General features: G+C 38.9%; 2 protein-coding genes across 2 annotated transcripts; one reads left to right on the top strand and one right to left on the bottom strand.

The window, feature by feature from the left end:
* Nucleotides 1-37,343: 37,343 nt before the first annotated feature.
* LOC134671557 (neuroglobin-like) lies at nucleotides 37,344-61,559 on the bottom strand. The gene is made up of 3 exons (XM_063529417.1): nucleotides 61,381-61,559; nucleotides 40,669-40,900; nucleotides 37,344-37,553 (listed from the first exon to the last, which is right to left on the bottom strand). The coding sequence occupies exons 1-3, from the start codon at nucleotides 61,557-61,559 to the stop codon at nucleotides 37,344-37,346; spliced, it is 621 nt and encodes a 206-aa protein (XP_063385487.1).
* A 7,188-nt stretch (nucleotides 61,560-68,747) lies between these two features.
* LOC134671556 (transcription factor Adf-1-like) lies at nucleotides 68,748-70,917 on the top strand. The gene is made up of 2 exons (XM_063529416.1): nucleotides 68,748-68,893; nucleotides 70,139-70,917. Exons 1-2 carry the CDS (start codon nucleotides 68,752-68,754, stop codon nucleotides 70,915-70,917), a joined length of 921 nt encoding a protein of 306 aa, XP_063385486.1. The 5' UTR covers nucleotides 68,748-68,751.
* Nucleotides 70,918-72,089: the final 1,172 nt, after the last annotated feature.

Here is a 72,089-nt window from a genome sequence, read left to right as displayed (position 1 = left end):
AAACTAAAACCCGACTACTGCAAATCGCGCTCTAAAAAGTATGAAACAAGATATAATTCTTATCTGAAATTATCAAGCAGGAAATATTATAAATGTTACCATTTTTTTTAATAAAAAAATACAACGTAATGTAATTTACTAAATTTTTTATATATTTACAGAGATTCAGAGGATAGCCGTGGTCGTATGCCACATTACTTTTAAGTTTATAATCGTGGCATGCGACCACGGTGATCCTCTGAATCTCTGTAAATATATAAAATATTGAGTAAATTACATTACGTTGTATTTTTTTTATAAAAAAAATGGTAACATTTATAATATTTCCTGCTTGATAATTTCAGATAAGAATTATATCTTGTTTCATACTTTTTAGAGCGCGATTTGCAGTAGTCGGGTTTTAGTTTTTGAACTTATTTTTTATTAGCAGTAGTATCTTTAATTTTTACCGTTTTCAGGATCTCAAACAGACTATTAATTTTGCAATCGACCTTAACAACATAATAGTGTCCTAATAGCCAGCAATCAAAGGGTCGAAGTTTCATACTCTAATAAGCTTCATTGTAAAGTTATATAGATGGACGTGGGTTCTAACGGATATTTTGGCAGAACAATTTTCGATGTTCAAAAGGTTTGCAAGGAAGGTACATGTTTCAGTGTGACAGGTTTAACTTTTGCTTTCCAACTGATGAAAACCGGCTAATGAGGTGCGTGTTGAACCTCGTATAATAGATGATTCCGTAGCTCCATACTATACAGACGTAAAAACCATACAAGCAGAAAATCATATTTTCGTAGAACTTATGTACGTTGATAAGATAAGTTTTTGGAATAAAACCTATTTAAATTCTTAACTGATCATCATGTTCACGGAAAGTAGGTAATTATTAGTAGGTAAATACCGGGCGCCGTCGAGGAGTCGGGCGTAAGTCGTAGCCTGATGTAGGCACGCGGCGCCCTGCGTAGGCTCCAATTCATACTAAAAGAATCGGACGAAGCCCGATGTACGGGGCGGCTGCTTACGGTTCAATGTTGGGCGTCCTCGTCCTCATACTAAGAGAGAGAGGTTAAAGGCGCGCTGCGCGTGCTCCAATACCGTGCGCCTACGGTGCCCTCATAGTAAAAGAGTCGGAAGTTTCTATGCAGTTTCGTCTCAATCCAACACAGAGGGAATGCTTGAAATTCAAGCCGCAATCTTTGAACAGATATATAAATAATAAACCAGCTGAAATCCAATAGGTACCTAATACTCGTTGCTTGGAAAATGGTTTCTGCGTATTCCAACAGGTTTTAATCACAATATGATATTGTACGACGTAACAAAGGCGCCCTCATTTGTCAAACCGTCAGCTATCACCGGTCGTGCCGAAATACACTCTAAAATCATGGAAACGAGTCACGTTGTGGTTAATTTTTCATAGATCGTAACCAGTTTTCATTGCTCTAGAGTTTATATTCGAAACAATACCGTGTATTGTTTGGTTTTTGGGCTCGTCATGCTGTTAGTAACATTTTTTATTACATTTGCGGTTTTCCGCGACGTCACGCGTATGAATAAAACAGGGCTATAACCACGAAAATCGAATTTCGCAAATTGCGGGCATTTTTCTCTGTCACTCTAAGTACGCCTTCATTGGAGTAAAAGAGAAAGATCCCCGCAATTTACGAATTTCGGTTTTCGCGGTAGCCCCTCAGATGTGACGGAACAGGAAAAATACCTCATACTTAATTTACTTTTTTACGTAAAACAAGCACGTTAATTTATTTTATACTGTAGATCAACTAAAGATTAAATAAATTGGGAGGGAAACATACTAAGTACCTACCAAAATACGTAACTACCTAATGTTGAAGGTTGAGGATCTACCTCAAAAAATATCGACATCGCTAGGTTTGCCTAGTTAAACCTTTCCTGACAGGCGATATACCTATATTATTAAAAACCCATATCAACGGCTCATTTTCGCTTTTGGCTAGCAAAAAGTACCTATTGGCTAGGTAGTCAATCCTAGAAGAAACTTATTGCCAAGAAGTCCGTTTAAACTTCAGAGGTTGCCTGTAATATCATAAGTGGGTATACCTACATAACCGCTCACAGTGACAAAAATATTAGTAGATATCATTTAGCTTCCACTTTTTCTGTTCTTACACATATGTGCGGTAATAGTTATTTTTAATACAGTTGCTCAAAAAGTGCTACTTTACGTAGCTGTTTAGCGTGCGGAAAGTTGGTTATCTCGAACTAGTGCTTTTTACTTTTCCAATTTTTTTAAATTTATACTTGTTCCAATTCACGACTACTTATTGATGAGTGTTAATATTAGTTTCCTTTAAACGTCGTAATCAGCATAAAAACCTACCGTTAATGTAAGAATACGAAAAATATTACATATTTCATATTTAATTACTTACCTCTTCATCATTATAACACGTTTATTTTTTAATATTCAATATTGAAAATTCCGTTCTTAATAAGTTGACTGAATGGAACGGAATAGCTGTCAAACGCCCATAGATATAATATACTTAAAGACGACGTCTAACCGAGCTGTCACTGTTACCACTTTTGTTTAGTGTACGATTAACAATGTTTTTCTTATTTTTTCGCAACTGTATTAAAAAACGTCGTTCGATACACGTGCGGAAATGTCATTCTTCACTCGTCCCGAGTCTTGCCACTCGCCTGCGGCTCGTGGCAAGATATCTCGGTACTCGTGAAGTAATGACATACCTTCCGCACTAGCATCGAAATGTACTATTGTTTTACAAGGGGGCAAAGTTGTGGCAACCCTCGTGCTTTAAAACCCTTGCAACGCTCAAGATTCCATTTTTCGATCCACTCGCTACGCTCGTGGTTCAATTTTGGAATCTTTCGCTTGCTCGGGTATCAATATTAGCACGAGCGGTTAAACAAAATTTGCCCCCGAGTGAAACACAAAATTTTTCACCATACCAAACCTAAGCAAATATTAAATGTAAAATATCAAACAAAATCAAACCAAATCAAATCCAAATGAATGTTATTAAATATTTATCATCCAAAGTCATCATTTAAAAGTCAATTCTACCAGCAAACATAAGAAAACAACTCAAAATTTGCATTTGATTACTTTGCCTCACATGTGAATAAAATGCAACTTTGCTATTAGTTTTTGAAGTGCAAAGTTAGCCTTTCCGAGCTGGTGTGGTGAAAAAATGTTTTATTACGTGAGCGCGATGAAGTTAGGTGAGTAGAAAAATATACTTGAAATCTACTTTTTATATTGCCTTTCCTTTTTGTGGTTGAAAAACCATTTTTAAATTAAGACTCGCAGCAGCAGAGGTGCCAGTATTCTCTGTGCTCTCTGAATGAACGTGACAGGTACAAAATGAAACAATTGCTATCTTCCACCATGCATAACAGCCAACGAAAAACCAAGTTTGAATGTGGAATTTATTGCCCGAGGATAAGGTAGAGAATTGAATGAGTTTCTCAATGGCGGTTATGTCTCTATAGAATGTTGAGAGCGCTCTGGGCAGAGGAATGTTTTTCCGACTCACTACTAGTTGTGGATATTTCCATTTAGAAAATGAGTTGTTGGAACAGGGATAATCATCAGCTATTCACTGTTCGCTGCGGGATATAGGCGTCACCTAACGATATATATGTCGGCGGCAGATCATAAAATCGGGCATATCGAGATATTCCTAGGTATATCATGAAACGCCGCCATTTCATGATCTGACTAACGACTACCAGCCATATCGTTCAAACCTCAACGTTTGACGATTTGCCTGGCTACGTTTAGGCATATCAAATAAGTAGGGTGTGATATTCCTAGGCAGATCATGAAATGCCGGCGTTTCATGATCTTCCTAGAGAACAACAGCAATATCGTGCAAAACTCACGAGGTTATTTTACGATGTACCCGGTATGAAGCTAGGAATATCAACGAATGCCAATGCTCTGATCGATCTGCCGCCTCTTTTATAAGGCAGATCGTGATATGCCTGGGAAAATCTTAGTCAGATCATGAAATGGCGGCGTTTCATGATATGCCTAGGAATATCTCGATATGCCTGGTTTTACGATCTGCCGCCGACATATACAACGAATCGTAGTATTCGTAGTGGGTCAATATGAGCAGGGCCGGATTTTGAGACCCAGGTCCCCTAGGCACTTGGTTTGGCACTTAGAATTCCAAGACCCCCTTCTCCATCTCAAAACCATTGCTAGGTTTCTTGGGCCTCTATGCGGCGAAAATTCGGCCTTTAATGTAAGAGGACATTGCTAGTTAGTAGAACCGATGGCCGCTGAGGTAAAAAGGTTCTTGAGTGGCGACTACGAACTTGAAACTTGATTACAAAACGGCCACGTGGACCGAAACCTTGGTCGAATTCGGGAAAATGCAAATAAACTCGCGCTGTGTCCCTTTCCTCGGCTTAATTCAAGACACGTGTAGATTTTACACTATTTACAGTAAAACTTAGTAGTTTACTTCCACTAATGAGCTACGATTCTCTTTGCCTAAGTTGTTGTCAGCCTTCATCTATACGAGTAAGACCAGTTTAAAATGACTCTTGACTTGACTTGTAAAGGCCCCAGTACACAATGGGCCATCGCCGGCCACTCCAAGGGACGCCTTTATGTTATGCGTTAGAGGGAGCAAGTGATATTGCTATCTCATTCTACCGCATGGCTGCGTCCCTTGGAGTGGCCGGCGATAGCCCATTGTGTACTGGGGCCTTTACAACTATATAAAGCCGGAGATAACACTTATACTTTTACAGACGACCGCACCGGACCGCGAACTTAGTGCGGTCCGGCGCACGTTCGATTGTGTGTAAGGTGGTCCGTGTCGTGCGTTCATTTAAGACGCAGCTAAAGTGAGAGCGATAAACAGATATTTTGACCGTACCAAACTCGCGTTCCGGTGCGGCCGTCTGTAACGCCTTTTATAATGGTTTGCTCGCCTACGACTGGTGAGCGTTTGAAACAATTCCAACCTTTGTAAATGTTGCCTTGTCCAATCCGCCTGTCTATTTGTTCGTTCAACTTGAGATTGAGGAGTTCTGACTCGGACAAACTTTGGAAAACAGTTAAGTACTTAAGATTCAGCACAGACTACGTGCCAGCTTCTGCATTATGAAACGTGGAAAGATGAAAATGTCACTGCCACGACACTCACACAAATACAAATAACCTAGTTTTAACTATTAAGTTTTGACTAATTATTGACTAAAGGGGCCCACAGATTAAGTACCAGTTCGCCGGGCCATATCAGTCTGTCACACTGTCACTGTAACCGTGACAAAAACAATGTGTCGCATTCACACCCTTTTAACTACCCCTCTTGAGTGAGCGCAAAGCAAATATGAGTTACATGTCATATAAATAATGATTCCCGATCCGTACGATATTTTCCTTTTCTGAATTTGCATCTGAGCGGCTACCGCAAAAACCGAAATTCGCAAATTGCGGGGATCTTTCTCTTTTACTCCAACGAAGGCGTAATTAGAGTGACAGAGAAAAATCCCCGCAATTTGCGAACTTCGATTTTCGCGGTTATAGCCCTGAGGGCCTACTGCGAACCATGCACGTTCGACGTGATGCCTCCTTGTCAAACTTACGTACGAATTTACTAGTGCGGCAGAGAGGCGACACGTCGAACGTGGTTCGCGGTAGGCCCTCTGGTCGCGAAATTCTCCGAGGAAATTTTGCATTCCATTAATTCCCTTCCTGAGTCCGAATCTCGAATGGAAATCTCGAGAATTCTCGTACATTCACGATTAGGAATAATCTATACGAGACCGGAATTCGGAATTTTATCGGTTTTTATCAATTTACGATATTGGGATGTTCTGGCGCCGAAGTAATCAAATGAATTTGGATTGTATTTATAACGGCGTTCCAGTTGTTTTTTAAGACACTTATTTTCTATAGAAAAACTCTACTTTTTCGCGTTTTCGGGATTATGGATGAGCGCTAGAACAGTCCGGGTTCTCTTCAGTCTAATAGAAAACTGAACTGAACTTCAACAAGTGATCATCGATCACCTATTAGGTACCTATAGAAAACGAAATATCGGAAGCCTTCGGCCCGGGCCCGGACCGTTTTAGCGTGAGTCATCTTTTAGTCCGTAAAAGCGTTTTAATTTACGTAACTCTAATATGCGTGTATTATAGCGACATCCCAGTGTCCAGCTATATATATATATATTATGGCATCTTAATTTCCATTCTGAATATGAACACTTAGGGCCCGATTCGGAATATGAAATAGACAGCTATTAGACATCTTTAAGACATCACCAAGATACGATAACGATATGTAAGATCTAATCTGCGCGATTCTGGAGATACTCTTGAACGATTTCCACAGGATATGACTTAGAGATCCAAGTCACATCTAATAGATATCTTACTCTATCTAACGTAAAAGTGACATTGGTTGCCCGAATTGCGCTGCAAAAGAGAACTAGTTGATATTTTTTTTTTAATTTTTTTTTTATTGATAAAAATGTTTACATGACATTACAGTTAAACCAATGCGTCACGAAACTTAGACTAAAAACAATAACAATAAGTACTTATAAAAGCAACAATTATTTTAACAACAACAATAATAGCACATTACATTTGACAAATTATATTGGAACAGTTGAGCACCTAGCATCCATCGCCTCACAGAATCTCAAGCATTCTCTATACACTGCCGTCCATCGCCAAGCAAATAGGTCGCACTCAGGTGTCGATGCCAGGAGCGCATTGAGTAGTGAGAGGGCGCGGGGCAGCGGCGAGTTCCTGTGCGATACGGTGCGCGCCGGCGGCACGGCCAATAGGTCGCGTTGTCGTGGTCTGAGGGCCATCCTCGGGACGTCCGGAACAAACAGACGCACGAGACCAGAGACAACTTCGGGACAGTCCGACTCACCACGCAAGGCTCGGCATGCAGTGACTAAAAGTTGGTGATTGCGTCTGACCTCCAAGGAGTTGTACCCGAGGGAGCCGAGAAGATACTTTGTCGGGTACAGGTACGGATAGAATCCGAATATTTTTTTATAAAGGAACCTTAGAAACGCTTTCTGAACTTTCTCAAGCAGCAAAGCATACGTCGATTCGTAGGGGTTCCATATGATCGACGAAGTCTCTAGCTTACTCCTTACTAGACCATTGTAAACCATTTTTATGGCCACCGGGTCATGAAAATCACGGAGGTTTCGGATTACGAAACCCAGCCTTTGAAAGAAACTCTTGGCAAGAGAAAAAATATGTTCGTGAAACGTCAGCCGTGCGTCGAACACTACGCCCAGATCCTTGACGGCAAAGACACGATTTATCGGCTCCGAACCTAGTGTATAATGCTCATGTATAGCGGAACGAGATCGGCTAAATGTACACACAGAACATTTGACTGGGTTAAAATGAAGTTTATTCTGCATACTCCACCGAAACACCAAGTCGATGTCCTCTTGTAACGTCTCACAATCAGTTCTTTGCTCTATCCTGTATACTAGCTTTAAATCATCAGCATACAAGAGACATTGAGCCGCCCGAAGAACCGATTTGAGATCGTTAATCATGATACCGAAAAACAAGGGCCCCAAGATGGAGCCTTGACTGACGCCAGACCGGGTATGGTAAGGAGTCGAGACAAAACAACCATGTCGGACGAATTGCTGCCGTCTATACGGACGAATATCTAAACTATAACGTATCTAGAATGGATCTAGTACGTGTCGTCTCTTGTGAATATCTTGAAGTTCGAATACGGCAGTATATCGCTGGCCACATGCCCCCTAGCTCTTCCCTACAGGAGCCCTCCTTACAGGACGCCACTGTCCACGAAAATTCACACTTTAGCCTCGTCAACTTTTAAACAACCCTCATAGATAAGCCTAACACAAACGTAGCCGAGGGCATTATCAGTGCACCGGAAGCACGTTGAGCACCGGAAGTGGTTCTATCGCGGCCGGAAGTGCGTGCACAATCAGCGACGGAGATACGGCAGGACATTAAGAGTGCTTGAAAAATGGGGAAATTCATTAAAGACCGTAGACAGTGTTCTATTTTAGACTTATTTATTTATTTATTTAGAAATTTAATTCAGGCAACAAGGCCCAAATTACAAATACCTTACAGACTAACATACATATGTATTTTATAAACTTAAAACTAAACACTATTTAGACGATAAAACGGCGTGGCTCCGTTGCATCGGCTGCTCTTGTGTCGGATTCGGCAGTTTGCCCCGGAACCTCCGAAACACGACACCTTTCGGCCAGAAGTCGGCGCACTCGATGGTCTCCTGCAGCGGTCGCGGCACGCGCACCACAAAAGAGTTGAAGTGCACGTAGTGGCGCGATCGAAGCTGGAACACCCTCAGCGTGTAGCCGGTCTTCTGGTGTACATATTCCACCACTTCAGCAGCCGTGGCGGTATAATGCAGGCGCGATACGTACAGCGCCTTACTCGGTGTAGCAATCCGCAAGCCAGAATTAGCCGGTTCGGCGGTACCACACTGAGTCTTACGAGGCTTATGAAGGTCTCTGTTGCGTAATCTTATCTTATTATACTCGTACCTTTAATGAGCAATTCTTGTTTGATTATATACATGTATTTGTGTGTGGTTATGTATTTCGGGAATCTCGGAAACGGCTCTAACGATTTCGATGAAATTTGTAATATGGGGGTTTCCGGGGGTGAAAAATCGATCTAGCTAAGTAGCGGTACTGATAATTCCGCTACTCGATGCAAGATGTTGACTGCGAAAATAATAGTCGTTTTGGTATCAAAATCAAAACTGATGTATGGAGTGAGTATATTTCTCTATGACGAAACCTACTCATCTTCCTGAAATGCCAGAACCTTACACAATATTCATATCCTTGTTCCATGACAAGGTGCACTTTATTCAAAATAATTTATGGCACACACGGGACATGAAACACGGCCAAACTGCCGTATTCGAACTTCAAGATATTCACAAGAGACGACACTTACTAGGACCATACTAGATACGTTATAGTTTAGATATCAACTAGTTCTCTTTTGCAGCGCAATTCGGGCAACCAATGTCACTTTTACGTTAGATAGAGTAAGATATCTATTAGATGTGAATTGGATCTCTAAGTTCATATCCTGTGGGAATCGTTCAAGAGTATCTCCAGAATCGCGCAAATGTCTAAATTGACAGGTTAGATCTTAAATTCGTTACCGTATCTTGGTGATGTCTAAAAGATAGATGTCTATTTCAAAATCCGAATCGGGCCGAAAGTCTCTGTTTAAGGAAAACATTTCTTAGGAAATGTCAACATGTAAATTTTAACACAAATATGTTCCCATATAACCATTCCAGTCGCAGAATCATCAAAGTGGTAACTAAATGTCAGATGTGTCGTAACAGAGTCCACACAATGTGTCTAGAATTGTTTCGAAACAAAGTGTCGTCGCCGTGTGTACACTTTTCCGTAACAAGGTGTCGACACATTTGTGTGCACTTTGCGTGCGGTTTGCGACTAAATCTGACAGCAAATTTGTGACAGCAAATGTCAATATAAAATACCTCTTGAAAACCAAGGTTTGTCAAACTACTATTAGTGTCTCGTGTGCTCGTAAGTAATTCTAGTGAGTCATCATGGGCGATGCAAATGATAATAATCGACCAAAACCATATAAACACCCAACACCCGTCAACCTTTTACAGAAAAGTTTTTAAAGAAATGCAATAAGCTAATTAGGTCAGCCAACGAATGCTCCAAAAAGTAGTAGAGGGAAATGCTCGGAACACAATTTTTGACTCTGTAACTTGGTTTGGACAAGTTAGGAGGTGAACATATCAAAAGTCCCCGGCCGTAGCCCTTGAGCGGGGGGAAGAGAGGGGGCTTTGAAGGTCCCATTTTCCGGTTTTTCGATTATATCTCGGAAACTATGCATCTTAGCGACATGGCCACTTATACAAAATGAAAGTTAATTTAATTTGATACAAGTTTATTCAGTCACTTTTTTCGATATGTTGAATAGTTTTTGAGATATCCGCTCTTGAAAGTTTATTTAGGGCTCTCAATTTTATCTTGATATATCTACATCAGTGAAGGTGCTAGGCCGTGTATGGTATCGTTTTCGTATAAATCTGGGTTGCTGAATCCATTTAAGATATCACATTGACACCATTCCACAAAATTAAAAAAAAATCTTTTCAGGGTTCCGTACCTCAAAAGCAAAAAAACGGAATCCTTATAGGATCACTCGTGCGTCTGTATGCCTGTCCGTCTGAATACACAAAATAGTTCTTTACCTATAGATGACAGGAAAACCTATTAGAAATGTGCAGTCAAGCGCGAGTCGGACTTAATGTACGGAACCCTTAATACGCGAGTCCGACTCGCACATGGCCGGTTTTTTTTAAACTCCTCTTGACGCTTAACCGCTGAACCGATTTCGTTGAAATTTGGTATAGAAATAGTTTGCGTCCCGGAACAGGACATAGGATAGATCTTATAACCAAAATCATCTCTTGAAGGTGTGAAAAGTGGCGTGGAAATTTGTACGGGAAATCATTAACCGCTGAACCGATTTATATTAAATTTGGGATGGTCTACATCTTTGATTTAGTTAAAAATGATAAAAAAAAACATGACTTCAAACCTAAACTTAAACAGTATTAACTTCAAGAAGTCAATTCTGAATTCCCCCCTACACCTCATTTCACACCTTTAAAGGATGATTTTTGAGATAACTTATTATGTCCTGTCTCGGGAGTACTCGGGACTCAAAATATATGTGTACTAAATTTAAATTAAAACTGTTCAGCAGTTTAAGCGTGAAGAGGAGTTTAAAAGAAAGTAAGTTTATATGTTTTTACTTTGGAATGGTGTCAATGTGATACCATAACTAAATTTGGTACTGCGAATTTATATGAAAATGATACCAAACATGGCCTCGTAGCTTTAGTGTTGTAGAAGTCAAAATAAAATTGAGAGCCCTAAATTCTTATTACTTGACCAAACTTGTGTAGAAGGAAAAGGAAAAATAAAAGTCTTCGGCAGGAATATAAGACACAAATATTTTTTTTTTTTGCGTTACTATTTCAATCATCAAATATAAACATACCTTGATTATATTATTCTAGTGAGACCCTCATAGATAAACAAAAACATTTACTTAAAAAATTACAAGGTCGAAATGTCACGGAACTTGTGAGAGTATTATGTGAAAAAGAAAAACTTATATGACAAAAAAATCTGGACACAATTTAAGAAGCATCCAATTGCGTCGAGGAATCATCTGTATTTTTGCTTGTTTCATTACCTCCTCGCTTCTTTTTTTGTCCTTTGTATTCTGTAGCAATTTGTTAGATCTGAAAATAAAGATAACTTGCGTCGTCACGGATGTCGATTTATAGGTTTTAGGGAGTGCAGAATTCGAAAACGATGATCATTTTATAATCCAAGAAGGCGGCTACGTATTTTGTCATAAAAGTCGTCATGAATATCGTTTTATAGGTTTTAGGAAGTGCCGATTTAGAAAATGATGACCAGTTTGGAATCCAAGATGTGTGCCGTGCACTTTGTCATAAAAGTCGTCATGGATATCGTTTTATAGGTTTTAGGGAGTGCAGAATTCGAAAATGATGACCATTTTGGATTCCAAGATGTCTGCCGTGCACTTTGTCATATAAGCCGTCATAGATGTTGATTTATAGGTGTTAGGAAGAGCAGATTTCGAAAATGATGACCATGACCAACAAAACGACATCCATATCGACTTTTAACATACTGCATGGCCGCCATCTTGGATTCCAAAATAGTTATTATTTTCGAAATCTGCGCTCCCTAAAACCTATAAAACGACAGCCATGACGACTTTTATGACATAGTGCATGGCCGCCATTCTGGATTCCAAAATGGTCATCATTTTCGAAAGCGGGGCCCCCTAAAACCTATAAAACGACATCCATGACGACTTTTATGACATAGTGCATGGCCGCCATCTATGAATCCAAAATGGTCATCTTTTTCGAAATCTCCGCCCCCTAAAACCTATAAAACGACACCCATGACGACTTTTATGATATAGTGCATGGCCACCATTTTGGAATCCAAAATGGTCATCATTTTCTAAATCTGCGCCCCCCAAAACCTATAAAACGACATCCATGACGACTTTTATGACATAGTGCATGGCCGCCATTTTGGAATCGAAAATGGTTATCATTTTCGAAATCTGCGCCCCCCAAAACCTATAAAACGACACCCATGACGACTTTTATGACATAGTGCATGGCCGCCATTCTGGATTACAAAATGGTCATCATTTTCGAAAGCGGGCCCCCTAAGACCTATAAAACGACATCCATGACGACTTTTATGACATAGTGCATGGCCGCCATCTTGGAATCCAAAATAGTCATCATTTTTGAAATCTGCGCCTCCTAAAACCTATAAAACGACACCCATGACGACTTTTATGGCATAGTGCATGGCCGCCATTATAGATTCCAAAATGGTCATCATTTTCAAAATTGGGGCCCCCCAAAACCTATAAAACGACATCCATGACGACTTTTATGACATAGTGCATGGCCGCCATTTTGGATTCCAAAATGGTCATCATTTTCGAAATCTGCGCCCCCCAAAACCTATAAAACGACACCCATGACGACTTTTATGACATAGTGCACGGCCGCCATTCGGGATTACAAAATGGTCATCATTTTCGAAAGCGGGCCCCCTAAAACCTATAAAACGACATCCATGACGACTTTTATGACATAGTGCATGGCCGCCATCTTGGAATCCAAAATGGTCATCGTTTTCGAAATCTGCGCCCCCTAAAACCTATAAAACGACACCCATGACGACTTTTATGACATAGTGCATGGCCACCATTTTGAAATCCAAAATGGTCATCATTTTCTAAATCTGCGCCCCCTAAAACCTATAAAACGACATCCATGACGACTTTTATGACATAGTGCATGGCCGCCATTTTGGATTTCAAAATGGTCATCATTTTCTAAATCGGGGCCCCCTAAAACCTATAAAACGACACCCATGACGACTTTTATGACATAGTGCATGGCCACCATTTTGAAATCCAAAATGGTCATCATTTTCTAAATCTGCGCCCCCTAAAACCTATAAAACGACATCCATGACGACTTTTATGACATAGTGCATGGCCGCCATTTTGGATTTCAAAATGGTCATCATTTTCTAAATCGGGGCCCCCTAAAACCTATAAAACGACATCCATGACGACTTTTATGACATAGTGCATGGCCGCCATCTTGGATTCCAAAATGGTCATCATTTTCAAAATTGGGGCCCCCCAAAACGTATAAAACGACATCCATGACGACTTTTATGACACAGTGCATGGCCGCCATTTTGGATTCCAAAATGGTCATCATTTTCGAAATCGGCACTCCCTAAAACCTATAAATCGACACCCATCTCGACTTTTATGACAAAGTGTTTGGCTACCATCTGCATGCAAGGCATTTCTATTATTTTTACGTACAAAAATGGCCCCCTGTCAACTTCCAACCGAGATTAAATCGATAATTTATTCGATTAATGTTCAGATTAATTCAATTTCAATCTATGTTAGGTCGACTAAACTTATCGTGATTAAAATTTGAGGATTAACTTTTTTATTCCATTAGTTAGTCGAATAAACAGTTAATCTATCAAGTCCCATCTCTGACCGCGGCATTTTTACACTTTGAGAATATCTGAAAACAAATGAACACAAGGAGCCATTTTGCAAATCCAGTAACTTTGTTATTACTTTTGACAGCGCGTGTCATGTGTCTACACAGAGTCGACACAAAGTCGAAACATTTGCGACTACTTTGTGACTGCAATATTTCTCAGCCTTAAACCATATTTATACATCATAATTAACAAGTTTCGTAGTATGTAAAGCGTTATTTCTGTTATTTAAGTATAGTATACGCATCGAAGTACTAAAAATGCATCAAATAATATATTTATGAACACAGGCACTGAGAAGTAAACAATTTCATTTCCGGCTAAACTAAAACAATATGGTGGCGCGTTGATTATATTACACTTAGTTTATCAAATCACTCGAGCAGTTTAATTCCCCATAATAATTTAAGTCCTCTTGTAATATAAATGCAAACAATATATAATTACGTCTTGTAATCCGTTTTAGGGATGGCGTATTAATGTCACTTATTTTTATTTAAGTATTTTTCCATCTGACAGTTTCCATTTGACAGGAACAAAATGAACGAATGAACGAATGATTTTGGCATAAAGTAGTCGCAAACCCGAAACAATGTGTGCACACGGCGACCACACTTTATGTCACTTTGTGTCATGTGTCGACCCTTCCCCATTTCTGGTAACTGTGTCGACACGGCGACGACTCTGCGACTGGAATTGTGACCGAAACAGACGGTGTCGACACAAGATGTGTCTACACCGCGTCGTAACGGCGACTGGAAATGGTTGTATGGGTTGTTCCTTTGGGGAATATCTAGGAGAACACATTTGGTAGTAACATTTTTGAACCTTAAATGCTTAAGGTTAGGAATAGGAATAGAACAGATCGGCTAGTATGAGTTGCGTTCACGCGCGAGTCCGTACTTGAAGTCGCGCTAGATGTATGGTGTTATTCAAAATTGGAAGTATTGGAACGGTCGTAAAGAAATTTCCTCACAAAATCACCCATTTTCATTACTATGGGGCATACTTAGATTCACTCTAGTTACGTTCCAATACCGTAATACAATGTAAAAGCGCTGGTGGCCTAGCGGTAAAAGCGTGCTACTTTCAATCCGGAGGTCGCGGGTTCAAACCCCGGCTCGTACCAATGAGTTTTTCGGAACTTATGTACGAAATATCATTTGATATTTGCCAGTCGCTTTTCGGTGAAGGAAAACATCGTGAGGAAACATCGTTAGGTTGGAAGGTCAGATGGCAGTCGCTTTCGTAAAAACTAGTGCTTACGTCAAATCATGGGATTAGTTGTCAAGCGGACCCCAGGCTCCCATTAGCCGTGGCAAAAATGCCGGGATAACGCGAGGAAGAAGAAGACCAGGTAATACAATGTGCTTAAATATGATATTAAAGTGCGCTGTCGCCATAAATCCTTTGAGCGCGCTTCATTTCCCTCGTGCAGTCGTGCACCGTAATATGCAATACAGCCTGCAAAATGCCTGCAAACACTTTTAATATTGCACTGCCGGTACTTATACGCCAGTAGATTCCAATTTTATAAATGGGGTTGCAACTGTCAAAGGTTTTGATAGTTAAGGGGCCCACTGATTAACAGTCCGCCGGACGGTAATATCGGCCTTTCAGTTGTTAGAACAAAATTAAATAAATAATAGTACATTACTACAGAGGCCGGGACGAAAGGGGTTGCCGGCCGAAGACATATAGACGGCCGAGCGAAGCGAGGCCGGCTAGGTCTGAGCGCGGGCAACCCCATTTCCCGCCGAGGTGTGTATAGTGCTTTTCTCAAACATGCAATGAAATAAATAAAATAAAAAATCCACGAAACCCAAGTTTTATTTATAGAAAAAACTAAAAGTAAACTACACCCAAAATATAACCAACACGTACCTATATCATTATCACGCGTATGTTTTACACGAGTCGTGTATTTTTACTACCCGTATATTTTCATGTATCTTTAATTTTTTCGCCTTGTATCCGTCTGACTGTCGTTTTCGTCACATAAGTTTACATAGTCTTTCATGTTGATACTCGTATCATGTTTCACATACATCGTTGCTTTATGCATGGAGTAAATAAGTATAATTTCCACAGTGTTGACGAATTTGTAGGTACATTCATTTAAAATATGCCACAAAACTGTTTCTAATAAACTGTAAGCCATTTTTCTTAGTTTCTTAAATAATATAATTGCCATAAGCAACCATATACATCCTTCGTCTTTGACTTGGCGGCAGAGGCAGCAAGTTATTTAAAATCAATTCTGCTTACGCTGCCAATTCCAACACCTACGATTACAATTAATATTAATTTCATTATTTCGTCGGAACTCATATTAAAGTAAAAAAATCAACAACGCACCATAAATCCAATAAAACAGAATTAATATTTTTCAACTTTACCTCCATAACAATTTAAAAAATATAACTACGCGTGTTTGAGTAGACCTTTTTACCGCTAACGTTTAGATGAAATATTTTAAATATTTTTATTTGTGTAGTTAAATTTATAATTTAAAATTATAAAATTATAGAGTGTATTATTTATTAAGTTCATGTTGATTTTATACAAATAAAACTGCAAATTATAGCAAACATTGTTTTTTTTTTATAGGCGTAGTAGCAGTAGAGTAGAGTGTTATTACGAGCCATAAAGCAAATACTGCCTCTAGTTTTTTTTTTATGGATGAATGCCACGATGCTGTGTCACAAATATCTGTGAAATGAAAATTAAAAAAGAGGACTTTGCCGGCCTAGGCCTGCAAGATGTGTATGAAATTCCATTAACGACCTTTTGTCCTAGCCGCACCTGAAACGTCATACTTCGCAGCCTATTATAAGGAACATAACATCAACATTTCATTGCATGTTTGAGAAAATATACATATTATAGGCCATTTTTACACAAATTGACTAAGGTCCCACGGTCAGCTCAAGAAGGCTTGTGTTGTGGGTACTCAGACAACGATATATATATATACATGTATATATATATTTAGAAATTTATATATATTTCTAAATATATATATATATATATATATATATATATATATATATACCTATATATTTAGAAATTTAATTCAGGCAACAAGGCCCATATTACAAATACCTTACAGACTAACATACATATGTATTTTATAAACTTAAAACTAAACACTATTTAGACGATAAAACGGCGTGGCTCCGTTGCATCGGCTGCTCTTGTGTCGGAGCGGTCGCGGCACGCGCACCACAAAAGAGTTGAACACCCTCAGCGTGTAGCCGGTCTTTTGGTGTACATATTCTACTACTTCAGCAGCCGTAGCGGTATAATGCAGGCGCGATACGTACAGCGCCTTACTCGGTGTAGCAATTAGCAATCCGCAAGCCAGAATTAGCCGGTTCGGCGGTACCACACTGAGTCTTACGAGGCGCCGTGCGCGCCTTCTTCTTTCTCGATACCAGTGTGAAATCCTCCTCATCCACACTGGCAACAGGGAGCTTCTCCTATAATATATAGGTACTTAAATGAAATACATAGAAAACAACCATGACTCAGGAACAAACATCTGTATCATCATACAAATAAATGCCCTTACCAGGATTCGAACCCGGGACCATCGGCTTCATAGGCAGGGTCACTACCCACTAGGCCAGACCGGTCGTCAAACAGTCATTTTGACCGGTCGTCGTTTTGACAGTTCCGAATAACTGACAGGCCGATACCGTCCGGCGGACTGTTAATCAGTGGGCCCCTTTAGTGGGCTCCCTGACACTGCGGGGTTGCGAACTGCATCGCAGCCATAATTTTGTTTTTAGTTTTAAGATATATTTTGTATTAATATGTATGCTAGTTTTAAGGTATTTATCTATGGGCCAATAGTTGCCTGAAAATAAATGTTTTCATTTTCATTTTCATATTTTTTTTTCATTTTAGACCAAGAAAAGTCTGCAGCGATTTTGATAGCCTACGCAGTACAAGTGTTATTTATACGTCATAATTTCATAGAAGTTTTACGTTTAAAATAACACTTGCACTGCTGGGCTATCAAAATCGCTGTAGACTTGTCTTGGTCTAACTCTAGATGATTTTAACACCGTGGGATAGAAAGTGACGGATGATAACGTCTTATAAATCGATGAACACCGATGTCACGTTGTGGACAGATATCCATGGTAACGTTGTGGACAGATCTCCAAGGTAACGTTACGTAATGTAAAGGTAATGTTTTCTTATGACGTTATCACGCAAAATTATCGTCCGTAAACCGGCTTTACAGACAACCATTTTTTCCACAAATAAAGTTTTTCTTGTACTTTTTCCATTCCCAAATAAAAACTAATCATGCCTCCGCTACTGATTCGAGTTTCCGGAAGTACAATCAGTCTTATTTATTCACCAAGCTTAACGGCCACTTTTGTACAGTCGGTCCAGTTTAAACTTACCCCGGATTCCTCTTATCCTCCTAGGTCCAAGGTTCTACCTATATACTTCTCCAGTTCGATGAAATTTAAACCCTATGCAATTGGAACAGAGTTGCATTTCTAGTGTTTCGTTAAATTTTCAAACAAATCATAATGTTGTGTTCATATTTCAGTGGCAATTTTTGGACTTTTCATTTGTATGACCTTAGTAGGTTACCGCTTCTTCAATTGCTTGTTTATGATACCGTTAGGCTTCAGATTTGCTGCCTCCGACTTCAAAAACTGGCCGGTAAGTAAATAAATTTGATACTTTTTTTATTTTATAACTTCACATTTGGTCGTATCATGGAAGTCAGAATCCCTATCCCAAGAAAATAAAGATAACTACAGCTATATGTGGATTTGTATACTTTTCAAAGTAAGTAACTTCAACTCGAGAAGCTATATTTGGTAAAGCGTAACTGCTGATGAAACCAGAAACGATAGAATTATTTTTTGAAGTCGGTTCTTTTGTGTTAAAGATTCAACAAGGAGACAAGTTGTATCAGGGATGAACTTACACCGATTACAACGTTTTGTGAATAGCCAGGAAACCCCGGTCCGGCTGACGACCCCCATTGTACGTTTGACGTGATTACGGAACCCAATTTAGCCCACTGGGCTCCCTTACCGAAAGTCCTACCAAACATTTATTATATCCACCTAACGAACATGGACATAGACTAGAAGTCGTTTAAGATTTTGCTTGTCACGTCCCTCAGCTATCTATCTTACAGTGCATACATGGTGTGTCTGACCATGGGGCTTTAAATCCAGGGCTTGATTTAACTCGCTAAACTGAGCTACTTTTACTATAGGACCAACCCTAAAATCGGGGAAATTTTTTGGCTTTTCCGTAGAAAACGTCGTCATCTGATCAGCCAAAATGTATGAAAAAGTAAAATTTTTGGGATTTCGGGGTTGGTGCCATAATAAAAGTAGCTCAGTTTAGCGAGTAGAACCGAGCCCTGGATTTAAAGCCCCATGGTCAAGTCAAACACATCCTGTATATAACTGCGATTCTGTACCGTCACCGTTTTTAATGGCTCCTCTACACGATGGGCCAACGTCGGCCAGTCCAAGGGACGCAGCCATGCGGTAGAATGGGATAGCAATATCACTTGCTCCCTCTAATAAATGCGTCCCTTGGAGTGGCCGGCGTCGGCCCATCGTGTAGAGGAGCCACAAGCAGCGCTGTGGTCGCACCTTTAATCAGCAGTCTGACAAATGTCATGGCATATAGCCACGTCAAATTAAGCCGAATTTGGGCAAGCTGCGGAAATAATTCGTGTAGTCTTGAAAATTGATACAGGCATACCTTGTGGTGTCTAGATAAACATACTAAAAGTCCTCGAGGGTAGGGGGTGTGCTGGGGGTGTAGAGGGGGGTTGAAGGTACCTTTTTTCATATTTTTGCTCATATCTCGAAAATGTGTACGAATTGCATTATAATTACTTCAGACAAAAGTTTTAACATAAAATTTACTACTAATTTGGTTATGTTTATTTTTACTCTGCGATCAATACTTTAGGAGCTACAGGCTGTTAAAGTTAAATAAGAGATAAAAAATAGACGGTTTAAAAAAACGTCGTATTTTCATAATTGTTCATCATAAATAAATTTTTTAATTAAGAATAAGCAAGCTAAATGACCTGCTGATAAAATATAAAAAAACCGGCCAAGAGCATGTCGGGTCATGCTCAGTGTAGGGTTCCGTAGTTACCCGTCCGTCAAAATAGACTATTTGCAAAAACTCAAAAACTGCTTAATCGATTAGGTTCGCTATATTTTTCTCTGAAAGTCTTTATTAAGCTTTACTTTCACGATTTTTTTCATATTTTTTGGACCCATGGTTCAAATGTTAGGGGAACTAAAGTGGAAAACACAACTTTTTTTCTTTCAGATCGATTATTTCCGAAAATATTAAGCAGATCAAAAAATGGTTCTCGAAGACCCGTATTCGTTTTAAAATACCTATCCAACGACACCCCACACTATAGGGTGGAAGCGAAAAAAAATTTCATCCCCTTTTTAATGTACGGCAGCCACCCTAAAAAAATATTTTTTCTAATTTATATTTTACAACTTTGTCAGCGTAACTGATTTATATATTCGTGTCAAATGTAAACATGAAAACTAGAAAATTTTTTTTTTATGGTGGTTGCCCTACATTAAAGTGGGGATGAAATTTTTTTTCGCTTCCACCCTATAGTGTGGGGTGTCGTTGGATAGGTCTTTTAAAACGAATAAGGGTCTTCAAGAACCATTTTTTGATCAACTTAATATTTTCGGAAATAATCGATCTGAAAGAAAAAAAGTTGTGATTTACCCCTTAGTTCCCCTAACTTTTGAACCATGGGTCCAAAAAATATGAAAAATATCGTGAAAACATAACTTAGTAAATACTTTCAAGGAAAAATATAGCGAACCTAATCGGTACAGCTGTTTTTGAGTCATGGCAAATAGTCTATTTTGACAGACGGGTAACTACGGAACCCTACACTGAGCATGGCCCGACATGCATATAGCCTATTTTTTATATTTTATCAGCAGGTTGCTTAGCTTGCTTATTCTAAGCTAATTTTTTTATTTGTGATGAACAATTACAAAAAAACGACGTTTTCTTAAACCGTCTATTTTTAATTACTTATTTAACTTTAACAGCCTGTAGCCCCTAAAGTATTGATCGCAGAGTAAAAATAAACATAACCAAATTTGTAGTAAATTTTATGTTAAAACTTTTGTCTTAAGTAATTATAATGCTATTCGTACAGATATTCGAGATATGAGCAAAAATATGAAAAAAAGTACCTTCAACCCCCCTCTACACCCCCAGCACACCCCCTACCCTCGAGGACTTTTAGTATGTTTATCTGGACACCACAAGGTATACCTGTACCAATTTTCAAAACTACACGAATTAATTCCGCAGATTTTTCTAATTTGCTTAGGCTAATAATAGGTAGCGTACATGGAAGGTAGTAATTAATTTGTATGACAAATAGAAAGACTTCATAATCTTTATAAGTTGTTAAACAAAAGTTATATTGGTCCCCAGACACAACACCCGCCTGGAGATAATATTTATTACCGTCACTCTAATTTCCTCGAGTCTTTAGATTCGTTTTAGTTTTAGAGAATAGTTGGGCTTAATTTATTTAATTCGCCAACCTACGATTAAAAAACATCGTGAAATCCGAACGTGAAAAAGATTCTGTTTTGCTTTTGAGCATCGGTAAATAATATAGCACTACGTAACCTACAAACTTGACAGACTATATATAATATCCCTTGGTGTAATTCGAAACGTTTCGGAAAACACATGTACCCTAGTTTCTAGAATTTCAATTTGCCTAATGCTCGGTCTGAGCTGAAATTGACAAATGGGGTGAGCACGTAGGTGTATTCCAATTTTAAAAGTACAGTCTAGATTTGATTTTGATTTCATACATTTCATACTTACATGTTTTATAAGTGTAAATGGGTTCAAATTTTGTGTCCATGTTCGTTAGTACCATAAGACAAAACTGCAAGTTCATGTTAAGGTGGTTCGCTTTTCATACAAAATTCAATCAAAGCTCATTAAGTAACTACACACTATTAGTACACAAATATTTCCGCATTTATCTTCTTTCGAATATTCGTTTGCGCGAAATTAACAGGAAAACAATGTTTCATACAGAAATCATGCAAAAATCATAGTTAACTTTTCATCAATTTTACGTATGTGTGTGTCACAAATGTCGTGTACAGATACAATTGCGACGTTGCCATACCATTTCCGACGTTGCCGGGCTGACCACGGCTCGAATTTGGAGTGCCGTCATGTTTAGTGCAATTTTGTTGACACTGATATTTGACAGGTAGTTAATTGACCTAAGCGAGAAGTTCGTCAGCTTAGCTAAGAACTATCATGGCGTGTTATGCAAACAGTCGCTTTTTTGCTTGCAAACGGAAGATTCCCGGTTCGATCCCCAGTCATTGTATGCTGGAACATAACTTTTTGTATTTTTGTTACACCTAAATTTCGTACTGTTTTTTTATTTTTATTTAATTTTTCTTATTATCATAAATCGATTATTAAGTATGGGCTACACTTATTCTTTTATTTTTACAAAGATAATTATAAATTATACTCTTCCTAATCTCTCTGATTTTTACAATCAGGACATCCTCACTGCAATAAAAACCGGGCAAGTGCGAGTCGGACTCGCGCACGAAGGGTTCCGTGCCATAATGCAAAAAAAAAAACAAAAGCAAAAAAAAAACGGTCACCCATCCAAGATGATCCAAGTACTGACCACTCCCGACGTTGCTTAACTTTGGTCAAAAATCACGTTTGTTGTATGGGAGCCCCATTCAAATCTTTATTTTATTCTGTTTTTAGTATTTGTTGTTATAGCGGCAACAGAAATACATCATCTGTGAAAATTTCAACTGTCTAGCTATTACGGTTCGTGAGATACAGCCTGGTGACAGACGGACGGACGGACGGACGGACAGCGAAGTCTTAGTAATAGGGTCCCGTTTTACCCTTTGGGTACGGAACCCTAAAAAGAAGTGTATAAAATTTCCTGTGGTTAAAAATAATGGATTTTGTCTATGAATGAAAAACACAATTATTACTATAGTTTGTTTTTTTTAGCATTAGAAATAAGGTAAACAGTCTTGACGTGTCTTTTAATTGAAAAACACATTTTATAAATAAGTTACGGCAAATATGTAACAATTATAAATCTAATACGATCATTTTTAGGGTTCCGTACCCAAAGGGTAAAACGGGACCCTATTACTAAGATTTCGCTGTCCGTCCGTCCGTCCGTCCGTCCGTCTGTCACCAGGCTGTATCTCACAAACAGTGATAGCTAGACAGTTGAAATTTTCACAGATGATGTATTTCTGTTGCCGCTATAACAACAAATACTAAAAACAGAATAAAATAAAGATTTAAATGGGGCTCCCATACGACAAACGTGATTTTTGACCAAAGTTAAGCAACGTCGGGAGGGGTCAGTACTTGGATGGGTGACCGTTTTCTTTTTGCTTTTTTTTTTGCATTATGGTACGGAACCCTTCGTGCGCGAGTCCGACTCGCACTTGCCCGGTTTTTGATTTTTAAAAACCTGATAACACTGAGTATGTGGGGGAAGCGCTGCTGGCCTAGCGGAAAGCAATTCGGAGGTCGCGGGTTCTAACCCCGGCTCGTACCAATGATTTTTCGAACTTTTGTACGAAATAGCATTTGATACCTACCTATTTATACACCGATACCTATTTTTCGGTGAAAGAAAACAATGTGAGGAAACCGGACTAATCCAAATAAGTTTACTCTCTGGGTTGGAAGGTCAGGGCAGTCGCTTTCGTGAAAACTAGTGCGCATGCCAATTCTGGGATTAGTTGCCAAGCGGAGATTGAATATCTGGGAGACCGACCAAAGCTTACAAATCATAAAAACTCAAAAATGCGCGTTTTCTCATAGACCTAGCTAAGAGATCAAACCCCTTATAGCAAATTTCATCGAAATCGTTAGAGCCGTTTCTGATACCATCCAAATATATAAATAAATAATTATATATCTAATAATTGCTCGTTTAAAGGTAAGATAACACAAAGGAGAAACAAAAAGAAATTACCTACTCGCACCAGTCTTGAACCCCAATCCTCTTGCACGTATTTCCACGAACATACCGTTACGCTATTGCAACATACTTACGTTGTGTGAAATTGTCTACTACAAGGATCACGGAAACACTCTTTGCATGTGTGAGTAATAGTAAGAAAAAGCGTGACAGCAACACTCCGTCAAATTAAAAAGGTGGTTTTTGCACAATGAAGTATTCAATGTTTATTTTAATAGTTCAATATTTACTTAAAGAGTGCGCGAAACATACTTTTAAGTATACAAATACCAAGACCATTTCACAAAAAAATAAAATCTTATATTTTGCAAAAGTGGTGCCATCTAGCGAGAGTTAAGTTTTGAGTAACCTAGGCGAACCACCTTAAACAGAAACAAAATACCGATGGGCCTTATTTGGCGCAGAGACTACCAAAATAAGGCCCATTGGTATTTTGATTTTTTTTTTCAATGTGACATCGAGAATTGTAACACCTCTTAGTATTAGCTTGCGGTCGGTATGTTACTGTGGGTTTACTCGTAACAATTGTTTTTGTGTAGTATCATTCTTGATTAGGATTAAACCGAATTACCAACCAGAAAACCTTTCATTTTAAAAATACACTCAATTTACATTTAGAATGTTTTTTTTTTCAAACTTTTCTACCTTCACTTTTCCCCCACCCCAGTGGCAACAAGCTTATACATTACGAGGTCCAGAGATGAATTTCCCAGTAGTAAATTAGCTCCACGAGGTATCTGTGTTTATTTAAAAGGGGCCAAAGGTCCGAAATTAAACTGTCTGGATTGCTTTATAGCTCCCCACGGAGCCCTGAAATAATTACCACTGTTTAGGTGAATCTTTGAGGGAGTTCAAACTGTCATAGCTGAATAAAGGTCAGATAAATCATTCAGCGTCATTAATCTTAGGAATAAAAAATCTATGTTTAGCGTTTAGGTACGGTTTTCGAAATAAATGTTAACTTTTGTCGCCTAGTTATTTACTTACTACCCAAAGGTTGTCTGGAAGAGAGCTTTTTAGCGATAAAACCGCCTGTTGTTACCTAGTCTTAAGCTTGTTTTGTATTTCTATTCTTGTATTTTTTTTACTTTTTGGTTCAATAAAGGATATATTATGTATTTACTTTTACTTACTACTCATTCCTTACTTCGACTAGAGGTGTGCCTTTCTCAAGAATTAGATATGCTCCGTTTCCTATCAGAAATATTTTTAAACGAGAAAATTTTCCATAGAAAACGGAGAATGTTCTTGCGAAAGGCACAAATTAGCTCGTATCGTACGCCACGGCACCTCGACGCAATAAAATTATGTCATAAAGATGGTCCTAACTGTAAAAAAACATCGCAACATTTATAGGGGTCGAAGATGCGTCTCGCAGCTGGGCCGGTCGTAGAAAAATTACTGTGCAAAAAAATTACAAATAATATGTTTAGAGTTAGACCAAGTGTTCTTATACGTCATAATTTCACAGAAGTTTGACGTTTACAATAACAGTTGCACTGCGTGGCCTATCAAAATCGCTGCAGTCTTTTCTTGGACTAACTAGATTGGTATAGTTAGGTAATTAGGTATAGGTTTTAAGCAGTAAGTAATTAATTCGAATGAAATTGCTGTTCTCAGCTATTTAGCAAGCTGTGGCAAGGCGCCTTCTAATTAATCGTCGAACACACAGAGGCTGGAGCGAATTGCCGAAATTATTCCCTGTCAAAACTGCCAACAATCCCCTTCTCCTAGTATACCGCGAACTTCGAAGACATTTCGTTATCTGCGTCTCTTTCCCTCGAAGATGCTAGGGCGATAGAGGGAGAGAAGTAACTAAATTTTGATTTTCGAAAGAAAGTAGAGCTCCAGGTTATTGAATTCTCGGTTGAACACGTATAGACAAATCGAGGTCTGGTGTTTTGTATAGTTCAGACATCAGCTTTGTTTCGTCCATACTCTTGTACGGTGCTGAGACTTGGACGTCATATGCCAAACAGGAACGGAAATTAAACAACTTTCATATGCGCTGCCTTCGACGCATTTTAAACATCTCGTGGAAGGATCGAGTCAGAAACGAGAAGGTACATTAACATCGCACGTTTACCCAGTATCACAGCAATCTTGAAAAAGAGACGATTACACTGGTTGGGGGCACGTGCACAGGATGGAGGCCTCTCGTTTGCCACGTAAAACTCTCCTGAGCGAAATAGCGCACGCTAAACGACCGGTTGGCCGACCAATGCTACGTTTTAAGGATAGCGCAAAGCGAGACATGTTGTCCTTCCGGATCGTTCCCACCAACTGGGAAAGGGAGGCTGGAGGTCGCGACCACTGGAGGAAAACCCTGGGGGAAGGGGTAGTTGCACACGATGAAGCGTAGTTAGCCTTCTTCACACTAGGCGAGAACTGAGACATCAGCGCGCCACTCTGCCACCTTCGTCACCGGGCACGGCATTCTCCTGCCAGATGCGATCGCGGCTGCCGCTCTCGTATTGGACTTAATAGTAATTTGCGGAAGTGCCGCACTCTTGTGGAAGCAGTTTAAATCATCATCTTATTGATGTTACAGGCCAATAATGATGGCGGCGAATGTCACTCATTTTATCAAAGAAATTGAAAGATACAGCGACGGCGTTGATGCCGCAGTTGAGCTACAGTTACCATGGAATGTCACCTTTATTATTAATATTACTAGGAATACCATGTAAATTAGTCGTGTTAATAATCTCACCCTGTGCATCAGTGTAACGTTGACGTGCCTGCCTCACGTCGAAACTACATCACATTCCGCTCGGGTGCTAACTATGATAGATGACTCCCACTTCAAAATACGCATGTACGAGCACGAATAAGTAGCTTCACGCCATTAGATTAGTACGCGGAGAATATTAGCCGTGGATGAGATACAATAATATAAACTCAGCCGTTTAAAGGTTAAAAAAATCATCCCCTTACTATTATTGTATTTTATGCTTGTTACCTATTCAACCCTTTCAAAGTAATTTGCTCGATATAATGTATCAGTGCAAATGAAGGCCCGGTCTTTAGCTTGCCTAACCTTGTCTTACCTTGCGTGCAAATTCCTTTGAAACGTTAATAATATGATGATTGTTGAAGTAAAAGATTGCAAAGCAGTTCCAAAAACGACGCCATTTTCAAAATTTTACTTAATCATGTTATGTAAGTACCTAATGACTTTAAATGAATAAAGACTTCTAATACATAGAAAGAGATGAAATGCTCTGGTAAGTAGCGGTGCCTCTCTTTTGTTCACTTTTCTTCATGAAAACTCAATCCAGAATATTAATTCCATGTTCTCGCCTCGAAAATTAATCACACGCGGACATTTGCATGTCGTAATTGAAATGCTTAGTGCCTAGTTTACATAGCTGGAGTCGTTAATAATAATCCGCGTATGATTTATTATTATTTACTGACAACTACCTAAGATACATGGGACAGTATGGGACTTTCATCATTTATCCTGACGTTTCTAGCATGGCATTACTTTCTTAGTCACAAACAGACTGGTGAGGGATTGTATCAACAATTTTTATCATCTGCAATTTCTGAGCACAAACTATGTTATTGCTTTTATATTCTATCTGGTTTTTATATCTCTTGCGTTCCAACATTATCTTCTGTCGTCAACGCCTCCTTCTTTCTTAAGTTGAAGTAGTCTTCCCCGTGAAGATGAAGTAGTCTTCCCCGTTTAAGCATCACCATGTTTGGAGAGAAAATGTTTTTCTTTTGAAAACTAAAGGTTGCGATGATGAAAATCCTTCTAAAATTAATACAAAGTATCGCCTGCTTTTACTGCTAATGTCTTTTTTTTGTCTTCTCACTCTCTCTTCCGCCTTCTTTATTTCTTACGATGAAGACTAAGCCCCGTGTAAACAAGGCACGGCGTTGTTTGGAGAGAAATGCAAATAAATGTAATTTGAATAACATTATCAATCAAGGCGCGTTCGTGCGTGCTTCTTGAAATTGAAAACGCAGGGAATTAGGCTTGCGTTAAATGAAATTGAATCTATATATATAAAACAAAGTCGTGTTTGTTCCAGCATCCATAACTCGAGAACGGCTGGACCGATTTTCATGGTTTTTGATTTGTTGGATTAGTCTCGGCCTCAGTAGCGTGCCTAGGGTTTTGGAGTAGGGCAAGCCGAAAGATATGTTTTCGTAATAACTGTCCAATCTTCACTCTTCGGGGTCAAATGCATCTGCTAGCGTGACGAGGCGAGCTAATCATAGCACACGTCTGCTACGGAATGAATAATGTCATTTTGTTTTTTGTTAGACAAATAGCTCGAGCTTGGTTTGTCGCTTTGAACATGTTTTTCTAGAACGCCGTCATATTTTGATAGCAACGATACAAGTTCCAAAAAATTGCCCCTATTTAATGAAGTGTTTGACTCATCGTGTCCTCTAAAAGGAAGTTCTTGCTGTGCTAAATGGCACACAATATCGACTAACCTCTGAAAAACACTACGATTGTTGTCAACACGCATGTTATGTTTTGATATTTCTTCTGATAATTGTCGCGACAAAGAGGCCTCGATCCTTTGTTTCCCAAAATTGCTAAAAGAAATCACTGCACACATATGTTTACCGGAATTCATGTGCCTCTTTATTGCTCCAGATAAATTATTTAAATCGTTATAGCCAGAAGTATTCCAAACGTTAATATCGTTCGAAAAAAATATGCAACACCAGCAATACATCTTATTTGTATGGGAACAACCAACAATCCAATGAGTTTTGTAGACGGCCCTACAGAAATTTCTCATACGCGACTGACTTGACTGAGAAATACACAAGTCGGGTGTTGGTTTTGCCGCGGAAATTAGGTCCCGTTTTTCGACAAAGGTCAAAGACTTTACCTTGTTTTGGTTGACTAAAACGTGGACGCATTTCAAACCGTCACAAGGAACCACTTCTTGATCCATTGTTAACACTTATTAAACTAAGCGCCACAACAATGAACAAATTCACATTCACCATTTAATCAAATTCACTTAAACAAACTTTCGTTACTTTCGACTCGACCACTGACTCGGCTCAACTAAATAATACATAATACACTTGAAGTAAACGCGAACGCGCGCTGTGCGAACTTATGCAGCTAACTTCACACAAAATCCAAGCATAAATCGTCTTATAAAATTGCTATACATACCAACAAATAGTTACATCGTTCTTTGACGGTTTGTAGGCTGATAGTGCCCAGAGCGGGACGAAAAAGCAAGCACGGTTGCAAGCCAACGAGTGCGAGTTCGAGCAGGATAGCTAGAACATCCTCCGCCTGATTTAGTTCGCGCGGACGAGGCGCCACGCCGCGGCATAATTTTGCAACACGCTCGTGCCGCGGTTCGAGGCCGCTGTGGCTTGAATTTAATAATACGGGTTCGTTTGGCGCGCGATTTTCAAAATAATCTTTATTGATCTTATCACTACGTAATTTCGGCAAGGCAATTAGTTGCCTTTGGGCAAGCCCGGCTTTTGGGCTTGTATGGAAGTCCCGCCACTGCTCGGCCTAGAATAGCAGAATAACTATTAAAAACATTGAAAAAATTTACGAAAACAAAATAATGAAAGAATGATCATTCCCATACAAAATGTTCCTACCAACGTACCTGTCAAACATGATAGCTGTCCTATCGGTACGGTACACTGGAGTTCCGCAAATTGAAGATTTATATTAAATCAAGGGTTCAAAACCCTTGATTTAATAAAACAACAGATATTTCTCCTGCGAAGTTTCTGACAATTGTCAAAGATTTAGAAGAATTGTAGGTAATTCTTGACAGGTAATGAGTTATATGTCGGGATTTCGTGCCAATTGTAGTGTTTCTTGTGACAATTGTCATAAACTTAGCAAGAGAAATATCTGTTTTTTTCCGATATCATAAAGTTTTTTTTAATAATACAATGATGGTGGCAAACAGGAATACGGCCCGCCCGATGGTAAGCGGTAACCGTAGCCCATGGATGCCTGTGACGTCAGCAACAGTGATTTTACAATTCGACGCACCTGTCACGTTGGTGAAACAGGGGCCTGCACACCATTACAGGTTACATTTGTAATGTGTACAAGAAATAAGAACAGATTTTGAAGTTAGCACCTCCATTTTATCGGTCATAATCTTACAATCGAATAAAAGGGAATCAGCGAGCAAAATGGAGTTTGCAACCACACCACACTACCTGATTTGATCAAACAATTTAATCAGATTGGAGTAAAACTATTCCCGTCTGGACTGGCATTAAGTTAAGCGGTTTAGTTTTAAGTACCCTGATACAATTTATGGTTAATAATAAGCGAATTAATTTAAATGAAATCATTTATTAATATACGTAATCTACCGAATGTAACACAATCTTAAAATACCTACGTTTCAACACTTTCAATAAGTAGAATAGATAAGTGTGCACCTACTTTAACTAAACGTATTTTAAGATGTATTGAAAATGACCACCGCTTTTCTGGACACATAACCCTGATTCTTATGAATACTCTTGAGATTATTTAGTCTGCCAAGAATAAATTCATTGGTTTCACAGAATTGAACACCTCAATTATCTTTAGGCGAAGTTCATCGAGGGTATTTAATTCCCGTGCGAAGATCGGGACTTCGAGGCGGCTATGCGACTGGGCCGTTGCGTCCAATCCATCTGCCAGGGAACTCTTGGTCTAAATAATATCGCACACTTAGAGTTAACTGTGCTGGTGCACAATCTTGCTGGTAATGGAGGTTCTCCAAATTTTGCTCCTGCACCTTTTGTAGAAAACACGTTTCTCAGGTATTGTTTTATTTAAAAATTTATTGTAAAATCAAAATTTGCGGAAAATCTAATATTCAATTGACAAGTTTTTTTTTTATAAACAATAAAGCAAAGTTAAATCGCAAAGCAATTGTCACGAATCGTACCTGGCTCAAAAGTTCCCATCACACTGGCAGCGTTACCACGTTGAATGGCCAATGAGATTTGTTGAACCAGGTACGATCTGGACCGAAGGTCACACCCCCTGTCCCTCAGCCGCCGGCCCAAATCCCCTACGAGTTCCTTGGCCTCCAAAGCCCAAGATCCCACAGTCTCGACTGCAACTGGCACAAAGTCGTACGTTGGCTCCAGGGCAGAGTACTTAGCATTGACAAGTGACAATTACTAATCAAAACACGTTTACTTCATAAATACTGTGACATGTGATTGATAACCAAAGAGGAAAGTGTTCATTTGAAATTATTTAACCTTCTTTGTTAATTATTATGTTAGGATAACCATGTGAAGCCTAAAAAAATTAGATGAAAGAAAAAAAAATACTTTTAATTATTTTAAAAGCATGAGACTTAATTGAGGGGCTTAATAAAGGGAAGATATATGTAAAACATTCATTTTGTATTACCAATTTGAAGTCACCCTATATAGTTGAGGGACTAATCGATAACAATTTTTTTCAGGCCTGGCTGCAGGCGTTCGGAATGTTCATTGTGTTTCCGTACGGAATGACAGGTGGGAATGGGATGTCGCTCTACAAATGCATGGTGCTGTCTCGCTTACACATCATGTCAATCAGTACCTACATAAAATTCCGAGCGTGTGCGGCCAGGCTAATCCGTGACGTGCCAAAAGGAGACATAATATAGATAGGTGATACGAAGTTCACCGGGTCAGCTAGTTATTTATATAATTATGTATTTGGGTATTACACGGAGCTTTACGAGGTACCTAGAGGTATCGAGATAACTAATTATAATTAATAATTTATATAAAACCTTCACGCCCAAAATATCGGGCTGTCCCATAGAAAAAATTCAGCATGGCAGCCACAATGTATGTAATTTCATGATTCTATCATTCTTTTTGTAGCCTTAACATCCATTGAGAAACTCATCCAATTGTTTACAATTTACCGTTATCTCGCGTAAAATATTCCAACGCCAAACTGGATTTTCAATCTCTATTACGGCTGCAGCATCAAAGTGTAAAATTGTGTTCCAACAGTTTTTTTTTATGAAAACTATATCACAACCTCATGCAAGTGTTACAACATGATAGTAAGTAGTGATAGTCTACATTAAATCGACATGTATATCAACATACCTACCACAATATATCACAATACTTTTCTAGTTAAATTTTTAATTTTGGAGCGGAGTAGGCACATTTTATAATCTACCGTATAATAACATAAATTAATTAAAAAATTAAAAACACGACTGCTGCATTTTAAAGCGAACTGAAAAGCTAAAAATAATGTTAATATGTTAGTCACATAATTTTATGAATCTTAATTGGAATGTAAATGTACACTCACGGTCATTCACAGTAAATACAAAGAGCTATGCACATTTATGTCCGTGACTGTAGGTACGTTACATTTAATTTCAATTACAGTCGGGGGACCTTGATGTACCTAAGTGCATCTCAATCAAAAGGTCCCCCGACTGCAATTGAAATTAAATATACACGTACCTACAGTCACGGTCATTAATGTACATAGCCCTTTGTATTTACTTTGTAAAACATAAATTAATGTAAAATGAAGTATCTTGAAAGCCAGACATAAACCATGAGGGCCTTATTTGGGCCTTATTACGAAACATTGTTAATCCTACCCCATAAGCACCCCTGTCGTCGCATTTAAAAACCCACAAAAAGTTACAAAACCACCAACACAGGAGGCTAATCCCCTGAGCCTCGTCACCCCACAGTACAAATAAAACAGTACTCTACTTCTTCGTTTTTTAAATACGTATGTCAGTCTGTAATTTTGCTTGAATGTGTGACTTGTATTATAACGAATTTGTTTCCGACGTTGTTTCGTCGCAGGTTTCACTGGACACATCACATCCTTCTGAGAAGGTTAAACATTATTGGTTGTATGTTAGGCTGTACCACACAATAACTAAAAGTACTACTCTGTACAGTACGTATTTAATTTATGGACCTTACTTGCCTTATAATACTTATTTAAATTACATTTGACGTGTTTTGATTCGATTATTGCAAGTTGCTAGCTCATATACTCGTAAGCCTATTTATTTATCAGGCCTCCGTACCTAAATCTATTTGTACAATACATTAATTACTTCTTTAGACCTTGTTCCTTACCTGTATCTTGTCTTGTAGGTACCTTGTTTCTTCTTGTTTCCCCTTGTTTGTAGGGTTTGCAATCCGGATCCGAAATGTATGAAATTATCCGGATCTGGATCCGGATCCGCGGATCTTCCCATACATTTCAGATCCGTCGTGCAAACCCTACTTGTTTGTTATTGTACTGTTGTACAGTCAAATGTAAACGTATAGGTGTACTCATCATTCTCAAAAATAGGTCTCATAGCTCTTATCTCAGCGAATTATGAAATGTACAGTCAAGGAATTTAAATTCCGACCCATTTCGTACTTTGTCACAGTGACAACCGTATGAGGTCTCTAGCGGCTTTCATATTGATTGTCACTGTGACAAAGTACGAAACGGGTCGGAATTTAAATTCCTTGACTGTATGAACTATAATAGGACATATTTTTGAGTTTTATGCACCCATATGTTTACACTGTACCTTGTTTCCTTAGTTGTTCAATAGTCATCTACTTTCTTGTTTTCACTATGGCAATACGACAACATACAATACATAACGGTTAGGGTCACACATCATCCATAATTGGGTTTCAAATGAGGGGTTACGGTGGCGAACGTTTTGGCTTGATTAAAATTGTAATTACTGGGCCTACCGCGAACCACGTTCGATGTGATATGCCTTTCTGTCGCACTTATAAATTCGTACGTAAGTCTGACAGGGAGGCAACACGTCGAACGTGGTTCGCGGTAGGCCCAGTAATTACAATTTTAATCAATTGTTTATTCTGATTTCTTTGCTTAAAATATATCTAAAGCAGGCATTGACGAGCCTTCCAAATGGATGCCGTTACAATGGATTCATCCAAATGGACAGCATCCTAATATTAAAAATTGTACGTTTTTGACATTCACGGACCGATTTTGGATTGCAGCCACGCTATTTGGACTGTTGGAAGGCTCGTCAGTGGCCACCTTAACCATTTTGAAGTATTTACTGAGGAATTTTAATAGGGATTGAAATTGAGGAGTTAAGGGGAATACATCCAATCCATTTCTCTTTAATGATTATATTTAAGTACTGACAATACTCAGCTTAGGCAAAAGGTATCATAATTTACAATTTTTATATTTATAAAAAAAATTAAAATATGTTTTATAGATAGGTAGGTACTTAACAAAACCTCTAAAATAGGCATTTTAAGATGATTATTTTAAGAGAAGGAATTCCCTTTTACATTTTATTATAATAAAGGAGTAGCGGCCTTAGCTATGCTCGTGAGTGTATTTTTATATCTATTTTACCTACTTTTATAAAAATATTGAAAAAACTGTAACCTAAAACAAAAGCTAAATAAATGTAATGTAGGTGCCTACAATGTATAAAACATGGTTAAACGAACTTGCAGTGAGCTGAACAAATTTACTAACGCGCTAAATTAAAATTGTCTAGGGGTCATCCATTAATTACATCACACGTTTAGAGGGAGGGTGGGGTCAAGAAAATGTGACATATTGTGACATGGGGGAGGGGGGAGACACAAACTTTGTCACGTCACTTTAACTTTATCAGTAACCGAAAATTTATTTAAATTATTTTATTCGCTGTACATTTAAATAACAAGTTTTTTAAACGATAATCGTTTTTATTCGTTTAATTTTCTTTCCTAAGCAGTTTTGGGTTATAAAATTACTAATATTTATATAGTCAAAAATATTTTGATAAAATATTAATAATACTTAGGTACTTACTTAATTCGATTTGGCGATTTCGTAGAAAAAATGTGACGTCACACTAGGGGGGAGGGGTTTGCCAAATGTGACCAAGTGTGACAAGGAGGGGGGAGGGGTCAAAAAATCTAGAAATTCGTGTGACGTAATTAATGGATGACCCCCTACGAGACTATCCACTTTTCTCTCAACTTACCTAAGTCTAACTACTAACTGTTTCTGAGAAACAAATAAGTTATAAGCTTTAAACAACTATTTTTCAATGCTAAAATTATAGATTCGGTTCACTTTTATGCTTTATTGCCTTTATAGAATTAATGGATAAATGAAAATCCAGGCCCATACATAAATACCTTAAAACTAGCATAAGTACATAATTTTGTAAAAATAATATACTTTCATCATACTAAACACTATATAGGTACACATCACATTATGGTTGCGAATGTTGCGATGCTTAAGCCGACCACTGACTAACAGACCGCCGGACGATATCGGCCTGTCAGTTAGAACAAAAATTTGACAGCTCCGAACAACTGACCGGCCGATATCGTCCGGCGGACTGTTAGTCAGTGGTCGGCTTTAGGTACGCAACCCCGTAGTGTGAGGGAGCCGGCCGCGGAACCATCGAGACTTGACAGTCTTGACACCCTTCGGCCTCCTAGTACATATTTGAACGTATTTTACGTTCATCATAAGATCGTCGGGTGACAAGCAAAATTCACTAACTAACACCATTGATATTATTGGACAATAAACCGTGTTACAAGTGTAATAAAGTGCATTGTTACTTTAATTTTTTGATAGTACTTAGTGACTTTTGCTTGTCACCCGGCGAGATATAAATTATGTACCTATTTATATACAGGATGACTCACGTTACACCGGGCCGGGTCCGGGCCTTGGCTTTCCACACTTGATATTTGGTGATCACGTGGTGCTTTTCATAGAAAACGAAACGTCAGAAATTCCGGCCCGCTCCCGGCCCGGTCCAGCGTGTCCACTATAATACTAAATATTACCCTGACTAACAAGCAAGAATGTATGAGAACGTCTTAATTTAAATCACTCCTTAATATTTATAAAATTATAAAAAGGTACACAACAGCAGAAATCTTATATGTTATAACATGGTACATAACAGATTTTTATTTTATTAGGTACATACATGGTACATAACAGATTTAATTTGATACTACCAACTTTACTTATGCAATAAATGCAAGATAAATGATTTATTTCTAACTATGCGGTAAATAAAACGTCAGATTCCATTGCATTAAAGGCCTGTGCACACCAGGTGCGTGTGCGTAGACGTTGTAATATACCGTTCCTTATGAGTGACGGCACACCGCTTGCGTGACAGCACCCTTCAATGTTAGGCGTTAAACGCAATGGAGTGAGTAAGTTATTATTGATCCAGCTTTGACAAAGCGTTTTCAAAACCATTTTTGGTAAATTACATAGTCTAAATAAATACCATTAGCATTATAGTTGGCCTCCTAAGCTAAAAGGCGGTATCTCAAAAACAAATGAACTTAAAAATGCAACATTGAGATTAACCCATTTCATAAAACTTTTGTTAAAAGTTGTCTCATTCTAACAAACAGAAATGTCAAAATGGTATAGGGACAAACGATTATCAACAGTTGGTTAGATTTGACAGACTTTCAATTTTTATTTAAAATACTGTTATTTACCTTAGCAAGGCAGCGTTATACTTGTAGTCGTATACTTTAGATGTTGAAGACATTAAACTACGCAATTACCTATGACTTTTACGATTTAGAAGCAATTTTGGCATCCTGACATTTAAAATAGGTACGAGTACGACTTTCAAACAATTGGATGCTGATACGCAATAATGTTTTTCAATAAGACCCACATTAATGTTTCAATAAGGCCCACTTGCACCATCCCAATAACCCGGGGTTAAGCGGTTAAACCGTTAACTTAGTGTCAAATTCCGTGGTAACTCCAGGCGTAACCCGTTAACCTCGGGTTAGTAGAATGGTGCAAGTGGGCCTAAGATGTCAACTCAAAATATTGACGCTTAGAGTTGACATTTTATTGAATAAAAAAAAACCGGGCAAGTGCGAGTCGGACTCGCTCACGAAGGGTTCCGTACCATAAAGCAAAAAAAAAAACAAAAAAAAAATGCAAAAAGCAAACGGTCACCCATCCAAGTACTGCTGTATGGGAGCCCCACTTAAATCTTTATTTTATTCTGTTTTTAGTATTTGTTGTTATAGCGGCAACAGAAATACATCATCTGTGAAAATTTCAACTGTCTAGCTATCACGGTTCGTGAGATACAGCCTGGTGACAGACAGAGGGACGGACGGACGGACGGACGGACGGACGGACGGACAGACGGACGGACGGACAGCGAAGTCTTAGTAATAGGGTCCCGTTTTACCCTTTGGGTACGGAACCCTAAAAATTGATGTGGGATGACTCATTTTTGCTAAACACCATCCAATTGATGTACTAAAGGGGCCCACAGATTACCAGTTCGCCGGACGATATCAGCCTGTCAGTTATTTGGAACTGTCACCTTTTGAGTTGACAGGCTATATAGTCCGGCGAACTGGTAATCAGTGGGTTCCTTAAAACACTATCTAAGTATATCTTAAGCTATGCATCTAATTTTGAGAAATTAAGTGTATATTGTTGTCAATGCAAACATCTTATCGTGACATTATTTATTTATTTATTACTCAAATAAGTAATTATATACATAGGTCAGGATCAGGACCGTTACCATTAGCCCTAACTCGCGCCAGCGTTCTGACCGTCCCCGCTTGTGTTCTGACCGTCCCCGTTTGTGTTCTGACCGCGGCCAGGGGCGGCGTCCTCATAGCCTTTAACTAGGTTCTCCAGTATGAACCGGATGGTCAGCTTGTATATATTCTCAATGTTGGGTGTGTAGCGGTCTCCAAGCGTGATTTTAGCTGCCTCTAAGAACGGCTGCTCCACTTTCTGAAAGGAGAAAATGTTTATTTTACTTTGTGTAACAAAATAATCCCTACTAAATAAAATTATAAATGTTAATGTACCTAGTTGTCTGTATATCTAGTACTTCTTTACGTTTAAACCGCTGAACAGATTTAGATGAAATTTGGTAAGGACTAAGGAGATATTTTGAGTCCTGGGCCTTCTTACGTCCTTACGTAGGATAGTTTACATCAAGTAAATTATCATTCTATGCAGGCTTGGTCGCGGAATTTAGTATACAATAAATAATCTTTTAATTTTTTATTCTTTTTTATTGCGGGTCACTTCTGGATGAGATTAGCTCAGGACCGGGGCAAGTAGCGTACTAGAAGAGAGGCCTATGCTCAGCAGTGGGCGATAAAGGGATGATATGATGATGATGAATCTTTTAATAGAAAAAAACCGACTCCACAAAAATGAGGGGTTGCCAGAGGGCATGACGTAAATACCTTGCTAACTTGCCATCCGAATTTCCTTTGCATTTTTCCACATTAAAGATTTTTCCTTTTGCCTGTATCAAAGGTAAGGTCGGCCCTTTAAACGGATTTCTGATCATTATATTTTCTCTCAGGGCACAAAGGCAAGAAATCGAACGGGGTTAATCAGCCTTTCAGTCGGTGGCCTTCAGGTAGCTTTGCTTGAAGTCTATACAGAAAAGTAAGTCAATACTTTAGAAGAAGAAGAAGAAATACATTTATTTTAACGCCACAACAAAGTCCATCAAAAAGAGAGAGACATGCAAGAATAAAAGACATTTGGACGCTAAAATTGGATCCCCACTCAGTATAATCTTTAGAGTCTGGCTACTGAAATTTTACCCAAATGTTTGGCGGGAAATTCAAAAAATCTTCGGCTGGCCACACTTTGTGTAGTAGGAATTATAGTTTTGATACTAGAAAATATTTTTGATTTTCTGTGCACACGTAAGGTACCTAAGGATATAACTTAAAGTAAGTTAAATATACGTTGACGTGCACACAAAGTCAGCTCACATAATTTCTACCACTATGTAAAGTACAGTCAACGATAAACACATATGTTAACACTTTCTCACCATATACCATTGTAACAAGGCAAAAAATGAAATGTAGTATAAATAAGACCTAGCTCGATAATACCGTAATATTAATCTATTACCAAAAAAAATACATAAGTACTATGCCAAATATGCTAAATGCTAAGTATCAAAATAATTATAGAGCACCAACCTTCTAATTTGTTTACATTTGTATTGGAGTTGTAAACATTGCAGTTTTTCGTTATACAACGCTACACGTCGACATCACACATTGTCGTAATTATTTACGAGCTTAAATAATAGTTTGCGAACCTCACTCAGTATAGACATTATTAATATTATTTAAAATAAACCCCTTATAAACCGCAAACAATTTGAATGGGTGACATAAATTGACAACTGACTTTTAGCTTTTTTTTAAATCATAGACAATTGGTGATACAACAATGAAATATCCGTCAACAATATTTGGCTAGCCAGACTCTAGTTAGTCATCATTTCTTTAGTGAGATATTTTTGATTTTAAGTATCTATTGAATTTTATGAAGAAGCGCCTGTTTTTGGTTCTAAAATCATAGCCATCTTCGAATTTCAAGTCAGCCTTAACTCATTTCATACAATTTGACGGAATCTTGGGGCAAGTAAAACTTTGGGTAATGGCCAAAAATTACTAGGGTTTATATGTATGGGTTTTAGCCACGACCTAGTAGACTCTAGGTTAGGTCTGGTAGAGCATTTTACCGGTCTATCGAATACTACGTCTTGTCTACGTCGCGTCTACTTTTATATCTTCGCTATGCACCAGTCAGAATGGCGACATCAAAGTGATTGAGTTAGTCGCCTTCGTTCGTCTGTTCGCTCCAGCCATTCTGAGGGTCTACCGCGAACAACGTTCGACGTGTTGCCTCCCTGTCACACTTACGTACTAATTTATAAGTGCAACAGAGAGGCAACACGTCGAACGTGGTTCGCGGTAGGCCATTCTGCATTTACCTATCATTGCCAACTTTTAAAAACGTATTGTGATGTTATATATTCTCCCACGAAAAAGCTAGCCTTCGCATCCATAACAATGATAAGGAATTGGAGACCATGTTATGAATAGGTTACGTTAGGGTAGGTTTCAAATATAATATATACTATCAAATATTTTTTTCGACAGAGAAGCGTATGGCGGTCTCTGGTATCGGAGGCCAAGATCCACTTGGGGCCGCTGTGCCACAGCAGTAAGTTCAGTAAGTAAACATTATTTCGTCATTAATCATCACAAAAACGTGTCCTACGTAATATCACTAGAATTTTATTAAATTGCTTCCAATTATTACTTATTACGGACTCTACAAGGTGACATTTGATTGTGTCTCCATAATCGCCTTGTTATAAAACCAATTTTTACTTGGACTGATCCGAGTAGCGCGCACATTGTTAACTGACGTTTTAGGAGCCTTATTACTGACACATAAGGTCCATCGATGGTCAATCAAGAGTGCTGTTACCCAAGGGAACAAAAAAGCCGAACTTAATTAGCTCCGCACTGACTGGGTTTTTCATTCGTTAAAGGGAAATTCGAGTAATGGTAAGTGGATGGGTCAGAGATGAAACATCGTTAATATTTATGTATTCATAGATGCTACTCTGTATCCGGAAGTTATATGTTTCATGCTCGCTGGGCTTAATGATGAGCGCTAGGAGGTTCGACTGGGCCCTTAGCGGACGAACCAAATCTCCAACGAATTCCTTGGCCTCCAAAGCCAAGCAAGCAAACAAGTAAGGTCCCACAGTCTGAACTGCGATTGGCACAAAGTCGTACAATAATCGAACCCAGAAATTGCTGGCTACGAACCCATCTATCTGATGATGCGTGGCCCCCACATGTGGCACATATTTACCTAGGAAACCATTCATGTGTTGGAAACTCTTGATGCTTTAGTCCAGGTTTTACATGACCTCGGTGGCGTGTTCAGCAAGCTCTGTGGTCACCAGTGTTCGATAAAAGGCTTCAACGATGATATTTACCTAAAACGTCACGTCCCTCAGCCATGAGGATACGACAAGGAAGAGAAGAGAGAACAAGAGATTTACCCAAAAATTGCTGGCTTCGAACCCATCTATCTGATGATGCGTGGCCCCCACATGCTGCACGTACACCAGGAAGCCATCGACGTCCCGTAAACTCTTGATGCCCTCGTCCAGGGTGTGCATGACCTTCGTAGCGTGTTCAGCTAGCTCTGTTGAACTGAACTGATGTTCTGCTGTGTGCAGCTCGCTGAATTTTGTGAAGAGGGCTAGGAGGTCCTTGTTTTCTTCAAAGAGTCTGGAATTAACAAGAAGTAGATTGAGTTAGCAGCTTCTTAGGCTCGGCTAGTCGGTAGTGACCCTGCCTTCGAAGCCGGAGGTTCCGGGTTCGGATTTCGGTAAGGGCATTTGTTTAAACTCAAACCATGGTCAACATTTTAAAGCGATTTTGAATTAATATGAGTTTTTTTTAGAAACGACCGTTTTTTTTAAAGTTACGCTGTTTAAATAGATGTACGATGCTGAGCAAACTATCGAAGGTTATATTTCCCTTGCATAACTCCTGGATAATGAACCTAAGCTGTCGCGGCAGGCCGCGCCGCACTATTAGCCATGACGAGGGTATAATCGTACGTATACCGCTATGCTAATATGGAAATCGGAACTTTTACTAGTAAAAGATTTGTCAAATATAGACCCTATACCATCGTGATAAGGTTCGAGGAGCAAGGAGAGCCTTAGTGGGGTATTGAAGGATTATTTATAGAAAACATGACCGGTTTTTCAGAATAGCAGGTAGGTAGAATGTAATTTATTTACCGACTTCAAAATTTCAAAAGGAGGAGATTCTCAATTTGGTTCTGTTTTTTGTCAGGGTCGAGTTCTGATGATGGATTTCACGAGGAATGAAGAGAACTCAAATTTTTAGAGCATATTTAGTGCTATTTAGTAAGATTTAACTACCTTATGAAGACCAGAAATACCAGAATGGAAGGAACTCCTTCGCCATGAATATTGTAGGTCTTGGGGCTATTGTAATTATTATGAGATGCACTATGGTAAATAACTAGTTTTAATGGCGTTTAGTCATATTTTTCCTATTAAAGATTATTAGTTTTGATAACGATGCATGCGTCTATCCTATTACTGATAATGATAAAAAATATGAGACTATGTGAAAAGATTAGTGGTGAACTCAAACGAAATGGATTTGTTAAAAATATTATTTTACTTTATTAGCTAATCTAGGCTTAAATCTAGCACGAGATCCAAGTATGACTGAAGTATCAAAATTTAGTGCAAGGAAAATTTTAGCAGGTCCCAGCCCATTAATCAACTTCTAGCACCGTCAACATTTTAAAAGTTCAAGTTTATCAGTTACCCGCTTTTCCCATGAAACCGATATTATCTTTGATTAACACCAACCGGATCTTATCAAAGAATCATTTCTACTTGAAAGTTCAACTCTATTAGTTTGAGTTAGAGTTGCTTTTCATAATAAAGGACTGTCAAGATAGGAGTTTGTTTAATGTCGTCGTTTTCCATTTCGAATCGGGCCAATGAACTGAACTGGCACGTAAATAATGAATCGCAGGCAATTCAATTTGCACCGAAACGGCCTGGCAGGTAGGGTAACTACCCAACTAGCAAATTATGTCGTAAGAAAGGCACCGTTACGATTCTCTTTCAGCTATTTGGTCGAGAGATAGATCCGTAAAAGGTCGAAAGAAGGATCCGACGACGTTCTCTCGACGTGATTTAGGCGCGCTTTTTAGTTGAAAGAATATCGTAAGCAGGTAATAATATAAAGTAAAGGTATCGGCAAGAGAGTTGTATGATTAGGTAACTATCTACACACAGCTACACAGAGTACTAATCGCAAAAACAGTCTTGAATGAATTAATGAGTGAATGTGAGTTAAGCGCATGGTATTAAGCTAAAAAACACCTAATTTTTACCTTTACAAAGCTTTTTAGTTCCAACAGCAGTTGTCGGTAGGAAAAAGAATACTTACCAATTTCAATAACTCTCTGTCATTACATGACTTTGTTGTAGTGTGCGTGACTTCACCGAGCAGTAATAAGTGGTATACCTACTGACAAAGTTTCTAGGTTTGCCTCGAGAAAGTGATAGAAGCAGGTCAATTCGAAATGATGTTATTTATAGTTATCGTGCATTTCACTCGTACTTATCCGTACGTTTGATACGTTGAGATGGTCTAGCTTATGGTCGCGCCTACAGTTTATTGGTGTCCCACCGAAAATAGTTCATTTGCTCCAAGCTATCTACAAGAACTACTCATGCAAAGTAACGCATGACGGCCTCATATCGGAAGACATTGCTGTGCACGCTGGTGTTCGATAGGGCTGCCTTCTATCGCCTCTCCTCTTCTTGTTAGCATTGGACGGAATCATGTGCCGCGTGTACAACAACGGTCGCCGCGGAATAGAGTAGGGAAACTCCAATCTCCAATGTCTTAGAAGACTTTGTTTATGCCGATGACCTATGTCTGCTCAGCCACACACGCGGTCACATGCAAGCCAAGCTGGACGATCTCGGGGCAGAGGCGGCCAACATAGGCTTAAAAATCAACACCCGGAAAACCCAAGAGATGCGATCTGGAGTGAAGAACACAACACCGTTGCTGCTTGGCACAGAGGATATGGAACGCGTCCACAAGTTCACATATCTCGGTAGTGTCGTGTCAGAGACAGGAGAAATAGAAAACGACATCACTTCACGGATTGCCAAAGCCCGGGTAGCCTTTGCACAGCTGCGGAACGTATGGCAATCACGAAAACTGACCCCAAGAGTGAAACTAAAAATCTTTGGGTCTAATGTTAAGTCTGTGTTGTTTAAGAATAAGAATAAGAAGAATAAGAATCTTTTATTTGCAATAAACATTACCAGGTACATCGGTGTTCATGCGATAGGTGGTAGGTTTTATGTTTAACCATAAATGGTATGCAAAATATGTACAAGACTTAAAAACTATCATGCAAAACATATAAAATAATGTCTCTATTTATATATAATTAATTATTAATGTTATACAGGTCAAGTCTAATTAATTAAATTTCATGTCCAAGAATTCATTTGTGCTATAAAAATTGTAGTTATTTAGCCATTGATGCAATTGTCGCTTGAATGCTATAATATTTAATGTCTTCATATCATTAGGTAATGCATTATACATATTAAGACACATAATCGTGCAGCTTTTTTTATGTTTCGCTAGTCTCGGATGTTCATCAGGAAGTAGTCTATCCGGATTGCGGCAAGAGCGTGGATGGCTGTCACAGGCTTTTTTAAATAAATCTTTGTGCTTATGAACAAACATGCATATTTCATAAATATAAAGAGACGGAAGAGGTAACAAACCAAGCCTTTTAAAAAGTGGTCTGCATGATTCACCTGGTCGCATCCCGTGTATTGCACGAATGCATTTTTTTTGTGCAATAAAGGCTCTATTTAAATCGGTGCTATTGCCCCATATTATTAAGCCATAACGTAAAACGGACTCTACGTATGCATGATAGCAGGATATTGCCGTTTTGGTATCAGTAACTCTACCGAGTTGTTTGAGTGCAAACACATATTTATTTATCCGGTTAGCAACGTTCTCCAATTGTGCCTTCCAGTCCAAATTCTCGTCGAGAATTACTCCTAGGAATTTAGTTTGCGTAACATTCTCTATGCCTGAAATATTCAGATTAATATTCAAATTCGGATTCATTGATTTATTAAAATTCATAAATTTAGATTTGCCTAGGTTAATTTTTAAGTTATTCGAATAAAGCCAATCTTTTACTTTACTGATCGTGTTATTAACATCTTGTTCGTGGTCATTAACTGTATAATTATCTTTGTTGGACGTTACAATCATAGATATATCGTCAGCAAATAAAATACAACTGTGGTTTGATATGTCCGTGATGTCATTAATGTAAAGTAAAAATAGTATTGGGCCTAAAACACTTCCTTGTGGGACTCCGTACGTATTGCATCTAAATCCAGATGAGTAGTTAGTCATCTCATTAGTTTCACTTTTTCTTGTAATTTGGACGCATTGAAATCTGTTTTCCAAATATGATGATATCCATTGGAGAGCCGGCCCTCGAATACCGAGTTTTTCGAGTTTTGCTAATAATAGACTATGAGAGACGAAATCAAAGGCTTTAGATAAATCGAAAAATAGCCCTGTGGTCCAATAATTACTGCTAAGACTAGTCAATATTAGCTTCAGTATCGAAAAAATGGCTAAAGTTGTTGATTTGTTTTTTTGGAAGCCAAATTGCTCTTTTTTTATAATACTGTATTTTGTACAGAAATCAAGCAATCTCTTATGCATGCATTTCTCAAAGACTTTTGATAGTATAGGTATTAATGTTATTGGGCGGTAATTACCTATATCGTCTTTTTTACCTTTCTTAAATAGAGGTTTAATTACCGACTTTTTAAGAGCTTCAGGGAAGGTTCCAGACAGAAACGATAGATTTACTAAGTGTGTTAAGATGGCCACGATTTCGCTAATGCAAGACTTTATTATGCTTGTACTGATTCCATCATAGCCTTCTGATTTAGTGTTTTTTAGAGACATCACTACGTTTTTAAGTTCTGTTTCCGACACTGGTTTCAAAAACATGGAGTTGCTTCTAATATTATTATTGCTACTGTTTATGGGCTGAGGATTTTGTGATTTGTGCGTAGACTCTACATAATAATCATTAAAGGCAGTGGCGATTTCCACTGGATCTGAGACTATTGTGTCGTTATGCATGATACGTTCTATTGTTACTGGTGGATTTGAGCTAGATATTTGGTTCTTTATTACTAACCATGATGCTCTACACTTATTAGAGCTCTTTTTAATAAATTTTATGTTCGCATTCCTTTTAGAGTTGTTAATACACCGTTTTAGTAAATTCGAATATTTGGTGTACATAGTCTTATGTGTATCATTTTTATCCCTATAATACTTGTATCGTATTTTACGTTTGGTTTTGCAGCTCACTTTTAAACCCTTAGTTATCCAGTTTTGTTTAAATTTATTGATATTATTTACCATTATTCGTATCTTAGGGAAACAAAGATTGTAGAAGAGACACAATAATTCGTGGAAGTTATTGAATGCCTTGTTTAAATTGGTTTCTTCGTAGATCTCTGACCAAGAAAGATTCTGCAAACAATATTTGAATTTTATTAAGTTGTCTACGCTGTAGTCTCTCTTATAGATATAAAAGGTAGCAGGTTTCGGTTCTGCCATGTTAATAGGAAAGCTCAATAGTTGTGCCGTATCATGATCGGACAGATAAAGTGGAAGAACGGTTGCCTTGGCATTAGGGATATTACTAAGAAAGTGGTCTATGCATGAGGACTTGCGAGTAGGTACCTTAATATGTAAGGTCAGATTGTAATTTTTTGTGAGATCTTGTAATTCTGTTACCGTAGAGCTTTTTTTCAGTGTGTTTATATTAAAGTCGCCGGTTATTACCATATGCATATTTGTCTTATATATATTTTGTAACTCATGAAGCAATAAATCCAATTTATCTAAAAATATTTTTGGGTTAGATGACGGAGTTCTGTAAAGGCAGATAATAACAAGCTTTTGTTGTGGCAATTCTATTCCGCAAACCTCAAATACTTTTTCCGCGGCCAGATTCTTTGGAAATGCTATTTCTCTGTAATTTAGACCATTTTTAGCTAAAATACATGTTCCCCCTCTTTGTTTCTCTCTACAAAATCCAGCTACCATCTCATAATTGTAGAGATTTACGTATTTTTCGTAACCAGGTTTTAGAAATGTCTCCGTTAGACATATGATGTTCGGAACGTAGTTTTTTTGTTTTAGTTCATTTAATGTTAGTTGTAGTATATCCTGCTTGGCTAATATACTAGCTATATTCTGGTGGAAAACTAAAAAATCGGCAGCAATTGAATCTTTAGGCTCGAAAAAACTCACTCTTTTTCACTACTGGGAAGTAATATGTTATTGTTCCCTTTTTTGTCCGATTAATTTCCGTGGAATATTGTAAAGGAGTCTTTTCCACAGTTTCCGCAAGTTTTTCCGAGTTAGCACGTGCAAAATAATATGGAATAGTGCCTTTTTTTAACTGAGCTAATTTTGTTTTACTAGTTTTATTTTGGCTTGGTTCATTACGCACTATCAATTTTTTAAGTTCACTTAAGTTTAAATATTTGTTGCTGTAGTCAATACAATCTATCTGATAGTTAATTGAGTCACACATTTTAAAAAGTTTATTATACGAACAATTAATAAAGTGACTATTTTTATATTCATTGCATAATTTTTCAATCGCGAAATTCAATTTAATTGTATTTACATGTACAGTTTTTTGAACACTTAATATTAGCACTGTAAAGCTAGCAAACTTTCTAAGTATAATTCGCAGGTGAGATAGAGTATATTGCATATTGTGATCATTTTCACCAATGCATATCACAATTTTGTCTTCTGGTTTTAACTCCGCCGCCTGACAGTTCTTCGTTATTTCAGCGCTTAGAGCATATGGTTTTGTGATAGCTGTAATTCTATATTTTACGTAATTGTTTGTCGCTCTTGAACGCGTTAAAGCTGAAGCGAGACCAACGCATTGCTGGGTTCCGACAATGACAATATTAGGTATTGAGTCATGTTTCCCGTTTTCTATGAGTCTTGGTAGAGCTGAAGGCAAGGGTATCGTACTAGTCTTCACCTGCGTCGTGTTGAGAGTGTTGGCCTTGTCCAAATATTGTTCATCTGTCATCGTGGCCTTGTGCAGGGGTTGCTCATGGTTTTGAGTTACTGGTGAAGAGTTACACATCGTCAATGTCTTTCTAATTTTATTTAGGGGGTTACTGTCCGATGTTGGAGATGTCGTAGTTGAGTTTTTCGGTGTCATCCAAGTGTTCGAAGCTTTAATTTTGTTTTTCGGAGTAGATCTGCGACTTGGCGTTTTGTCGCTGAGTAAAGTTTTTAGGGTAGCAATTTGTCGCTCCAAATCGATTTGATTTTTTGTTAATCGTGTTACATCAACATTTAAATTAGTTATTTCCTCATGTGCGCTTTCGAGTTGTATTTTAAGTATGTCGATAGTGTCCTTAAGTTCTGCTATTTGTGACGCTTCTGTAGCGTTTGGCATACTTTGGGTACTATTATTAAGAATCGAGTCCACAGATTCATCCAATGAGCTCTTTGATGTATGCAAGGAGGATAGACTACGCTGGTCTACTTTTTTTTTGCGTCGAGTTATGTTGTCTATAATTCTATTCGGTGTACATTGAGGTTCTTTGTCTGTATTCGGTTGACATTTTTCTTGGGATTTAGTAATTGATCCTACAATTTGAGTTTCTTTTAATACTGTTTTAGATGTCGATGGTAGCGGCAGTAAATAATCTGTCAACGCTGATCCCAAACAACGGCTGCATTTCCAGTCATCCTTAGACTGAAGGGACATGAGACGGAAGCGCGACAGTGTAACATTAGTGCAATTCAAATGTAGCGAGAGCTTACATATAGAGCACTTCATAAGTTCCTTATGTTTAGGTTGTTTGATTTCTTCGGCGCATTTTGCGCATAGCCTTTGCGTTTTGCTAATTTCTTTTTGTGTTTTTTTGTTTGGACTCATTGTGATTTAATTTTGTGAGTCAAGCTTTATATTAAATGGAGTGTACAATCGATACTTAAAATCGATTTAGAATCAATTTACAGTTTCTGAACGCAGTCTGATTTCTCGACTGGTAACATTATTTTTGCTTTACGGTTGGTAGTACTGCACGCCTGTCAAGTGTGTCGTCCAATCAGAAATGGGTATGTGACATATGTGCGGTTTGTTGACACACTTCGAAGTAAAACGGTGAGATGTTGATTCTTACCAGGATCTAATGTTGGTGTTAGTCCGTCTCAGCTAGATGTAATATTCTTGTATATTGAAGTCCTTTACGTATTAAAACTTTTGAATACACGTACACTGATATTTATACTCTTTAACATATTAATTTCGATTAAAAACTCGCAGAGCTCCGATTACATATGTTTGCTAGCCTGGGGTTGCCAGCATTCCTCCTGTACGTCATCCGTACTATTGTACGGATGAGAAACTTGGAAGGTTACAAAGGGCATTTCCAACCAGCTTCAAGCCTTCGTTAACTGATGTCTTCGTCGAATTCTCGGTATTTACAGGCCCGAGACCATCTCGAATGAGAACCCCCGAGAACGTTGCCACGAAATTCCGATCGACCAGCAGATCAAGCGCCGTAAGTGGAACTGGATTGGACACATACTCCGGAGGGGGCCCGACCATCTACCTAAACAGATTAGATTGGAACCCCCAAGGAAAGAGAAAGCGTGGCCGTCCCAAACAAACCTGGCGGCACACGGTGTTAGACGAGGCGAAGAAGATCGGGAAGTCTTGGAGCGAAATGAAGCGAGAAGCTCAAGATCGATCTACATGGAAAGTCACTGTGGACGCTCTGCCCCACCTAGGGGACATAGGATCTTAAGTCAAGTCAAGTATCCGTATATGTATATGCGCAAGCAATGATGCACGATAAATCTTTTGCGTCTATATACCTGACTTTACGGCCCTCTTATACGAATATTACCTACTTTTAAAAAACCGGGCAAGTGCGAGTTGGACTCGCGCACGAAGGGTTTCGTACCATAATGCAAAAAAAAACAAAAAAAAGCAAAAAAAAAAACGGTCACCCATCCAAGTACTGACCACTCCCGACGTTGCTTAACTTTGGTCAAAAATCACGTTTGTTGTATGGGAGCCCCATTTAAATCTTTATTTTATTCTGTTTTTAGTATTTGTTATTATAGCGGCAACAGAAATACATTATCTTTGAAAATTTCAACTGTCTAGCTATCACGGTTCGTGAGATACAGCCTGGTGACAGACGGACGGATGGACGGACGGACGGACGGACGGACGGACGGACGGGCGGACAGACGGACGGACGGACGGATGGACGGACGGATGGACGGACGGACGGATGGACGGACGGATGGACGGACGGACAGCGAAGTCTTACTCGTAGTAATAGAGTCCCGTTTTACCCTTTGGGTACGGAACCCTAAAAACGTCCAAAACGCCCGACACAGTAGAAAAGACTCGACGTCTGGTCACCATTATCTTTGAAAATTTCAACTGTCTAGCTATCACGGTTCGTGAGATACAGCCTGGTGACAGACGGACGGATGGACGGACGGACGGACGGACGGACGGACGGACGGACGGACGGGCGGACAGACGGACGGACGGACGGACGGACGGATGGACGGACGGATGGACGGACGGACAGCGAAGTCTTACTCGTAGTAATAGAGTCCCGTTTTACCCTTTGGGTACGGAACCCTAAAAACGTCCAAAACGCCCGACACAGTAGAAAAGACTCGACGTCTGGTCACCCTTTTGCCGAGTGTTTTAAAGAGATAACGGTGACGGGTCCGAATTGCGGAAGCGTATTTAAATTGGCGTGAATAAGGGTTTGTTGGCAGTCATAATTTATATTTCAGGGCTATGAAAAAATTATATTTTAGAATTATATTGGGGTAAGATTGAAAGGTTTTTTCATGAGGGGTAAGATAAAAAGCCGCCCGTGATGCTTCGTTGTTAGGGCGGCTTTTCATCTTACCCCTTATGAAATATTTAAATTATTTATTTTAAACATATAAATAATATACCGGGTGTGGCCTGTAATATGAGCAAAAAATTAAACTATAGGCTGTACTCCTCATACTGACCAACATTTGTTCAGCGACTTTTAAAAATAACTTATGGTTTGATTTTTAATTCACTATAAAGTTTATTCTAAGACGCAATGTATTGCGAATTTTGTTATGTTTAAGACGTGACAAGCAACGTTAATTACAATGATATTGCGTGGCGATGGCGTCCATTGAAGATAATATTTATTTTGTATGAAAAATAGGGAGTATTAATACTTCATAATTTTTAAAAGTTGTTGAAGAAAAGTGTCACCGTTTGAGGAGTACAATCTATGTTTTAATTATTTGCTCGTGTTACAAGCTACACCCGGTATATTTGAGTTTCTCACAATGAGCTCTTTCATTTGATATGCAACACGATATAGTATGAAAAACTTTTTATTTTATTTTCTCATTTACTCCCGAAATGTGGCCCCCATGTTAAAAATTCATTTGTTTACGTTAGGTTAGTGTCTGTCTTTAGGTCACAAACTTACACAAGTGTACCAAATATCAACTTCATTGGTCTATTTAGTTTCGGTGAAAATAGGCTGTGACAGACGGATAGACAAACAGACGAACGAGTGATCCTTTAAGGCAGCGGTCGGCAACCTTTCAGCAGCCAAGGGCCACATAGCAGTCAACGAAATTGACGCGGGCCGCACTTTGTTACTATTTATGACTTTATAAGACATTCGGCGCGATTCGAACTTTAAGATATCGCGCCGTTAGACATTCACTAGATATGAAATAGTAAAGATATGTAACGTTCCACGGCAAAAGGTACCTTATGGCAGCTGGCGCTTACGCTTATTATTAACGCCGCTCCAATATTCAGTCGGGGTAATGGTATCTTTCGCCGTGGAACGTCACATATCTTTACTATATCTTATCTAGTGCATCTCGAATCGCGCCGATTGTCGTTTGTCAATATTACATACAAAGTAGCTAGGGAGGCTCGCGGGCCGCAAGGGAGAGGTTCGCGGGCCGCATGCGGCCCGCAGGCCGCTAGTTGCCGACCGGTTGCTTTAAGGGATCCATTTTTTCCGGATTTTTTCCTTTTGAACGTAAAAACCATCCAATCTTACCCCAACGCTTGCTTGCAACGCTCGCAACTTGAAAACGGGAAGTTCTTACTTAAGAGGGGGCTAACGCAGTTCTAGTTTTCAATTTGAATTTTTACACTTTTAGTCAAGGGCAAATGAAAAAATATACTCTAATATACCGAAATCGTCACTTCTGACACTGACAGATCGGTATCGTATCGCTGTGACATCTTTATAAGCATAGTTCGAATTGGGCCGCTAGTTGGTCAAATAAGAGTCCAATCAATTTGAGTTGTCACGTTATAATGAACGGCCACAAACAGCGGACTGTCAATATTAGCCGTCAATATTGGGTAGTGGCGGCTCTGTTGAATTTTCGATCGTAATGCAAATACGAATCAATAGCAATGCCATTCTGTTGTTGAAAGTGTAGTTTTCATATGGTTAGTGTGGTAAAATTTTATTTTTGCATTTTAAGAGGAAAGTGGACGACCACTCATTTTCCTCTTTACATATATTACTTATTGAAAATAGTTTGACACAATTTGATCAATATCACAGATATACCCCTTCGTTTGATTTTTTTTCGAGTTTTTAGTTATTATTAAGAGTTAGAGTTAGACCAAGAAAAGTCTGAAGTCTGTAGCGATTTTGGTAGCCCACGCAGTGCAAGTGTGATTTTAAATGTCTTCTTACTTCCATGATATTATGACGTAATATAAATAACGCTTGCACTGCGTTGGCTATCAAAATCGCTAGAGACTTTTCTTGGTCTAACTCTAGAAGCATTTAAAATCGAAAAGTCATACGAATGGATATATATAGCTATGGTTGATTTATATAGCTATGGTTGATTTGATAGACATCAAATTACGTAAAAATATTGACCATAATGAGAAGAAAATGGGGACTACGTTTGTACTTATGGAGAAGTGGTCGTGCCCTTCCTGTTAATATTTTCATACGTGGGAATGTTGCCAAAGGAACTTGACGGAAAAATGCTAATCACATCGATTTTGGCTCTTCATTACTGAATGTCTCCAGTAATGATTGTCTCCTTCGAGACGTCAATTGGAGACATTGCTATATTACTTCTAAGAGAGATTCGACAACTATTCGGTATTCGGCCTAATCGGCCACTTTGCCAAATACCTATTCGGTTTTCGGTCGAATGTTACCTACTATTCGGCCGAATACCGAATATCTGTTGCACCGGTTGCACCTACCTAAAAAAGTGTAAAAACCGGCCAAGTGCGAGTCGGACTGGTGCACGAAGGGTTCCGTACCATTACGCAAAAAACTGCAAAAAAAAAAAGTTTGTTGTCAAAATTGTTGTTTGGGACCCCACTGGAATACATATTTATTGCGTATATTTAATATTAAAAACGTATTCTTGGTAAGTTCTTAAATACGAAGACCCTTTTTTGAGCATTCGTTAATTATAAAATATTTTACCACGGGTCTGATTTAATTGAGTTGAGTCCAACTACATTAATTCATTCTGTTAAAAAATATATTATATTATCTTAGCAAACGTTGTGCTTTGTTGGCGAACAGTTTTCATAATAATTGACTCAAAATGTCCGGATGTCACTTCACACGCACTTCGGCCAAGAGAAGTGCCGAAAATTCGGTATTCGGTATTCGGCCTAAATCACTAGGTATTCGGGGCATCTCTGTCTAAGTCAATTCGCTCGATCTGTTGTCATTGACAGAGTATATGCCTAAAGGCATTGGCAGGAAGACTCGGCTAAGGTCGTATCCAATTAATAGTGAAACTCTGGAATTTCTGCATGCTAATGAAAGCTGGTACTATTGATTCTCGATTTAATTTAATTTGTAGTAAGTAGTAGTAGTAAAACACGTTATTGTACAAAAATAAAAACAAAACAGGAAAAATAACATTCGTCATTAGTACAAAGACTACAAAGACGAACTTATCCTTGTTTGATTTAGTGCATAATTGTTTTCCATCGTGTTCCGTCTCGGTACAAAAAATATATAAACCTTAAAGGTTCCATCATACAGAGACGCGTTTTCCGGGAGGGGCGTGAGCGTTTTATATCAAAGTGGCGCGTCCCGCTCACGCCCCTCCCGGTATACGCGCCTGTGTGACTAAGCCTTAAGAATATTGTGGACACGCCATAGTATGGAAATCATTTTAAAGTAAGCACGAATAGTTCCTATTTCTATCGTTCGTCCGTAATTATATTGCTGACAATGCCACTGTGCGAGCGTGATGACGGCTATGCACGTGCGATAGAGATAGGAAATGCCGGGTCAACGTACGACATTCTTTGTCCTTATAGCGTCCTTGCTTTAGCGTTTTCGTACGCACGGACTGTTTGGACAATCGCCCACACTAATATGAACTGAGGGGCTACCGCGAAAACAGAAATTCACTAATTGCGGGGATTTTTCTCTGTCACTCTAATTACGCCGGCATTGGAGTAAAAGAGAGAGATCCCCGCAATTTGCGAGCTTCGATTTTCGCGGTTATAGCCCTGTACCTCGGTGGACCTTGTGCATTTTGTAATAAGGTCCAACAATACAGTTAGAAGTGTTGCTGTTTTTATGTGAGGCTATCAATAGAGAAGTCAGTTGACTTTCGACATGGCGATACTTTCGTCCAGCGTTTCTCTTACTAACCTTCTAAGGCCCAAGGCCCTACCTATAGTACTTAATCAGTCCGGTGAAATATAAAACATATTCAATTGAAATAGAGTCGCATTTGTTTTGTTTTGTTCAATTTTCAAACAAAACCAAAATCAACTCTAATTCCTGCACTATAGGTTCATATTTCAGTGACAAATTCTGGATTTTCCATTTGTATGGCTGCTTTAGGAGGATAAACTGAATTTTCTATAGGTATTAGATTTTGAAGACTGAAAATTAATAGACGTACGTGGCCCTTGACTGATATTAATTCCTTGAATTGCTTGCCAAATGGACTTACTGCCGTATTCGAACTTCAAGATATTCACAAGAGACGATACGTACTAGATCCATTCTAGATACGTTATAGTTTAGATATCAACTAGTTCTCTTTTGCAGCGCAATTCGGGCAACCAATGTCACTTTTAAGTTAGATAGAGTAAGATATCTATTAGATGTGAATTGGATCTTTAAGCCATATCCTGTGGAAATCGTTCAAGAGTATCTCCAGAATCGCGCAAATGTCAAATTTGACAGGTTAGGTATCAAACGTATCGTTATCGTATCTTGGTGATGTCTAAAAGATATCTAATAGATCGGGGGGCACGGCAGTGCCCCCGCCAAGTCGAGCGCGAAGCAAACACTGCCGTACCATCCTTTACTGGAACCATTTCGCCGCATTTTCAGGCCCCTATTTGAGAACCTCTGGATAAGACCAGAACGCAGAAATTTGGTCATCCAGTAAGCTATAATCACATACTTAAAATCCAAAATTTCAAGTCTGTAGGTCATTTAGTTCCGAAGTTAAGCGAAAGCAAAGTTTCGCATTTATGAAACTCACTCATGATCATCAGAATAGAACTAGTACTTCCCATAAACTCAGAGAGCTGAAATTTGGTACAGAGTTAGGGTTTAATGGCCACATAAAGGGAAAACCTAAAAATATTGCAATATCAGTCACGTTTTAAAGATCTAAGAACTGCATAAGTAAGTTTGTAATCCCATATAAATATATGATATTACAAAGTTACTGTTGCAGTTCCTACAAATAGTAGGTAAAGTAAAGTAAAGGTACACTACGATGTACGATGTGAGTATGAATGAAGATATGTTTAGTTATGATATGTGTATACATAGTATGGGTATGAGTACCCGAAAAGAAGGACTGCCTACAAAAAGAGATGAGATCCCATCAAAAACATTACATGTAAAAAGGTGCAAGTCTCGCAACGCTTTTACTACAAATAAGTTTTGAGATGTAATGTGAAACCAAGTCGGTTATTTTAATCAGTGCCAGGGGGTTTCTACAAAAAGAAGTAAAATCCCACCAAAACCATTCTGTAAAAAACTAGCCAAGTCTCGATGGAGCTGCTTGTTTATCTCTAAAAAGTAATGAAATCTAGACAAAGTCGTGCCAAGTCTAAGGTTCCTTACTGCGATTTCTTTATTATTATAGTTAATGTTGTGTGACTTGGCCGTTGAAGGGTACACAAGGGTACAAAACCAGGTGCTCCATGACACCATTGCACCAATCTGCCATTGCACCAAAAAGAAGTGTTTGTTTCAGGCTCGCCCATACATAAGTATTAATGAAATACGCAGCTTTATCAAGCCTACAATTGACTGGTTATTGAATCAACGTTTTCCAAGTGGCAATTTTCCATCGTCAATGGGTAGCGGTTCTGGCGACAGATTGGTGCAATGGTGTCATGGAGCACCTGGTTTTGTACCCTTGTGTACCCTTCAACGGCCAAGTCACACAACATTAACTATAATAATAAAGAAATCGCAGTAAGGAACCTTAGACTTGGCACGACTTTGTCTAGATTTCATTACTTTTTAGAGATAAACAAGCAGCTCCATCGAGACTTGGCTAGTTTTTTACAGAATGGTTTTGGTGGGATATCTATTTCAAAATCCGAATCGGGCCCTTATTTTCATACGGCGTTCCAATGATAACAGAATATTATATCTGCCACGTGGGCTTACGAAATATGCTCTTATTTTAATAGCATTCAAGGCCGTCTTGCAATTATATTGATCCAAATGTCTGGTAAATATGGATCACTAATGTATTTGTAATTTTGTTGAAGGTCAGATTATGATTCCTTGGGTTTGCTTTGCCCTAAATAATATGTAACAGTTGCTATGCCCGGATAATTACCGCTTTCAGCACACAAGAAGCCCGATGATGTTTTAATTTTACATTAAGTACATATCTATTTCATTTCTTCTAAATGACATGAGTGATGAATATTATAAATAAGTAAATAAATATTATAGGACAATATACATATTTCTACAGTAACCTCAACAAGGCTTGTGTTGTGGGCATACCTAGTCTAGGAATCCTCTAAACCGAGTTTAGAGCAATTATTTCATGCAACCGATGATGCAAAAAATGCGGGGGTGCGCGGGACGAGGTGAGCGAAATCCCGTGCCGTGATTGGTCCGTTCAAAGACACGGACGTCACACAAAGACATTTTCGACTCGAACATGGAGTAAAATTACCGTATGCGTGGCAGAGGGGGTAGCGCGACTATGCTAAGCCTGGAGGATGTTTTGTCTGTGGTTGGGGGTAACACGCGATGATATACTTTATAAGTACTTATTTACATAGATTAAGTATGCATATTTGCATAATAGTTTTATTATCTCTATCACGGGTGTTTTACATTTGTCTATGTATTTATATTGTACTCCATTTAAAACCGATAAGGTAAACGTACTCGACATGATGCCCAATAGATGACACTTTGCTGTCACTATGACATGTACTGGGACCGCGTCGAGCACCACTACGTTTACCTTAATGAATATCTTTGTTATTAATGTATCAGTCTGAAATTGAATACAGTAATCCTATACGTTAATGACTGATTAATCTGAACTCAAAGCAAATCCCGCACCCGATATACTAGAGTACTAGAGACACCTTAGTAACGCTTCAATGCGGTTAAAGACACATTTGTGAGGCGTGTTCGAGCACACATTTGATATAGCGTTCTTCACGTCACTGATATGAGATTAATTGACAGGGGGAGGCCGGGAGACTCGCCCGCTGGGGGGGAATGGAACCATTTTATGAAAAGCGTCAAAATAAAAATAGGTATGTATTTATTTTTGCAACGCTTGTATGTGTATTGTGTCATATACATATTATTATGTATGATACAATATAGGTATACGAATGCTGATAAAACAAGTTAGATTTGGTGGGGTGACGGAAATACTGGGGCAAGAGAAACACTGTTAGAGTTACTGAAGATATTAGGAACTAAATTAGGTAAATGATAATTACTAAAAATAAAACTAATGTATAAATAAATTATTTTTACAAATACTTACGTACAGTCCGCAGGCATAAGTTGCTAGGCGGGCCAGGTGTTCAAAATGATCTTGACGCGACTTTATTCTTAAGAGAATAAGAGCATGTTAAGGTGATTTTGAACACCTCGCACGCTTAGCAACTTCTGCTGCTGACTGTAGAAGGACTTCCCTCAGCAGCTCAGCACGGTGGGAACAGATTACCTACCTATATAATAGTTCTCGTGGGCAAGTCTTCGGGACACCCCCTATTATTGCAAGCTCTCAAAATGATTTGCTTCAAAAGAAGCATTCTAACTTTATAAATCTGTACCCCTAGTGTATACCTATTTCATTCGATAGCGTGACCAGCGTTCGCGTTATGTTTATTTTTGTATGGAATTATGAACAGCGCGCCAATAAGCGGAACTCAAAATCCTATACAAAATGATAGGCCTACTGTCCACGGAAGCGTAGCTGCATAGATGCGTATTCGTCATTGTACGTTTGCTTGCAGCCTACATACAAAACCGCACAACTCTGTCCACGGAGCGGCAACGTCACGTCAGCGACGCTGCATGCAAGCTTCATGCCGCCGGGCGTACCGCGTGTTATACGCCGGGCTGCATCGCACGGAATAGCACGTTGAGTATTTGTGAGAAAAATGGCGGGAACGGCTTCAAAGTTTGTGCAAATAGTGGAAAATGTCCTTTACTCATTTTATAAAATGAATGAAATACGTTGTCACCTGCTGATAGTTCTCTTGCAGCTACGAACAGTTTACAATGTATGTTTCTCTCTATATGTATATATGGATGTATCCAATATAAACGGCGTCGTCGCCGACTTCGAAGATAATAATAGGCCAAAATAACGTCTTCATCACTGGACGACATCATCACGAATGAAAGAAAATGCAGGCTACGATACGCTTACGCTACGCTTCGTGGACAACGTCAATACGCCGGGCTGCATGAATGCTGCACGGCGATGCGTGCAGCGTCTATGCAGCTACGCCTCGTGGACAGTACGCCATACTTAACGCAAACCGTTACGTCACGTCACGCTACCGAATGAAATTAATACTAAAGTTAGAACTAGTATGAGTGGACGGACAGTAATACAACTAATTTTAATGGAGCCATTTAGGCTGGTGGCTCACCGCCAGTCGTACAGCTGCCTTAACTGCAATGTAGCGAAACTAATTTGAGCATGCATCTAAACTAAACTTCACGAGCAACTAACGCAATTATGTTAATAGTAGCTTGAGCTGCTTGAGACGTTACTGGTCTCCCAGCGGCATTTCTTGTACATTCGCCATGAGATAATTATATCGGAGCGGCCGAAGTGCTCAAAACATCTGAAGACGGACTCTAGCTCCTTGAAAATAGAGGCGTGTCCAGATACTTGTGAGCACCTAGGCCGCTCCGATATATCTGGTGGCGAGTACGCTATTCATGTTTAGCATTAATGTTAGTTTGTTATGTTATGTCATGTTTGTTATGTTATAATGTGTGATTTGAATAGGTACAGTGGGGAAAAGTAACCGACGCAGCGCCGACTCGTGTTTCTAAATTATTTGGGGCAAAATTGAATGACAGCATGATAGGTAGAGAGATAGTAAATCGATAAACTCAACTTTCCAATGCCTGGTTCTTTACGTATAGTAATAATAATAGTTCAACGCTCTTTTCAGAAGACTTTTTCAAGGCATTTTCGGTACAAATTAAATAGCTCTTCCACCCACGCCCTCCCACGCTGTTTATTTTCCATTGCTCATGTTTTACAAACACTCTGTATTCGATATAAATTGGATTGGTTAATCTAGGGATCTGCGGTGGATCACGGACATATGTATGAGGATAAAATTAACTGGCTTGTAGAGAACAGTATGTACTAAATTGCTTCTTTGTTTAACGCTGAAAACAGAAGATTGTTTCCTTCAATCAACTATTTCAACTCCTTGATTTTTGACGGCCCAATTCGAACTTTAAGACACGTCAATTACCTAATAGATCTAGAAATGATATGGTTCAGATGTGTTAAGCCCACCACTGACTAACAGGCCGCCGGACGATATCGGCCTGTCAGTTAGAACAAAAATTTGACAGTTCCGAACAACTGACAGGCCGATATCGTCCGGCGGACTGTTAGTCAGTGGTCGGCTTTAGCGTTAAAAGTGATGTTTATGTTTGAGGAAATGTTACATCTGACACTGAAAAAAAAAACAAGAAGGCTCTTTGGTTCTCTAGCGTAATAATCTCTCACGTTGAAAAACTGAACTGGAGATAGAGTCCTAAGCGTAGTGAGGATTTCAAACATGAATGTAAGAATAATGTACGCAAAATTATATTAATACGTAAAATTCTTTTAATCAATTATTATTATTCAAAAATTTAAGCGGGAAATTACTTGCTAGAGTGCGTAAAAGCATTTCGAAAGGAGCGTTGAATTTAATTTCATTTACCACTCGCGCAGATAAGTAGTTGAATGATAAAACAAGCTTTTCCGACCTAGTGAGCTGAAAATCGTTTTTAATTCACCACATTTTCACTACAGTTAATGATTATGTAGCAAGCCCCATGTTGACTCTCGTCACAATAAATTGACACGATAAATATTCCGTACTTAACTGTTTAATTTATATTTATGTGTATCGGCCTGATTCGTTTCTCCAAACAAAAACGCTTTTGACACTGACATATCTACCTAATCCATATCGTATTCAAATGTGTTTGTGTATTTGCCAACCCGCATTGGGCCAGCGTTGGGATTTATATTATTATAGCCCAAGCCCTCTCGAGCTGGAGAAGGAAGAGGCCTGTGCCCAGCAGTGGGACGTATACATAAACATATAGGCTGAATTATTATTAAGTTTAATACGTGGAGAAAACCAAGGAAAAAGTGGATGCACTGTGTGAAAGATGATATAAAGCGAACGCAAGTGAATGATGAGATGACGGGCGATAGAGAGGTATGACCTCAACCGAGTTTCACAACGGGTGGGCTTGAAAATGAACATGGACAAGACGAAACTTATGTCAAATGCCAATGTTGTGCCCATCCCAGTCTCTGTTGGGAACTCGGTACTCGAAGTTGTTGACTCGTACATCTACCTAGGACAAGTAGTCCAATTAGGTAGGTCCAACTTCGAGAAAGAGGTCAACCGCCGAATCCAACTCGGTTGGGCAGCGTTCGGGAAACTAATACGTAATGTCTTTTCGTCCGACATACCTCAGTGCCTCAAGACGAAAGTCTTTAATCAATGTGTGTTACCAGTGATGACTTACGGCTCCGAAACGTGGTCTTTCACTATCGGCCTCATCTCAAAACTCAAAGTCGCTCAACGAGCTATGGAGAGGGCTATGCTCGGAGTTTCTCTACGTGATCGAATCAGAAATGAGGAGATCCGTAGACGAACTAAAGTCACCGACATAGCCCACTGGATTAGCAAGCTGAAGTGGCAATGGGCAGGCCACATTGCACGCAGAGAAGATGGCCGATGGGGTCGAAAAGTGCTCGAGTGGAGACCACGGACTAGCAAGCGCAGCGTAGGACGTCCACCCACAAGATGGACAGACGATCTTGTTAAGGTCGCCGGAAGACGCTGGATGCGGGTCGCTTCCAACCGGCACGTATGGAGGTCCAAGGGGGAGGCCTATGTTCAGCAGTGGACGTCTTATGGCTGAGATGATGATGATGATGATGAGAGAGGTATGGAAGAAAAACACATGCTGCGCCGACGCCAAGTGAATGGGACTTACACGCGTATTCGGGAAACGAGATAATCACAAGATCTAGAAACGATATAGAGATCAACTAGATTTACAATAGATATCGACTAGATGTGACTTGGATATCTAAGTCATAACTTGTCGAAATCGTTCAAGAGGACCTCCAGAATTGCGGAAACGTCAAATTTGACATATCTATCTTACAAATATCTTTAAATTATCCATATCGTAACTTGTTGAGGTCTAGTAGAGATCTATTTCATTTCCCGAATCGCGCCGAAAGGCAAGCGAATGATGATGACTACGAAATTATAAACTTACTTGACAAACAATATGATCCCAGTCTTCTCGATCTGTCTGTATATCCCCTTCCAAGACGCCAGCATACAATACTGTTGCTTCGTGGTCAGGGGACACCTAGGGTCCGACGGAGGCGGTGGCCGGTCGAACGGGTCATGGTTCAGCTCTGAAGCCGCTAGTTTCGCGAGCTTGCAACCCATGACTTTCAAAACCTTGACGTCATCAACTGCGTAGACAGCTCTTACGGCTTTACTCTCTTGAGGGTTCGTTTGGCTGGTTAAACAAAATTGATTATTTGACGTTTTTCTTCACGGAGTTGTCGTAGTTACGTCCAATTTAGTAGCTTGCTTCTTGCTTCTCAGTGTGACGCCAATTATCGCGAAAATAACACATATTTTTGATAAAAGTTTTGACTCGAAGATTTGCTTTAACTTTTTAGATTGTTCACTTGGTCCTGTGACTTGAAGTTAGCGAGTTAATGTTAAAAGTTGACAATCGTGAGATTTTTTTAGCGCTAACTAATTCAACCTCAAAATTTTAACGTTCCGATATTTTTAGAAACACGAGTTTAATTTACTATGAAATAAATGTTTTAGTTACAATTTGCTAAAGTAATATAAGTTTGACAAACGTGTCGATGTCTTAATATCACATATAATCACTGTCTTAAAACCTAAGCATTTTAAATCGAGCTATTTAGATTAATAGCCTGGTCTAAATGTCTTTCGCAATTAACGTTCGATCACATGTAAACACATTATCTGCCAATAATGGCGTCTAGTAGAATTCCATTGTTCGATATTTGAATTTAAAAATTATAACCGTTGCGTTCCGTGGTTACGCAGGCGCGATCTTTTTCGGACTGACTCTAGTGCACTTAGGCGTTTTAGTGATGGGAAAGGTTTGCAAATAAATTCGCCATTTTTTAGTTATTTTATTTCATTGTTAGTAGGTAAATATATTTTCAAAAATGTTAATTACTATAGCCAGTTAATTTGGAGGATAGGTAAATAGGTATAATGGTTTCAATTGTCTTTATGTTAAAATGATAATTTTATTGTTGCTTTACACTCTTTACAAAATTTCAAAGGCATAGTGTCACTTTCATCCGTTTTTTTTTTTTAATTATGAATGGGCTTACTCATGGCCACCGACTAGCCGAGGCGTAGACGTGGCCTACGATGGAGCGAGCTCGCCCAGAAGGTGCCTGTTCACTCTGACTCTGTTGACTCTGAAGGTGCCGTTTGTCACGTTTTTGATTTTCAAAAATGATATCCTATCTACATGTGCAAATATCAGTCGTAGTAATTTATTTTTCTGTGCATTGGTAAACAAGCTTGCAGGAAAAAGGCCCAATAGTTTTCCCCAATAGAAAAAGAATATCCACACATTTTCCGTTCTGCCGATCAGTATCCATTGTGTGATTGTCTACAAAAGTAACGGCTCACTTATTTTAGTAAGATATAGGGGGCAAAGATCTCATAACGGGAGAGAATGATTATCCTCCTAACTTTGCCGGGAGGGTAACTTTGGCCATAGCTCCGGGGATTAAACCCGGAGCGGTCGAGTGTTAAATTAATACAATATCGGATGGCTGTTTGTTGGTAATTAGTTGGGAAGTCGTTAATTTGGCGACATTATATTGATTTAAAGTTGGATGATAGTCACTACTGTGTCGTTTGTTTGTTATATGTACATGATAAAATATTCTTAATAGGCACATTAAATTATTTTATAGTGTTAGACACGTTTCTTCTTCGTCGTGACCTCATGTCTGAGGGACGTGATTCCTATGGGTTATTCTTCCTACCACTGCTCTCCAGGCCTCTCGATCTTCGGCCATCTGCATCGTTGCCTGGAGCGAAGTCTGGGTAATATTACTAATATTAGACATGTTTATAATAAAAATAAAAAATAAGTATTTTTAATGTCTTAATTATAAACCGACCAATTTTAACATAAAACGTTTACTGGGATCTTATTTTGTTATCCTCAAATATTCAAACTTGTTATTCTCTATCGTAAAATCAAAAGAAAATCATACAAATTCATATTAAACTTCAACAGGGTGATAAATATTTTTGCACATTCGTCTAAAGTATTTCTATTTTCAAATCTATTGAAGATGAAAGGCCCATCACTATCCCACCATTACGACGCCGACGATATTGTATGATAATATGTTAATATTATGGCGATCATACGTCATAGTTCCCATTCGGCGCCATTTTGGACTTTACTCCTTTATGTTAGGGGTCATTGGTATGCTATGGTCGTGACCATTGTTACTCATGGACCTTATTTGGGGGTAGGTCGGGCGGCGTCATACGTAGTTATTACTACTGTCGGTTTTCTAGCACAAAATAGTCACTACAGTCAGTCATATTTATATTATTTATATAATTATTATATAACGGGGAGGCCTATGTTCAGTAAGGGGGAGGCCTATGTTCAGCAGTGGACGTCTTATGGCTGAGATGATGATGATGATGATGATATTATTTATATATGCTATCATAAAAATTAGGAGCAAATAACAGGTTACATACAATTTTTTAATTTTTTTTCATATAATAATAAAAAAGTTCGTAAAAAAAACAATCGTAGGGTCATATAATAGGCTGTGGTTGATAGATAGGTATACAACAAAATGTGTCAAAATATATTCTATGACGTAAATATCCAGAAAGGAAAATGAGGACTACGTTTGTATGAAAAGGAGACCTTAACCATGCCAATTAGTCAGAAGAAAAAAATGGTATTCACCCTTCAAGGATGACTCACGTTAAACCGGGCCGTGCTCGGGCCGAGGCGTCCGACATGTCATTTTCTATGACGGCTGATCGGTGATCACGTGGCGCTTTCTATAGAAAACGAAGCGTCGGAAGTTCTAGCCCGGCCCCGGCCCGGTCTAGCGTGAGTCATGCTTTAGTTGGTTTTCAAAAATGAATATGTGTATTGAATTGATACATTTAATGCGCGGCTAGGTTTGATATGACTAAGTTTGCCCCGTGACTTGTTTGCTAATATAGTTTTTTGTACTTACCTACCTTAAAAGTACAACCAAAACCTTTTTTGGCAGGCCCCCAAAGACGTCAGTAGTAGCGTCAGCAACAGTTAGTAGGTATTTGAACAGACTATGTATCAAATGTTTCTGCCATTCTTTTTTTTTATTATTTATTTGGACCAAACAGTCATATTAACATATTTTGCAATATAGTAGCAAGTCATATTAACATAGATTGCATTCTGAAATAGTTTAACAAATAAGATATTATTATGACTCTACATATATGTTTACTCTCTTGGAATGCTTATTTCTTAAAATAAATTTGTTTTGTGTGTTTTTTTAAACGAGAACTGTAGAGATTTAGCTCCATTTGGAAAATATTTTTATGGCAGCAGACAGGCCTATTCGAATGTACACTGACATCAGTTAGTTATCGCGCATTTCGCTCGTACTTATTCGTACACTCATTGATGCGAGCGAGACGCACGAGCGACTGACATCATTTTGATATCACAATGTAAGTTGAAAGTTTGAATTGGCTTGTGTCAGTCAATAATTCGGTTAACAAATAACCGAAAAAAACGTTTATTTACTTTCAGATCCACTGAAATGGCTGGAATCCACTTTATTATGGACGGACGCGAAAATATTTTTATTAGGCCAACCCAAAGTAGAGCGTGAAATATTGCGTTAGGTACGTTGCACAGTGACGCAGCGTAGCGCTGCGATAATAAGTATTATATTTTATTTTATTTATTTAAATATGAAACAAACGGTCATGCAAAAAATATTGTTACAGTTTCAGTTACATAATGTAACGAAGTATACGATACGTTTCAGCAAAATATTTAACTTATCACTTACAATATCTGCGAGACCGAGCTTTGCTCGGAAAAAATAATTATAAAAACTCAAAAATGCGCGTTTTCCCAGAGCTAGATCGATTTATCGGCCCCAAAATCCACATATAGCAAATTTCATCGAAATCGATAGAGCCGTTCCGAGATTGCCTAAATATATACCTATATAAATTAATAAACAAGAATTGCTCGTTTAAAGCTATCAGATAAACTATGCGAGAGAGACATGGAAATCAAAACACTATGAGAATTTAAATAATATTAATTTATTTTAAAACCAAAGTAACACTTTACATCGATCTTTATACGACAATTTTGTTACAACACATTCATCTTTAATTCAATAATTAATCCTTAACTAAGGGTCTGTACACAAGAAGCAACGGCTCACGTGAAAGTACAAATGGTACAGTCGCCATCAGATATATCGGAGCGGCCAAGGCGCTCACAAATATCTGAGGACGCCTCTATTGTCAGAGCGTTAGAGTGCGTGTTCAGATATTGTGAACACCTTGGCCGCTCCGATATATCTGATGGCGAATGTACAGTCAAGCAATTTAAATTCCGACCCATTTCGTACTTTGTCACAGTGACAATCAATATGAAAGCCGCTAGAGACCTCATACGGTTGTCACTGTGACAAAGTACGAAATGGGTCGGAATTTAAATTCCTTGACTGTACTAAGAAAAAATATACCATTGTAGGTTTTCATAAAAGTCAATGTGGATAAGACCGTCTATAAAGGGGCCCACTGATTACCAGTTTACGGGACGATATCAGCATGTCAGTTAATCGTAAAAGGTGAGTGTAAGTAACAACTAAAAGGCTGATAGAGTCGGACGATGAAAAGTCTGCAGGGGATTTGATAGCGTCAGTGTCAGTGTTATTTATACTTACGTCATAGTTTCATAGAAGATTGACGTTTAAAATAATATGTGCAATGCGTGGGCTATCAGATCCGCTGCAGACTTTTCTTGGTCTGACTTTATCGTCCGCCGACTGGTAATCTGTGGGCCCCTTTATAGACTGTCTTCTCCACAATGACTTTATGAACAATTTTAATCGACCACCGACAGCGTGGCATCGTTGGTCTGAATATAAATTATTAGGGGGTGGCCTAGCCAAGATGCCAATCGATTGCGCTATTACAACGAAATACGCTATCTGTGTCTCTATCGCACGAATATATAAGAGCGATAGATAGACAAAACGACGTAGCGCAAGCGATTGGCATCTTCGCTAGCCCCCTAGGTATTAAACATCGCAACGGATCATATTTTTAACGGGATTTGATCGTGGCTAATTATTTTAACGAATGAAAAATCTAATTAACAATTACCAAAATAAATTTAAGTTTTGTATAACTGCCTAAATTTAACTATGTAGCTTATTTATCTGCCGAATAAATTCAAACAAATTGATCAAAAATAGTTATGAATCAACACAACGAAGAAAGAACGTTTCTATCTAGTAAGAAAATAGTCTATGTTCTAATTGTTCTAAAGTAAGGACGCTAAACACGAAGAATTTCGTATATTGGCCCGTCATTTCCGATCTCTATCGCACGCGCATAATTATATTGCTATTCCGCTCGCACAGTGTCATTGACCGCCGCCATCAGGAGCGGAACAGCAATATAAATAATGGCGCGCGAGCGATAGAGATAGGAACAGGCGGAGCAATGTACGAAATTCCTTGTGCTAAGCTTGCTGCTTGTTGCTTGTGCTTGTGTTTGTACGCGGGAAAAGGTAGGCACGAGACAGACAGACAGATAGAGGTACTTTCTCATTTATAATATTATAAGTAGGTAGGTCTCATTTCAATCGTAGACAGAGAGAATCATACTTTCTTTGTCTTACTCTAGCACTAACACCCAAAAGAAAAGGATGAGTATATAGTTTTTCTGGTTCTTACTGACTTACAAATTAGTTTGACCAACTATAGTAGGGATTTATTTGAACTAAGGCTCAAAATGTTCACACCCACATATCTTTTAGTAGATCTGCCAACATTAAGGCCAGTTGCCGGTTCACCCGGGTGAAATATCCGGGCGTCGAACCCGGGTGACCGGCCGGCAAATTGTAGACGTGTCGATTTGGCTCCGGGCCAGGAATGGACAAGATTATGGCGGGGTGAAAATGTCCGACACATATAGAATAGATGCGATAACATGATTTCAACTGTATTCACCCGACTTAGTACTAGGTAGACCAAATTAAATAAATCTTATGGGGTAATCTTACATAAATCGACCTATTACCACAGTCAGGCTGGTGTTGTGTAAATAGATACTTAAATAAATATAAATTATCCGGAACTCAGGATAAACACAAATAAATGCCCAACCTGGGACCTCAAGTTTTGTAGGTCACTACCGACTAGGCTAGAATATTGTGTGTGACTGTGAATAGTTGTGTTTGTCCTTATTATGTCCTTTTCGTAATTTAACCACCAAAACTTATCGAGTTACTTATAAGATTCTACCTTGTTTTCACCATAAAAGAAACTGTTAGACCGGCTAATCTCACTAATAGCCCATTAAAAAGACATCTTACAGGTTTTATGAGAATGTCTCTTTTATTAGCGTTGAAGCTGCTAATTCCCGGCTTAAATCAATTATTTATTACTACAGTTGGGCCTTCAACTTTACTACCCTTAGCTTCATTACCTTTCTTGCATGCCTAGTCATTAAATCTTTACAATGACCCTTGTTTCCCCAATTCTCGACCCTTTTCAACTTTGGACTGAGATAAAACGGAATTCAAAGATGAAAATTAGAGTATTTACTTGACCTCTCCTTTGACGTTTTGTATATATGATTTAAAATAAATTAATGATGTGTATTTTGTGCCCTAAATTGCTTAGGTACATTTTGTTTCAATTTAATCTTAGATTAAACAATATTGGGTACAGAATGTACCGATATCCTCTAGGCGAGGCTCCTGATCATTTTCATGAAGCAAATTTTCGTTCGAAAACGATTGCTATAATATTATGAGTAGGCGCTTATTTTATGACGAACGAAAGTGATTCGAAAGAGTATCAAAAGCATCGTTTTGAGTTTGATAGCTCGGTATTATAAACTTAGTTAGGTATTCATTTTGGTTTGGTTTATTTATAAATTTTGCTTGCTTTTAAGGCCAAACCACACCGGATGCGTGTGCGTGACGTGCGCGTGCACGTACGCGTCCCGCTGCGTTGTAGAATATGAAAACTCATAAGAGAGGACACACCGCTTGCGTGACGTGTGCGTGACGTGCGCGTACGCGTGACTTGCACGCAACGCAGCTCCGACGAGACAAACCGGCTGCGTGCTGCGTACAAGCCTGCACGCAGCGGAGCGGCAACGTCGCTTCGATGCGTGTAGTGATGACGTTGTATTTACCGGCGTTCCCTATGAGAGGGCGAACCGGGCAGGTTCGGACACGCACCGCTCGGTGCTGCATAGGTGCTGTGCGTGTACACGCGCGGCTCTGTTGTGTTTATTTACAACTCGGCCGGTGCGCGTGGAGGTTTTTATAATGGATTGCGAAATGAAAGAAAAACTTATTGAAGTAGTGCGCAAATACGAATGTATTTATAATCAAAAACACAAAGATTATAAAAATTCGACGTATAAAAACTTGTTATGGGAACAGATCGGTGTCGCAATTGGAATAGAAGGTAAGTCTATGTTTTGTTTTAGGCTATACTTTTTGTCTTGTGTATTTTGTGCGTGCGTCGTCAATAATTTTATTCTCGAGTATCTCGATTAAAATAGGTGACAAATTTTTCCCTAATTGCAATTGCGGCATTAGGTGACCTTGCATTTGTACGACGCAAAGGCATTAATGCACCGCCTTCCAAGTTTTGACTCGTTGCTGCATTTTCGGGCAAGTTTTGACTCGAAGTCGGTTCATTTGGAAGCATTCGCATCATGTCGCCGTGTTTAATTCTAACAAAATTGTGCAAGCAGCATGCAGCCTTTGTAACGTGAATGGCTTTTTCAATATGGCATTCCATAGGTCTATGGAAAATTCGCCATTTTTCTGCTAAAATTCCGAATGTGTTTTCGACGACACGACGTGCACGACAGAGCCTGTAATTATATCTTCGTTTTCTTTGGTCATGTATAGTTGTTGCTCCGGGAAATGGGCGCATTAAGAATGTTTGCAGAGCAAAACCTTCATCGCCGAGTAAAACGTGTGGCACTGGTTCGGTAGTACCAGGCAGAGGCTTCGGAGGCAGTAACTGTTTATCGTGTAGATATTGACGATAAAACGCTGAATTTTCAAAAATGTTACTATCACTGTGGCGGCCGTAACTGCCAACGTCTATCACGGTAAATTTATAAAATGGGTCGGCGACGGCAAACAACACGATTGAAAAAAAATTTTTGTAACAGTAATAGTTTGAACCACTGTTGCGAGGGCATTCTACCCGAACATGCTTTCCGTCTGCGCTACCGACGGCGTTTGGGAAGTTCCAAATCTCTCGATAGCCCAACTCCGATTGTTTCCAAATCTCTTCAGTAGGGCTAGGCATATATATAGGTTGTAAACATTCCCAAATAGCTTTTGATACTTCTTCTACTATTATAGAAACAGTGCTTCGTCCAATGCGGAATGAAAATGAAATTGTTAGAAAAGAGTCACCAGTTCTTATGTACCTGAAAAACATATAAACTTATTTTTATACGAGTATATCGGGTAATTCCAAAAATCTTATATAAGGTGTATTCGGGTAATTCCGAATGTTATAAACCGTCAGATAAATACAATAAGTGACTCTTCTTATGATGGAATATTGGACATAATTAACCTGTAGGTATTTCGAAATTATACGTCATACGAAATTACCCGAATACTCCTTACTTGTATAACTTTATATTTTTGTACAGATTATATATAATTTTAGTAATTGTTTAAGGTACCAAAGCCAAGGAAGCCTGGAGAACGTTGAGAGACGGATATATTAGGCACAAAAAACAAGTGAAAGGACAAACGGGTTCGAGTAGGAAATATTCTAATTATACATGGAGTTCCCACCTGACATTTCTTGATGGAACGCTCGAGCTACGACCTACTGGCTCTAATGTTAGACCTACGCAGGCATACTCAGATCCGCCACAGTCTTCATTGGCCGGACGATCCCAATCACCGTCACCACCTCCACAACGATCACCATCTTCACCACCACCTCCAACGCAACCACAAACACCAGTTGCACCACAATCTCGGCCATCTTCGCAAACACAACAACAACCAAGTACATTGCCGTCGTCAACGCCACGTACAACAAAAAAAAGGAATGACAGCGACATGGGACTAGACACCACTGACAGAGTTCTTGACTATCTCAGAAATAAAAAAAAGAGGGAGTGGGATAGTGTTGACCATTTGTTTATGAGCTATGCTAAAACTTTTAAGAAACTATCACTTAGAAAACAAGGCAAAATAAAAGTTGAGTTGGCGAAAATGTTCGCTGAGGCTGAATTGGATGATCTAGAAAATAATGCAACAACTAACCCCGACCTAAACATTGAACCCTCCTCACCGGTAATAATACTGTCTCCGGCGTATTCCATAATATCTGACGATTCAGGTGACCTAAGCCAGTCTTTATTGTTCAATAACTCTCAGGAAGAAGTACCCACTCCCACTGCCGATGATGACACACAGGTCCTTGATCTATCAAATTTACAATGATCTCAAGATTAAAATACCTAATAGTAATATTAATTGTTTTCAGTTCCTACTTTGTATTTGTTGATTGTCTTAGTTCATTGATTTTAAGATAATAATAATATTACATGTTAATAGTTTTGAGTTCCTATTTTGTATTTGTTGATTGTTTTAGTTAATTGATTCATTAAGTTTTATGACAATAAGGGCCACTTGCCCCATCCCACTAACCCGGAGTTAACCGGTTAAACCTACCGGTTACCAGTACAATTTGACACTGGGTTAACGGTTTAACCGCTTAACCCCCGGTTAGTGGGATGGTGCAAGTGGCCCTATTTAAGTGCTTTTAAAATACAAACCTTAAACAAACTGCTAGCCTTTCTCTGGTTCCTATAGCCTTCCTGTAGTGAGTGTCATTTTTTAATATATGAGGTCTCACTAAATCATGTAACTCTTCAAAAGAATCTCTTGACATGTGGAAATACCAGTAAAAACGATCTTCGTGAGACTCAAGTTCACGGCATAGGTTATGATATTCACTATGATCCCCTCTTTTTCCATTGATTTCGTGAATCCACACTCTTTTAGGTTTCGTTGGAGTATTTTGCGTTAAAAGTAAGAGGAGTGCCTCCTCTTCATCCGATGAACTGCTATCAAACATTGCTAATCGTCTAGATACACTAGGGACTAGGGAATAGTACGGAAATGGCGGCGGTCGTGCACGCAGCCTGCACGCAGAGCTGCAGCGTGCGCCTGCGTGACGTGTACAGCACTCTGCGTGGCGTGCGTTGCGTGACGTGCGCGTCACCCGGTGTGACAGGGGTGCTGCGCACGTCACGCAACGCACGCCACGCAACGTGCTGCACACGCAGCCGGTGTTGCTCGGCCTTTATTCTGCACCAGGGCCGCCAGCAAGGATTAAAAGCTTAAGCTTGTTAAAGCCTGGATAAGTTCGTAAGGACTTTATAAAGTTAAACAAGTTTCACAGCGCTTCGCATGTACATACAAACAGCAACAGTCCTAACTGTACCTCTGTGGACCTTATTACAAAAGGCATAAGGTCCACCGATGTACAGTTAACAGTTTGGGCGATGGTACCTAAATTTATAACTCTAAAATTGTTTGTATACCCTAGAGGGCGTAGAGATTAAATGCGTTCATTATTTTATTTTATCTAGACATAAAAAAACACTAAC

This window comes from Cydia fagiglandana, chromosome 15 (genome assembly GCF_963556715.1).
Source record: "Cydia fagiglandana chromosome 15, ilCydFagi1.1, whole genome shotgun sequence".
Taxonomy (NCBI): Eukaryota; Metazoa; Arthropoda; class Insecta; order Lepidoptera; family Tortricidae; genus Cydia; species Cydia fagiglandana.
Note: the sequence above shows the minus strand (reverse complement) of the source record. Positions and strands in the feature narration are given on the sequence as shown.

Bases quoted from the DNA above. Each gene is read 5' to 3' on its own strand.
- LOC134671556 (XM_063529416.1), top strand. From the start codon at position 68,752: ATGGATTGCGAAATGAAAGAAAAACTTATTGAAGTAGTGCGCAAATAC. The intron at 68,894-70,138 runs GTAAGTCTATGT...TAATTGTTTAAG, and splicing joins TGTCGCAATTGGAATAGAAG to GTACCAAAGCCAAGGAAGCC.
- LOC134671557 (XM_063529417.1), bottom strand. From the start codon at position 61,559: ATGGGTTGCAAGCTCGCGAAACTAGCGGCTTCAGAGCTGAACCATGAC. The intron at 40,901-61,380 runs GTAAGTTTATAA...TGTTAATTCCAG, and splicing joins GGGATCATATTGTTTGTCAA to ACTCTTTGAAGAAAACAAGG. The intron at 37,554-40,668 runs GTAAATCTCTTG...TTCTCCTTTCAG, and splicing joins TCGAAGCCAGCAATTTTTGG to AAAGTGGAGCAGCCGTTCTT.